The following is a 72,089-nucleotide window of genomic DNA, read 5'->3' as shown; positions in this document are numbered from 1 at the left end:
TATCAATGTAAAGATGAAATATTTCTATATTTTTTTTTATTTTAAACTTGTAAATAGTGATAGATGCAAAATGGAAAAAATGCACCTTTATTTCCAAATAAAATATTGTCGCCATACATTGTGATAGGGACATAATTTTAACGGTGTAATAACCGGGACATATGGGCATATACAATACGTGAGTTTTAATTATGGAGGCATGTATTATTTTAAAACTATAATAGCTGAAAACTGAGAAATAATGAATTTTTCCATTTTTTTTCTTATTCTTCCTGTTAAAATGCATTTACAGTAAAGTGGCTTTTAGCAAAATGTACCCCCCAAAGAAAGCCTAATTGGTGGCGGAAAAAACAAGATATAGATCAGTGCATTGTGATAAGTAGTGATAAAGTTATAGGCTAATGAATGGGAAGTGAACATTTCTCACGTGAAAACGACGGAACCTGAATGGGTTAAGAACAAACCTTCTATCATGTATGTGCTGAGGTCAGAGATAGCGTGTTACATTGCTGCGGCTGCTACTGTTGACTTTGGCAGGTGTACAGGGCAAGTAGCAGCTCCACAATCATTGATGCTTTGGCCGATAATCAAGAATAGCTGAAAGCTATTGTCATAAGTAGATTGAGATCAGCTGGGAATGCTTTAATAAAATGACATGCAATGCGCTGTTTTCTGAGCACACAGCCAATGCAGTCAATCAGGCCTTGCAGAAACAGATGATAGTCTACAGGCTCTTTCCGTTGCTAATTCAGCTTAGAAAACTGCAGACTTTCATAAAAGTTAAATATCAAGCTGGTTTTGGCTGTATCCGGTGTTCATCGGATGTGTAGTGAGGCAGCTGAAAATGCTACAGTCACTTCCTTACACATAATTCCTGGTTTACAGTTAGCTCTTCCCAAGATAAAGAAGCTCTGGCATGAACTGCTGCTGGATTATTGCATCTCAAAGGCCACAAGGTGGCAACATAAAGCCCTCTGAAATAAGGAATAAAGGCTTAGCTCACACTGCAAAATGCAATTGCTAAGTGCTTAACGATTGCAAATCAGCAATGCGATTTTCAGAGCATTTTTTAAAGGCGTGTATTTTTGCACATTCTTTTAAGCTGAATCACTGAAAAATGGTACGTGCAGCAAGATTTAGATTTTTTCTAAATATCAAAGCACTGTTGTGTCATAGGGTGACACTGCATTAGCGATGTACCGATTTCTGGTGGTCGGCAAATGCAGCACAGTGTGAACCAACTAAAGGCACAGCTGTGTGCATTTCAGCAGCGCATATAGTGTGCGACACAAAAGAATGACAGAAGTGCATAGACAGCACTTCTGACGTTCAGACTGTATGCGTTGCGCAGCAGTGGGATGGCACTGCAGCATGCATTTTCTGCAAAGTGTAGCGCTGACTCCATTCACTGTAATAGGATCAGCAGCGCATAGCAATGCAGATGGTGTGTGATCGTGTGCGTGCGTTCGCACAACCATCTGTGTTGCCTATTGTGAGGCCTCAGGGTGCCTTCATACTTATAACTGTGATTTCCGGATGCATTTTTCTGCAGGGGATTTTTCTAGGTACTTATCCGTTAGCCGGGCGCATCCTCTAGGTGGCGACAAAAGTCCACCAGAGTTACATCTTTCCCTACTATCCATGTCGGCCTGGAGGGGGAATAGTAATTAGCGCCACCTGCCAGATGCGCCCGGCTAACGGATAAGTACCTTTTTCTACATTTTGTGATTTATTTTTTTGCATGATACTTTTCTTTTTTTGTTTGTGTTTTCTGCAAATTTCCACATTCCAGGCCTTTCCCAGCATACCAATGAAGTTAGTTTACATGGAATTCTATGTAATTAACTTCACATTTGCATGCAAATCTTTGCTTCTGGTATGCAAAAATCCGCATTTCCATTGAATTTCATTGTATGCGATCCACATATCTGTTCAGAAAAAAAAGAATACATGTAGGCCTTTTTTTTTGCACAAAATTCAGATGCAAGAATCCACACAACGCAGATCAAGTGCAATGCCATTGCCTTGCATTAGCTGTGCGCCGAATGTGAATTCACAAAAACACATTTTGCACACAAATTCTGGCATTTATAAAAGGGACCTCAAGATTAAAACAAGACCATTATTTTTGAATAAAGGAGATAGAAAGCATAATAGATGAACTAAAGTGCATGTGTATATGTATGTCAGCTTGCAGGAGACCCACAAAAATTATCACACACCGAGGCAAGCCTGTATGAAGAGAAAATAGACATGTTTCAAACATATCAGTTCCCTATCTGCATCAAGGTGTACCGTAAATACTCACATATAAGCCGACCCATGTATAAGCGCTGGTACCCACTTTTTCCTCAGAAACCAGGAAAAAGAGATTCACTCACGTATAAGCCCCCTCCCCAGTATAGCCCCCTCCGCAGTAGCCGGATTTGCCCCAGTACAAGTCAGCCCCTCTCCCCATAGCCAGATGTGCCCCAGGATCATCCAGCTGTGTCTCAAGAAGCCACTAGATGGCGCCATGGATATGAGACACGATTGCCACATAGAAAGAATCCCTGATTATTGCACCGCTGACACATAATGCTTGCACTCTCCGCTCCACAAGCTAGGGGACAGAGGTAGTCTTGAGCAGCACATTCTGCACACCATGTTACAGAGGATGGAGGGGACGGACACAACAGGGCGCAAGCTGGTAAGAGCAGGATCACTAGTGCACAATCCTTACGCTCCTCTGCCATTTACAAAAAAAATGTAATGCTGAAAAATTAGGCTTATACATGAGCATATACAATAAATGAAATAAAAATATGTAAAATGTACATGATCTGACAGAACACAAATTTTCTGGATGTTACATAAACTACAGTATGTAATGTATATTATTAGATATTTAGTGAATAACCCCCAATGAGAGCACCTATATAAAATGACAGTATAGGACATCAGGGGTAAAATGCAAATGCGGACCAAGATCACTGCAGAGAGATCACTGCAGTGTGAACTGCAGTGGAGACTGGACATAGACTTTAATTCAAAGCCTGAATACAGTGAGTAAGGCCTCTTTTCCATGGGCAGTTGATATGTAATGAAAAGCCTCTCAAACTCTCACAACTGCTTGATGCTGCCTGGCAACTGTTTGCTGATGTCTGGTAACTCCTCAATGTTGCCCGGCAACTGCTTGCTGAGCACATAGTTCAACTGCCCATGAAAATGAGCCCTTAGGCCTTTTTTCCATGGACTATTGAATTGTGTGCTCAGCAAGCAGTTGTCAGGCTGCAGTGAGCAGTTATCAGGCAGCAGTGAGCAGTTATCAGGCAGCAGCAAGCAGTTGTGAGCATTTGTGAGGCATTTCACTGCCTAACAACAGTCCATGGAAAAGAGGCCTTAGTCAGTTCCAATGCAGTACTGTGAACAGCCCCATAGTATTGTATGGGCAGTGAGTTGACATGCAGAATTATTCTGCAATTCAGCTGCCATATCCCCCCCCCCCCCTCCCCTGCTAGCTGCCTATTATTTAACCAGGAGAAGTTGTGAAGATGGCACATGTGGCTTCACTAAAATCGTTGAAGCATAGAGTCCTATCTCTTCACCCCCCCCCCTGCTGATGAAAGCTTTTGTTTGCTCTCTGCTAACGTGTGCAATAAATAATTACATCAGTCCTTAGGTGCCTGAAATTTCTGTGGTCGGGCAGGCCTCAGAAGCAGGGTAATAAAGGCCTCAGCTAAACTTTTAAATGTAAAAAGAAGTAATTTTTATTTATAATGAGCCACATTGTTGGCATGTATTTTAATGTGCTACTGACATGCACTGGGTGCTAGAAATGGTGCTAGGTGCACTTTAACCCTCATCCAGAGCCGAATTAAGGCTAAATGGGGCCCTAAGCAAAGTAATTGATTTGGGCCCCCCACCATGTTGTAATAGAATCAGAAGATGCAGCTGCACAGCAACATGCCGCACACACCGGGGCAGCCGAGCTACTGGTTGCTATGGGCAACAGCCCGCTTTTCTCTGTGGGTGCACAATGCAGGGAATAGCAGCGGCAAAATGCAGAGTGAGAGATGAATGGCTGGGACATTTGCACTCAGGGGCTGGGGCACCCCTGTGAAGAGGGCGCCAGATATCACAGCAGCAGCACTTTCCCCCTGCATCTCCAGCCTGGCAATAGCAGAAAGCTCTGGACACCGCCAAACCGGAAGCCGTTCCCCAGACAGAATTACATAACCACCCCCACCACCGAACAGCCGATTTCCTCCCAAACTAGACAGCCACCATGCAGCCTCCATCCCAGTGAATACGATAGTCCAGCAGAGAAGGCAGCCGCAGTGGGGGAGAATGACAGCACCAGATGACTCATATTCACCTATTGCGATCCAAGCAATAGAGGTCCCGTCATCCGGAGCCCATCTGTCTCCTCTAGAGTGCTGTTGCTCTGTTGCTACTACTATTACTACTTCCTACTTCCTGTCTGATCTGAGAATCAGGAAGTTCAGAGCGAGTGGCTGCACTGTAGAAGAGACAGATGGGTTTCAGATGACCGGATCTCTATCGCTTGGATCATGGATAGGTGAGTGAGCGTTTGCCATCTGCTGCTATCATTCTTGCTGCAGCTGTGGTTCTCTGTGGGAAGGGAGGGAGGAGTGGGCAGCGGCAAAGCGCACAGTAACAGGAGGGGGATTTTGTACATCAAAAAAGGGCGTCGGGAAAAAAGGGCGCGTGGTGTAAACAATAAGCAGTATTATCGTTTATAAAAATATTGTGTAGAATTTCGTTTACAAATAGTGTTTTAAGAATTTATAAATCATTAAATAATGAAATCGGCAATTCTTAAAACGTTAATCTTCCCTGTTTCTAAACTGAAACTTATAATTACATTTGTTAAAAAAACAGTAATATTTGTTTAAACATTATAATTATATATTGTTATGGATAATCTTGATTTATCGTTAATTATTATAATAAAATGTGAAAATATTGTTTATAACAATGATATTAATATAAGTACATTCATAAAAAACTGTTGATTAGTATAATTAAAATTGTACTAAAACTATACCTAACCCTACTCTCACACAGAACCCTCCCTGTACCTATCCCTAACCCCTAGACCCCCTGGTGGTGCCTAAACCTAAGACCCCCTGGTGGTGCCTAAAACTAACCACCCCAAAGCCCTCCCTGTACCTATCCCTAACCCCTAGACCCCCTGGTGGTGCCTAAACCTAAGACCCCCCTGGTGGTGCCTAAAACTAACCACCCCAAAGCCCTCCCTGTACCTATCCCTAACCCCTAGACCCCCTGGGGGTGCCTAAACCTAAGACCCCCCTGGTGGTGCCTAAACCTAAGACCCCCCTGGTGGTGCCTAAACCTAAGACCCCCCTAGTGGTGCCTAAACTTAAGACCCCCCTGGTGGTGCCTAAAACTAACCACCCCAAAGCCCTCCCTGTACCTATCCCTAACCCCTAGACCCCCTGGTGGTGCCTAAATTTAAGACCCCCCCCCCCTGGTGGTGCCTAAACCTAAGACCCCCCCCCCTGGTGGTGCCTAAACCTAAGACCCCCCCTGTGGGTGCCTAAACTTAAGACCCCCCTGGTGGTGCCTAAACCTAAGACCCCCCTGGTGGTGCCTAAACCTAAGACCCCCTATGGATAATAATGTTTTACAAACATTAATAAATAAAAAAAAAATTAAATAATTTTTTGGGGTGGATAATAATGTTTTAGAAATGTTTTACAAATAGTGATTGTAAAAAATATATTACAATTTACGTTACGTACTGATCGCTTTATTTTGTGAATAATAATGTTTTACAAACAGTAAGGGTTAAAATGTTAAATAATGTTTTAATTAAACAGGATAAATATGTTTAGTATCTTTATAAACGTTATTCGTCACGGGCTCATTTTGTAAAGTTAAATCATCACAAGCACAGTTATAAAACATTAAAAATCTCCGGGCGCTGTTTGTAAAACGTTAATAATCTCCGGCGCCTTTTTTTCCCTGTTCGGCGCCCATTAAACGATATTTATAATGGGAGTGAATGGGGCGCCCTTTTTGTCCACTTGTCTCATGCGCCCAAATCTCCTGCTTCCGGAGGGGGACCTAGGAGGAGAGCCTGGCTCTGAAGACAATCAGCAGTGCACAGCATCATTTGACAAGACAAGACAAATAACATTTATATTGCGCTTTTCTCCTGGCGGACTCAAAGCGCAAGAGCTGCAGCCACTAGGACGCGCCCTATAGGCAGTAGCAGTGTTAGAGAGACTTGCCTAAGGTCTCCTACTGAATAGGCTTACTGAACAGGCAGAGCCGAAATTCGAACTCTGGTCTCCTGTGTCAGAGGCAGAGCCCTTAAGGGGACTCCGAGCAATGCCTGTGGGTATGCCTTTAAGCATACCCACAACTAATTAATTACATCCTCACACCTACCAGCATGATGTTTGTAATTATATCCCCCTGGGTTCCTTATATTTCATTGCATTGTGCTGAATCGAGCTGCCGACTTTGGAGAAAAGTCGTCCTGTGTAATACAGCATTGTGCTGAATCGAGCTGCCGATTTTGGAGAAAAGTCATCCTGTGTAATACAATGTAACTATGGAAACATGCATATCATTTTGAAGCTCTCTTTCTCCTCTTTCCAATGATAGATAAACTGCCACCCTTCGCCTTTTAGTTTTTGCTATTTTCGCGATCGAAATTGCAGTGGGCGCTATTTCGATCACGAAAATGTCGAAAACTAAAAGGCATAGGGCGGCCATTTATATATAATTGGAAAAAGGAGAAAGAGCGCTTTAAAATGATATGCATCTTTCCATAGTTACTGCACTGCTCAGAGTCCCTTTAACCATTATACCATCCAGCCACCGCTGACAGGATGGCGAGGGCTGGTTTATGTGCTGATGGGGCCCCTTTGACTCTGAATGGGGCCCCAAGCGACTGCTTTTGTTGCCTGGTTGGTAATCCGGCCCTGCTCTCATCTAGTCTCACACTATCTGGAAGTTTTGAGTCAGGATGATACCATTTATTTACACCATTTTTACAACATCAGATTACTAAAAGAAATATGCAGCACTGGTTTGTTTCAAGCAATTTTATCAAAGAACTAGAGTTGCCAACTTTTCATTTAACAATTAGTATTTTCTTTCTTTGCACAGTCCCATTCATGGCTTTTAACACCAAAAACACGTTAAAGAGGTGATGTATGATGTATTTAACTGCATGACACTGAAAGCATAAATGATCTGCATCTGCTGGTATGTCTAATATGAACAGATTTGCTAGTGCATGGTTTGGCTATTTGCTCCATCACATCACATAATCATTTCAATGTGCAACTATTGAAATGTAAGTGAAAGTTTCATCGAAGCTCATGAACTTCAGCATGAAGATGAATTGTGGTGTTTTAAGCAGGTCATGTATCAACTCCTAATGTGATGTATTTCTGCCTAACAGAACGCGCGCTTGGCCATTACTTTAGACATAGTTTGTGAAACTGCTGAAGATAAATTGTCACTTCGGTTGACTCGATAAAACCTACATCATAAAGAGAAATGTGTTATTTGACATGAGTAAAATGCTGCTATAAAGTAGATATTTAGAGCTGGAAGTAGATTTTGTACTTCTCACTGGCTGAAAATATGACGCTGCACAGGCATATGCTGTATAAAACGAATACCACAAATATATGCAGGATATACTGTAAGTCTGGAGCAAATTAATACATTTCTGCTCTATATCATTGGGAGTCTCCAGACAGTCTGTCTATTAAAGAATGGATGCAACAGATTTCTGATATTTGTTTTGGATCTCAAAAGCATTTTGTAATAGATAGCGGAGATGCCGCCGCAGCGGTGAGCGGCATGGCGGCTGTCTCCGCGTCTCAGCCGGCGGCCTTCGCCGCGCAGTTACATGGTGGAGTTCTGCCTGGTCCGTCAGTTGCACATAGACTGAGGGCTACGCGAGCGCCAGGCAACAGGACCTTTATGCGAATAGAAGGGGAGTCAGCTGATTGGCCGCTCAGCTGACTCCAGCAGTGCTCCTGATTGGTTGAGTGACTGGGGCGGCGCTGTGGGGCGCTCTCAGTATATACAGGACCTGCCTGTCAGTAGCTCCTCGTCTGCTGTTGCAAATGCTACGTGTTAGCACTCAGACCTTAGTCAGATCCCAAAGTGTGCTAGAACCAGCAGGAGCTGTGGATCCACACTTAGCCAGATTCTGTTGATAGCTAAAGTACTACTCTTCTGCTTACTGATTCTGTGCCTCTGCCTATCTGATCCTGTTGCCGACTCAGCCTGAACACTACTCTGATTTAAGCCTTCTGTCTTTGTACCGTATCTGTCCGTTTGTTGCCGAATCTGCTTGTCTGACTCTCCTGCCCTCACCAGTGAGCCTAGTCCCTGGTGAGGGATTCTCTGTACAGCTTAATCCACTGCTCCTCAGGTGACCAGTAGCTGCAGTACAGTCTTAATCACCTGCTCCTTAGGTGACTAGTAACTACGGTACTGTCCTCATCACCTGTTCCTCAGGTGATTAGGAGTTGCAGTACAGTCTTGATCTCCTGCCCCTCAGATGATCACCTGCTGCAGTACAGCCTGAATCACCCGCTCCACGGGTGATCAATATACGTTGTCTTACTGTGCACCACCCGCTCCTCGGGTGAACTGATTACTAGTTCATCTGCATCTCCAGCTTGCTGAAGTGCTGATCCCTGTGTTCTATAGAGATATCTCCCTCTACCAGCTTCTCTGGGGGAGTTGGTATCTCTATCTGTATTACTGTTGCACCAAACACCTTTCTTTACATCTGGTTGTCCTGTGTCTCGCTATACTCACATTATTGGTGATTCTGCAGATCACCACATAATCAGGTATAATATCTGTATTATTGGTGATACTGCAGATCACCAATAATCAGAAAATCTGTTCTTGCTGACACCAATCGTTACACATTTGCAGCCTTTAAAGAGGAGCTGTTAGGTATAAGGTCTCAGAGAAAATAAACACATATATCAGTAGCTAAAGATTGGCTGTACTTACATTACATATGCATTTCACTGTCCACGTTTGGATTTCACAGAATTTGTATATAGTATATGCAGAGATAGATGCTCCTGACAGCTCATGGCAGGCTCCATGTTTTTCTGTCAAATGTGTCGTCATGTCCTGCCTGCTTCCTGATCACAGATAAGCTCCTACTTGAACAACACAGTGTGCAGTGAATATTAATGAGCCATGTGGCTAGGAACAATAGCTGACTCCTGCAGTGTACTCTGCCCGGAGATTTATCAGTGCTACGCGATTACAAGCTGCTGTAACGTCTCATTAGCAGCCGAGGGGAGAGCCCCAGAATGCTTTGCAGTATGGTATGCGGCTTGCGTCTTCTTAAGAATAACAGCCTTGCTGATAAGCACACATCAAAGGTAACTGAGATTTTTATCTTCACTAATTGCTTTTGGGCTTCCTTCTAAACTGTTTAACACAGGAGAATAGAGGTTTAAATTAGCTTCTGAAGCCTGACAGTTACTCTTTAAAGTGGGATAAAACTCTGACATAACATTTAAATAAAAATGTTTTCCTACTGTTTAGTATCTATACAGTTATCACGTTTGCTGTTTTGTACAAGTAATATTGTCTGTTTACAAATTACAAGTTCCCAAAGTAAAGAACAATCTGCTCTGAAAGCTGCCAGTACATTTTCTTGCATAGCTGCTGTATTTATATATTAAAATGTATCTAGTGATTACTTCTCAGCTCTCTGCCTCTACAGCAGAGAGAGCTCATTTTCAGCACAGCTAGGAATGTAGCAGACAAACAAATGTAATCAAAAGGTAATGTTATCAGCTCTTCGGATGCGGCCAGAAGCCGCCCACTGAAGCTAGGAGCTTTCCACTGAAGAACAAAGTGCTGTGTTTAAGGCTTAGTGCACACCAGAGCTGTTCTGCTGCGGTTTGCGATCCGCTTGCGGGTGCGGATCCGCTAGGGTAATGTATTTCAATGGGCTGGTGCACACCTGAGCGGGAGGCGTTTTGCAGAAACGCATACTCCCGGGCTGCTGCAGATTTTGGATTGTGGATGCGTTTCTGCCTCAACGTTAAGTATAGGAAAAACGCAAACCGCTCTGAAAAACGGCACTTCAGAGCGGTTTGCCAGACGTTTTTGTTACAGAAGCTGGTCAGTAACAGCTTTACTGTAACAATACATGAAATCTACTACGCCAAAAACGCTTCACAAAACAGCAAAATGCTAGCTGAAACGCTACAGAAAAAGAAGAAAAAGCGTTTCAAAATCTGCTAGCATTTTGCGGATCTGCTAGCGGTTTTTGGTGTGCACCAGGCCTAACAGTTTGAACTCTGTTCTGCAACAATTTTATTTTGTTTTTATTTAATTTATTTTTTATTTTTTTTATTTTTTTTGAGGGGGGGGGGGGGGGGTAGATTTTATGCTGTAAATCTTTTATAGCAAAGAAGAAAAGCTGAGTTTCATACCACTTTGACAAAAAATGGAATCATGTTATCCAACACTTTTTCTTAGATAGTTTTATTTTAATATTTTTGGGGGACTTGTTTTGATTATACTTTTGATTATTTGTTGTATTATCACCTATCTTTTATAAATAAGACATATCTGACCAATCACCTTTATCTGGTCACATTCACTTACGACTCAACACATTTATTTAGTGACCATTTATGTTAGGTTAGATACTTATGCTTCCACATAATATCCCAGAGTTCATTTGTACCTTCTGTCCCTCCTTTTCTATCTTTTGCTGGATATAATTGTAAATTCCCGCTATGCTATATTGTTGCTGGGTAATGTACCGCTGACCCTACTCTGTGAACCATATGGAGCAGTGAATAAGACTGAATACTGCAGGTCTGCAGTATAATAAATGTGGCACCGCAGTGCACTAGTGGAAAAGATATAACTTTTATGCAATGTCTGATGCCCCTGCAAGTTGGATTCCATAGTCCTGATTCATTAAACTTTTTAACCCCTTCCCGACTGCCTAATGCTGATAGGCGTTGGGAAAGTGGCCGCCCCAGGACCGCCTAACGCGGATCGGCGTCAAGAGCGCTGGTCGGAGATTAGCGGGGATCTCATGCATCCCCGCTGAGTGACAGAGCAGAGCTCCGACCTCAGCCTGCTAGCCCCCGATCACAGCTAGCACAGCACTGTACAGGGGACAGCTTAGTGACAAAGCTGTTCCCTCGAGTGGCTCTCAATGTGATTCCCTCTCATAGGCTGATGCCTATGAGAAGTGATCACTTATTGATCTCGGGGGGATGGGAGGGATGAAAATAATTAGAAAAAATTGCATTTAAAAAAAAGAAGAAGAAGAAGAATACAATTAATAATAATAAAAAATACATCACAGCAGCAATCAGATGCCACCAACAGAAAGTTCTGTTGGTGGTAAGAAATGGAGGCAAGATTCATTTGGGTGGTAACTTGTATGGCCATGCAGCACACTGTTAAAGCTGCAGTGTGCTGAATTGTAAAAAATCGCCCGGTCACTAGGGGGTTGTAAGCCTGTGTGTGAGAATCCGCTCAGCTGCCTGCGCAAGCAGGCAGCCTTTTGACCATTGTTTAGGTTTGCATGCTGCAGGACTCTGGAACAGAGACCTGTCTTTCCATTGCAAGTTCTGGTCTGTTCTCTTGCTGGGGAATTTGCATACATTCGTTATGCAAATCCCCTACCTGCCTTCTTTGATGACTGGCACTATAAGAGCGTTATGTTTCCCAGAAGGCTTTGCTGGTTATTTCCCTTCCATGGTCTGTTCCTGATGGACACTGCTGGAGTGTCAGCCGTTGCTATCTAGTATAGTTAATTCCTGGGGGTTGCTTTAGGCTCCCCTTCTAGCCCAGTCAGGTTGTATTATCTGTTAGTTTGTTCTGTTGCCATTGTCCTGTCCCAACGGTGGTCGACAGGAAATGGTTCTGATCTCTGTTCTTGGAGTATAGCTGGTGCAGCGGTTGCTACCAGCTATCTCTTGTGTTCTGTCTCCTGGGATCGCGCTAGCTACTTTTCGCTAGCGCTGGGGATCCTTCTGTTCTGTCTTCTGGGATCGCGCTAGCCACTTTTCGCTAGTGCTGTGGATCCTTCTGTTCTGCTACTCTGTACCTGGATCACACTCGCTTCTCGCTAGTGCTGTGGATCCTATCTCTCGCTTGTCCCTGTTTTCGTGTGTCTGTCTTGTCTGCTACGCTTGCTGGAGGCTCGGTGAGGTAACCGTTAAGCAAGCGCTCGCGTCCTCTGTTTCATGTTTGTCTGTTAATGGTTAGTTAGGCGTGCTTGTCTCTATTGTGCTTATCACGTGGAGACCGCGCATAACCGCGTGCACTGTTGGGAATGAGTGCGGTGTTCGCGGTTAGCTAGCGTTTGTTATTTTCCGTATCTCCTCATTGTATTATTTGCTGTGCCTTTGCTACTCTTGTGCCCTGTTTTGCTCAGTCTTGTGTCTCTGTCAGCAATCGCCATTCTTGCGTTTGCATTCCCACTTTGTTTCCGCCGTTGTGTGTTCACCGTCGCTGGGTGGCGACTAGTTTGGTGGACACACATTGGTTCTGTACCTTCGCTCTGTTTCTTGTCGGCTATCCAGCCCTGCCTGATCGTACCTTGTCCTGGATCTGTACAATTCCCGTCTGGCATCTGTGGCTGTGCAGCGACTGTGTTCGCCTGCACTCCACAGCGCCATCTGCCGGAGGGAATTGCCCTCTGCGGGTGCATAGCACCTAGCCTGGGTGTCCTCAAATATACGCTTGTGGAGGAAATCCGCCGCGTCAGCGCACGTCTGGTGCGCTGACCGCGAATACGATTCCACAATCGTTACACTGTGGTCCTGAACTGGTTAATGATGGTTTTATCTCATAGTTTTAGATGTTTTCTGACTTCACTTTATCTCTTGATTCACTTATATTGAACACACATGAGGACTTTTATATTCATTCTGTGCCTAAATATACAGAAAAATTAAGGTAGCCATACACCTGGTCTCCTCCTGCTTGTGTCTTCTTCACTTCCTGTCATGTGACACAAGCGAACGTTCAACACTAGGAGCCCGGCTTGTAGGCTGTCAGACTCAGAGCTCTTGTGTAGAGAGAAGACACAGGGAGGAGGATACCCACGGCATGAAGTTAACCACCAGACATGGGCCAGCAGGACAGGCGAGACTACTGCCAACACTGCATCGGTTGCTGCCAGCGACACACTCACGACTCACCTTCGAACAAGCAAAATTTTACATCCTGTGCATTCAGCCAAATCAATCGTTATCGGTTAGAAATCAATTGATCAGGCAACGTTTGCGTTAGTGATTTCTAGCAGATTCGATCACAGTGAGACATGCCCCACTGTTGTTGCTGTGCAACGTGAAGCAACAGAAGTGTTCCAGGCAGCGATTAACCTCCTGAGCGTTACGCCGCTCAGGAGGTTTTACTGTCCTCAGGAGTCCACCGCTATAAAACTGTTTCTACTGATAAATAAGCTGTTAGCTAGCACTAGGCTTGTATATGTGCGGAGATGAGCGTAATGACCTAATTACGATTTTGCGAAATTTCGCGTAATTAGTGTAATTACGATTATGGCCGTAAGTACATAATCGTAATGAAGAAGGATTTCGCGAAATTTCGCGTAAGCGTAATTTTCGCATAATTTTCGCATTACAGTCGTATCATGCCGTAATTTTGCATTAAACGCTACCGTAATTTCGCGTTAAACCGTAACGCTCCGTATAATATAAAAAAGCCGCCGACTTTAAGGGTTAATAGCAAAGCCCCCTTAAATGCTAAGAGCCTCAAATTTGGAGAATATATTAAGGAGATCAGGAGGAATAAGAGGAAATTTTTTTTTTTCAAAAAGACCTTATAGTTTTTGAGAAAATCGATGTTAAAGTTTCAAAGGAAAAATGTAAACATTTAAAAACCCGCCGACTTTAACGGTTAATAGCAAAGCCTGCTTAAAGTTTAGGAACACCAAATTCCCAGGGTATATTAAGGGGATCAGTGGGAATAAGAGGAAAAATTTTTTTTTCAAAAAGACCTTATAGTTTTTGAGAAAATCGATTTTTAAGTTTCAAGGGCGAAAATGTCTTTTAAATGCGGAAAATGTCAGTTTTTTTTGCACAGGTAACAATAGTGTATTATTTTCATAGATTCCCCCAAGTGGGAAGAGTTTTACTTACTTCGTTCTGAGTGTGGGAAATATAAAAAAAAACGACGTGGGGTCCCCCCTCCCAGACCTCTTTAACCCCTTGTCCCCCATGCAGGATGGGATAGCCAGAATGCGGAGCACCGGCCGCGTGGGGCTCCGCACCCTGACTATACCAGCCCGCATGGTCCATGGATTGGGGGGTCTCGGAAGGGGAGGGGCAGCCAAGCTTTCCCCTCCCCCTCCGAGCCCTTGTCCAATCCAAGGACAAGGGGCTCTTCTCCACCTCCGATGGGCGGTGGAGGTGGAGGCCGCGATTTCCTGGGGGGGAGGTTCATGGTGGAATCTGGGAGTCCCCTTTAAAAAGGGGTCCCCCAGATGCCCACCCCCCCTCCCAGGAGAAATGAGTATAGAGGTACTTGTACCCCATACCCATTTCCTTTAAGAGTTAAAGTAAATAAACACACAGACACTTAGAAAAAGTATTTTAATTGAACAAAAAACATAACCACGAAAAAAGTCCTTTAATATTCTTAATTAACCATTAATACTTACCTGTCCCTTTAAATAAATGATCCCTCGCAATATCCTCGGAAATGTTCTATCAGTTACAATGTAACAAAGTTATTACAATGTAACAACTTTGTTACATTGTAACTACGCCGCACCCGACGCCACTCGCCGCTCAGCCGCCGCATACGCGTCCGTGCAGGACGCTAAGTCCCCGCAGCTCCCGCTGTCCACCCCGCCCACATCTGTCACCCACATGTCACCCACATGTGGGTGACATGTGGGTGACATGTGGGAGAGGCGGGGAGGGCAGCGGAGCCGGCGGGGACTTAGCGTCCTGCACGGACCCGACAAAGCTCTGAGCTATATAGCTCAGAGCTCTGAGAAGCATCTTTGTATTTGGGCTCCAAGGAGCCCCATTGGTCCTTAGCAGACCAATGGGGTTCCTTCAAATCAGAAGGAACCCCATTGGTCTGCTAAGGACCAATGGGGCTCCTTGGAGCCCAAATACAAAGATGCTTTCGAGAGCTCTGAGCTATAGCTCAGAGCTCTGTCGGGTCCTGCAGCGCAGACGCGGCGGCGGTGAGTGACGTCGGGTGCGGCGTAGTTACAATGTAACAAAGTTGTTACATTGTAATAACTTTGTTACATTGTAACTGATAGAACATTTCCGAGGATATTGCGTGGGATCATTTATTTAAAGGGACAGGTAAGTATTAATGGTTAATTAAGAATATTAAAGGACTTTTTTCGTGGTTATGTTTTTTGTTCAATTAAAATACTTTTTCTATGTGTTTGTGTGTTTATTTACTTTTAACTCTTAAAGGAAATGGGTAAGGGGTACAAGTACCTCTATACTCATTTCTCCTGGGAGGGGGGGTGGGCATCTGGGGGACCCCTTTTTAAAGGGGACTCCCAGATTCCACCATGAACCTCCCCCCCAGGAAATCGCGGCCTCCACCTCCACCGCCCATCGGAGGTGGAGAAGAGCCCCTTGTCCTTGGATTGGACAAGGGCTCGGAGGGGGAGGGGAAAGCTTGGCTGCCCCTCCCCTTCCGAGACACCCCAATCCATGGACCATGCGGGCTGGTATAGTCAGGGTGCGGAGCCCCACGCGGCCGGTGCTCCGCATTCTGGCTATCCCAGCCTGCATGGGGGACAAGGGGTTAAAGAGGTCTGGGAGGGGGGACCCCACGTCGTTTTTTTTTATATTTCCCACACTCAGAACGAAGTAAGTAAAACTCTTCCCACTTGGGGGAATCTATGAAAATAATACACTATTGTTACCTGTGCAAAAAAAACTGACATTTTCCGCATTTAAAAGACATTTTTGCCCTTGAAACTTAAAAATCGATTTTCTCAAAAACTATAAGGTCTTTTTGAAAAAAATTTTTTCCTCTTATTCCCACTGATCCCCTTAATATACCCTAGGAATTTGGTGTTCCTAAACTTTAAGCAGGCTTTGCTATTAACCGTTAAAGTCGGCGGGTTTTTAAATGTTTACATTTTTACTTTGAAACTTTAACATCGATTTTCTCAAAAACTATAAGGTCTTTTTGAAAAAAAATTTTTTCCTCTTATTCCTCCTGATCTCCTTAATATATTCTCCAAATTTGAGGCTCTTAGCATTTAAGGGGGCTTTGCTATTAACCCTTAAAGTCGGCGGCTTTTTTATATTATACGGAGCGTTACGGTTTAACGCGAAATTACGGTAGCGTTTAATGCGAAATTACGGCATGAACGAAACGCGAAATTTCGCGTTGAAAATTACGCTTACGGTATTTTCAATTACGATTTTAATGGCAATTTCGCTACGCTAATTTCGCATCGTAATCGCAAATTTCGCATGCGTAATTATAGTAATGCGAAATTACGAAAATTTCAGCTCAACTCTGTGCCCCCCCCCCCCCCAGAATACCCCGATCAGTCCACTTATACATTACCCAGCAAGGATCCATTGATTGCCGCAGCCTCCCTGGACAGCTCCGCTCTTCTCTATGAGGAGGATCGTACATGACGTCATCGACGTCATGTGCAGACCCGATCCTCCCCATAGAGAAGACCGGAGGCTGCGGCTATCGCTGGAGCCAGGCTGGGTAATGTATAAGTGGACTGATCGGGGGGATTCTGGGCAATGGGGGGGGGGGGGCGGTATGGCCACATATACTAGCTACCCTAGTGCTAGCTAACCACTTATTTATCAGTAGAAACAGATAGATTTATTGCAGCGGACTCCTGAGGCCAGCAAAACCCCTGAAGCGGCCGCTCAGGAGGTTAAGTAACGCACAAGCTGCAGTGTGTTATCCTCTGACTCCCGGAAGTACACCAGAAGTCGTGTTATTTTTTTCTCCAGCCACACAACGGCTATAACGTGTGGTGTGACTTTTCTGCTGCAGTGCAGTGCAATAGTCCCAAATTGCACCACTACCACTCTAATGTAAAAGGACCCTGAAACAATACCAGTTGCCTGGCATTCCTGCTCTCTCTCTCTGGTTAGTAGTGTCTGAATCACACACCTGACCAAGCCATACAGCTGATCCAGTCAAAGTTGCATCAGAGACATCTGATTTGCCTGCTTGTTCAGGGTCTATGGCCAAACTATTACAGACAGATCAGCAGAACAGCCATGCAATGTGCATTGTTCAAAAGGAAGTAAATATGTCAGCTACCATAAGTCTCTCATCTCAGGATCACTTTAACCAGCCTGGCGGCATGGATGAGCTCAGCTCGTCCATTACCGCCGGAGGCTGCCGCTCAGGCCCTGCTGGGCCGATTTTTATCAAATAAAAAGGTGCACACGCAGCCGGCACTTTGCCAGCCGCGTGTGCTACCTGATCACCGCCGCGTGCAGCAGCGAAAGAGGGTCCCCCCAGCCACCTGAGCCCAGCGCAGCCAGACCAAACAGTTCCGGCCAGCGATAAGGGCTGGATCGGAGGCGCCCATGACGTCACTCCACTCTTCGCCATGGCGACAAGGAAAGCAAAACAAGAGAGGCCGCTCATCGCGGCCTCTCTTGTTACTTCTGATCGATACTTTCTTTTTTATTAAAAAAACCCCGTCCGGTCGCCAGCCTGGCGATCTTAATAGAACTCCAGGCTGGTTAAGGAAGATGTTAAAGAGGAACTCCAATGAGAAATAATGTAATAAAAAAGGGCTTCATTTTTACAATAATTATGTATAAATGATTTAGTCAGTGTTTGCCTATTGTAAAATCTTTCCTCTTCCTGGTTTACATTCTGACATTTATCACAGGGTGACATTTTTACTGCTGCCAGGTGATGTCAGTGGAAGGAGATGCTGCTTGCATTTTTGGCATTTGGAAACAACTGTTATTTCCCACAATGCAACAAGGCTCCCACAGTGTGATGTCATCACCATGGTCCTGACATCACACTGTGGGAGGGGTTTCACCACAATATCAGCCATAAAGAGCCCGTGTTCATTTGTTTGTAAAAAGGAAAAGATTTCTCATGTGAAAGGGGGTATCAGCTACTGATTGGATTAATTCTTGGTTTCGATCTCTCTTTAACTGATAATGCACTTGTTACATAAAAATGTATTTGTTCAATTAAGATTTTTCCAGTGTGTGTTTGTGTTTGTTGTGAAATCTACAGGTCCTTCTAAAATAAATTAGCATACTGTGATAAAGTTCATTATTTTCTGTAATGTACTGATAAATACTAGACTTTCATATATTTTAGATTCATTACACACAACTGAAGTAATTCAAGCCTTTTATTGTTTTAATATTGATGATTTTGGCATACAGCTCATGAAAACCCAAAATTCTTATCTCAAAAAATTAGCATATCATGAAAAGGTTCTCTAAATGAGCTATTAACCTAATCATCTGAATCAACTAATTAACTCTAAACACCTGCAAAAGATTCCTGAGGCTTTACTCCCAGCCTGGTTCATTACTCAAAACCGCAATCATGGGTAAGACTGCCGACCTGACTGCTGTCCAGAAGGCCATCATTGACACCCTCAAGCAAGAGGGTAAGACACAGAAAGACATTTCTGAATGAAGAGGCTGTTCCCAGAGTGCTGTATCAAGGCACCTCAATGGGAAGTCTGTGAGAAGGAAGAAGTGTGGCAGAAAACGCTGTACAACGAGAAGAGGTGACCGGACCCTGAGGAAGATTGTGGAGAAGGACCCATTCCAGACCTTGGGGGACCTGCGGAAGCAGTGGACTGAGTCTGGAGTAGAAACATCCAGAGCCACCATGTACAGGCGTGTGCAGGAAATGGGCTACAGGTGCCGCATTCCCCAGGTCAAGCCACTTTTGAACCAGAAACAGCAGCAGAAGCGCCTGGCCTGGGCTACAGAGAAGCAGCACTGGACTGTTGCTCAGTGGTCCAAAGTACTTTTTTCGGATGAAAGCAACTTTTGTATGTCATTCGGAAATCAAGTTGCCAGAGTCTGGAGGAAGACTGGGGAGAGGGAAATGCCAAAATGCCTGAAGTCCAGTGTCAAGTACCCACAGTCAGTGATGGTCTGGGGTGCCATGTCAGCTGCTGGTGTTGGTCCACTGTGTCAAGGGCAGGGTCAATGCAGCTAGCTATCAGGAAATTTTGGAGCACTTCATGCTTCCATCTGCTGAAAAGCTTTATGGAGATGAAGATTTAATTTTTCAGCACGACCTGGCACCTGCTCACAGTGCCAAAACCACTGGTGAATGGTTTAATGACCATGGTATTACTGTGCTCAATTGGCCTGCCAACTCTCCTGACCTGAACTCCATAGAGAATCTGTAAGATATTGTGAAGAGAAAGTTGAGAGAGGCAAGATCCAACACTCTGGATGAGCTTAACCACTTTACCCCCGGCGGTATGAATTTCTCCGCCCCTTTTTTCCCTCCTAAAAAACCAGGGACGGAGAAATCCGTACCTTCCGCGCTCCCGCCGCTGTCCGCGCTACCGCCGCTCGTGCGCGCGCACCCGCCGCTCGTGCACGCCGCTGCCCGCTTGCCCGGAGATCAATGAACGGGAAAATCCATTCCCGTTCGTTGATCTAAGCCCCCCGCAATGATCTGCTGCTTCTTTCAGAAACAGCGCGATCATTGTGAGTCTCCTAGCCTCCTACTGCTTCCTGTAAGCGTCCTTCCGGTCGCTTACAGGTCGCATGTAAACATACTCACTGTGGCCATCTTGTGTCCAAATAGTAAACTACACCCTAATGCATTTTACACATACAAATAAATTGTTTTACATAATAAATTAACTCATTACCTCCCACACTCCCCAATTTTTTTTTTTTTGTAATTTTTTAAAAAAAATATATATACAATAAAAAAAAAAACATAAATAGTTACCTTAGGGACTGAACTTTTTAAATATTTATGTCAAGAGGGTATAACACTGTTACTTTATAAACTACGGGCTTGTAATTAGGGATGGACGCAAAACTGAAAAAAATGCACCTTTATTTCCAAATAAAATATTGGGGCCAAACATTGTGATAGGGACAGAATTTAAACGGTTTTATAATCGGAAATAATGGGCAAATACATTTCATGGGTTTTAATTACAGTAGCATGCATTATTTAAAAACTATAATGGCCGAAAACTGAAAATAATAATTTTTTCCCACATTTTTCCTATTTTCCCCATTAAAACACATTTAGAATAAAATAATTCTTGGCATAATGTCCCACCTAAAGAAAGCCTAATTGGTGGCGGAAAAAACAAGATATAGTTCATTTCATTGCGATAAGTAATAATAAAGTTATAGACGAATGAATGGACGGAGCGCTGAAAGGTGAAAATTGCTCTGGTGGTCAGGGGGTAAAACCCCTCAGTGGTGAAGTGGTTAAGGCCGCTATCGAAGCATCCTGGGCCTCCATAACACCTGAGCAGTGCCACAGGCTGATTGCCTCCATGCCACTCCGCATTGAAGCAGTCATTTCTGCAAAAGGATTCCCAACCAAGTATTGAGTGCATAACTGAACATAATTATTTGAAGGTTGACTTTTTTTGTTTTAAAAACACTTTTCTTTTATTGGGCGGATGAAATATGCAAATTTTTTGAGATAGGAATTGTGAGAATCTGCTCAGCTGCCTGTGCAGACAGGCAGCGTTTTGACCACTGTTCACGTCTGCATTCTGCAGGTCTCTTTAAGAGAGACCTTCTGTCAGTTCTGCAGCTTGTGTTGCTGAGGAATTTGCATACATTAGTCATGCAAATCCCTTACCTGCCTTCTTTTGATGACTGGCACTATAAAAGCATTCTGCTCCCAGAATGCTTTGCTGGACATTTCCCTTCCATGGTCTGTTCCTGATGGACACTGCTGGAGTGTCAGCCGTTGCTATGTAGTATACACTCCTAGTGAGTGTCAGCCATGCTACTTCTCGTTGAAGATTAGTTTAGAGTTATTCGTGGGACTGCGCTAGGCAGATTCCCTAGTCTAGTTAGGATTGTATTATTTGTATTGCCTGTTCTGTCTGTCTGTGGGGTGCTAACCAGAGCAGCGGTTGCTACTGGTAGGCCCTTCTGTTCTGTTATTATCTTCTCTGGATCGCACTAGTCTCTTTGCGCTAGTGCTGTGGATCCTTCTGTTCTGTCTCCTGGGATCGCGCTAGCTACTTTTCGCTAGCGCTGGGGATCCTTCTGTTCTGTCTTCTGGGATCGCACTAGCCACTTTTCGCTAGCGCTGGGGATCCTTCTGTTCTGTCTTCTGGGATCGCGCTAGCCACTTTTCGCTAGCGCTGGGGATCCTTCTGTCGCTTGTCCCTGTTTTCGTGTGTCTGTCTTGTCTGCTGCGCTTGCTGGAGGCTCGGTGAGGTAACCGTTAAGCAAGCGCTCGCGTCCTCTGTTTCATGTTTGTCTGTTAATGGTTAGTTAGGCGTGCTTGTCTCTATTGTGCTTATCACGTGGAGACCGCGCATAACCGCGTGCACTGTTGCGAATGAGTGCGGTGTTCGCGGTAAGCTAGCGTTTGTTATTTTCCGTATCTCCTTATTGTATTATTTGCTGTGCCTTTGCTACTCTCGTGCTCCGCCTTGCTGTAACCTTGTGTCACGTCTGGCGATCGCACCTCTCGCGATCGCGTTCCTGCTTCTTATCTGCTGTGGTGTGTGCACTTTCGCGGGTTGGTGACTAATTTTATGCACACACACACAATCTGTCTCTGTGCTCACTCTCAATCGCTTCTCTTGCGATTGCGTTTCTTCCCTTCGTACAATTCCTGTCTGGCGTGTGTGGTAGGGCAGAGGAGCTGTTCCTCTGCACTCCACAGCTCCACCTGCCGACAGGATTTTCCCTCTGCAGGTGCATCGCACCTAGCCTGGGTGTCCTCAATTATACGCTTGTGGAGGAAATCCGCCGCATCAGCGCACGTCTGGTGCGCTGACCACGGAGACGATTCCGCAATCGTTACAGGAATTTTGGGTTTTCATGAGCTGTATGCCAAAATCATCAATATTAAAACAATAAAAGGTTTGAACTACGTCAGTTGTGTGTATTTGAATCTAAAATATATGAAAGCCTAATGTTTATCAGTACATTACATTATGCTACTTTTTGACAAGGACCTGTATATATTTTTTTTTTATAGCGTGGAGGTTCCCTGGCAGAGGTGCACACATTTCCAATCGCCAGGCACAGAAATTAGTCAGGAACATATAAGAGCTCCGGAAAGTCACTAGCTCTTTCTTCCTCACCTCTTAATACAAACTCGGTATATATACCTGGTAGTAGTGTGTGTTTGTGTTGGGGGGGGGGGGGGGGGGATATTTGCAAGGGAAGCCTTCTAACAAAGGCTTGTTATCCATTTGCTGTAAGTGTAAATGTAGTAAAACATTACACAGATGTTATAATACATAACATATTTCATCTTCATGCTAATAGAAGTGTTTAACATAATTGTTCATCTTCATTCTTCTTCATCTTGATCTACCACTTCTTAACTTTTTAACAAAACCACTCCTTTCTTGAGTTGCAAAACCTCTTCTTTGAACTTTTTGAAGTACCTTTTCAGCTTGTTTGAAGCAGGCATTATCTTGCTTGTCGTCAACTTCTAAGTTGCTTTACAATTTAGAATTATAATAGAAGCAAGCTCATTAAAAAAAAAAAAGGCCAAAAAAAAAAATCTGTTTTCAGACTCATCTTCCATATAGACTGGACTCCTAGAAGGACAATTCTCACATGACTGAAGAGGAATCCAGAACCTGATCACAGCTGCAACCTTTGAAATTCTTGGTCCTCTGTCAGAGTATCAACATAACAGCCAAGGAAGTAGCATTTTTAAGAGAAAGTCAGAAAATGCAACCTTAAGGCTGCTTTCACAGTTAGACGTTACAGGCGCACGTTAGTGCAGCCTGTGACGCAGCCCACCGCACAGTAATGAAAAGTCAATGGGCTGTTCACAGTGCCCACGTTGCGTTACATTGTAACGCAGCACGTCAAGTTGAAGTGCTGCGTACTGTACATTATAAGTGGCTAAGCCGCGTTAGACTGTTTGCACATGCTCAGTAGTGTTGGAGGAGGAGGTCTCCCCTCCTTCTCCTCAGCCAGCCACATGGCTAATTAATATTCACTGCACGGTGTGACGTGCAGTGTTTACTTCCTGGAGCGGCCGCCCTGTGCGGCGATTGGCCGGCGGGACCACGTGATGCCGCATGCATCCAAGAGTACGCATCACGGCATCACGGACGCCAGAGTGAGCTGCACAACGTGGCTCAGTCTGACGTCCACATCCAACACCACCAGGCGTTGCGTTACGGGCACGTTATGCAACCATAATGTCCCCTAAAACGCAACGTCTTGGTGGGAAAGTAGCTTAAAGGAGCACTGAAGCGTGAAAAACAACAAGCTTTAGAATACAGGACTGACATCGACCCAAGTTAGGTCGAATAGCTCAGAGAAGCTCTTTTGCATAGAAATTTGCATAGAAACTGAAGTTTCTTAACTCTTCCTGTACTGGAAAACAATATAAGATTATTTTCTTTGCTACTAATGTTCTATTTCTTAGCTGTACTACACATACAATTCATTATCTCATAAGTTTATTTTCGCTTCAGGTTTGCTTTCATATTTTGCTCTCTAGGTTTCCCTTAAAAGAAATGTACAGTGGTTTTTAATATATACTGCTATGATTAAATAGGAAGCACTACCAATAAGTGTTTCATATTTCATTGGAACTCCACCAGGGTCTGGCTGAAAACAGAAATACTCCTTGTGTTACTGAGGTTGGAAACTGATATGGAAGATGCCATGATCCATTTATTTGGCTGATAGAGGAGGAGGAGTGATGATTGGGTCCAGCAGCGCACTGTGGCTTTATTCTGCCTTTAATGCACAGCGCTAAATCGAAAACCTTTAGGGCGATTAAATTAATAACAAGCATGGAAGACCTCAGTTACACGGGAAAGCTGGCTGAGCTACATTTTGTCATCTTTAAGAATAGGAGATCAGGGTGGAATGTAATCACTTTGTATAAATATATAACTGGTACATATATAATATTTAGTAAGGTTGCATTATGTAGTACACATCTAGAGGTAGAAAGAGAGAGTTTAATCTGCTACTACAGAAAGGGATGTTCACTTCTTCGCTGCATGTGTGTGTGTGTGTGTGTGTGTGTGCCACCATAGTTTGCATTTCAAGGGGAACTAATTTAGGTTAGGTTCCTAAACAGACCCGGCCCACCCATGAAGCCAAGTGAGACGTCTTCCTCAGGTGTCGGAAGTCTGGGGGCGGCGCCAAGCAGAATCAGGAGGAAATGTGCCTGGCCTGCCGCCACCTGGCTTACCGCCTCCTGCCTGGCCTTGGGGGGGGGCTCTATGAGATGAGCTGGAGGAGGTAGCAGCCAGGAAGGGGGGAGCAGAGGGCACAGTGGTGAGGAGGGGGGTCAGAATCCCCCTTTCCTTCACCTGGGTCTCCCCTTTCCGCACTCCCCCTCGAGCTATTAGCACAGCGTGTGTGTGTCAGACAGCGTGTGGGGAAGGAATGACTTTCCACTTCCTTCCACATTACAGGCGCTGCGTTCCACAACTCGTCTACTCCTCAATGCCGCCCACTGTACTTGCTTAAGTCTTGAGGAGGAGACGAGCTGTGGAACGCAGCGCTTGGAACACGGAAAGCAGAGGTGAGTCATACCTTCTCCGCCCACTGCCTGACACACACACGCTGCGCTGAACGCTGAAGAGGAAGCGCGGATGGGGGGGATCCAAGTGAGGGCGGGGGGGGGGGGGTCTGACCCCCCTCCTCAAAGCTGTGCCCCCTCCAGCAATAGCATCTTCCCCTACTGAATCAGAGGGGGCAGAGCATCAATGTCCTGGCTTTGGATGGTGGAGCCAACCGCAAACAAAAGTTGGGCCTGCCAGTGGAAGGAGCTTGACACGAAAAATAGTCCAGGCAAGTGAGTGCATCTGGCCCGCGGGCCACCAGTTGGACAGCCCTAGATTGGCCAATCAAAATTGGATGTGTACTAGGCTTTACTCCGGCCTACACTTTCCTCACACAGAGACAATCATTAGAAAACACATTTTAATGATCCATATCATGTGACTGTTTTATATATAAAGTGCTAGGGAATCCAGCGTAAATTCTGTAGAGGTTCTGTAGCTACACCTCTACAGTTAATGCATGTACAGACCACTAAAACCTATTACACTTAATGAGTAGTGTAATGGTATACCACAGTGGTGGCCCCCACCCCAAACAATCATGAAAAAGAATTGGTATGTAAATATTAAAAATCTTCCTCAGAAGCAAGTTCTCTTTATTAGATGAACCAATGTATGCACTTCATCCCGTGGAGTGGCAGATCTCTGATTTTACTAGTAACATGGGCTGATGTGCATATACTGGTTCATATAATAAAGATTTGCTTCTGAGGAAAATGTTTAATATTAACATACCAGTTCTTTTCACATAACAGACTTCTTTCATATTTCCTCCCTTCTATGGAACTCCCTTCCACAATCTGTTCATCACTCACCCACACTTACCATCTTTAAAGAGGAACTCCAGTGAAAATAATTTAATATAAAAAGGTGCTTAATTTTTACAATAATTATGTATACATGATTTAGTCAGAGTTTGCTCATTGTAAAATCTTTCCTCTCCCAGATTCACATTCTGACATGTATTACATGGTGACATTGTTACTGTGGGCAGATTATGTAGCTGTTCTGGCTTTAACAGACAGCTATAAACAGCCATTTCCTGTGTGTGTCATTGTTACATTGTGGCAGTTTGCCCAGAGTACCGTACGGTACCAGAGCCTCTTGTGGGAGGGGTTTCAGCACAAAATCAGTCATACAGCGCCCCCTGATGGTCTGTTTGTGAAAATCATTATATTTTTCATGTAAAAGTGGGTATCAGCTACTGATTGGGATAAAGTTCAATTCTTGGTCGGAGTTTCTCTTTAAGGCACAACCTGCAAACTCACCTCTTCGGGGAATCATGCAACATTACCTAGACCGGTGTTTTGAATAGTACTGTAATGCAGGCGAATTGGAATTGTTCCAGCCATCCCATTTTTGCTGCAGTCTGAAGCATTACTCATTTTAAGTGGTCTGAAACTGAGTATTTCTTCTTCGCTCCAAAGGCCTGTACCCACCTCGTGATGTGTACATGCCATCTCGGCGCAGGGCGAGCCGAATGATGGCTCTCCCTGCTGCTGCTAAACTCCCCTGTGGGAGTACCCAGCTTTGCACCGCTGAGCGCCGAAATGAACTACTTCGTCTCATGATTTTTGTGACGATTGCCCCGATGGCCAGCGATTTTTTTTTGAGCAACAAGCAGTCGTTTCTGCAATCTCGCAATGTGGGTACAGGCGCACGTGAACGTCGATCGGCGACAACGGCTGTCACGGCGGATCGGATCTTTAAGATCCTGGACAACTCCCGTGCAAAGTACCACAATTGCTTGAAGTCTTGTTCGCACCCATTGAGTGCCGCCGTGTGAAGTCGGAAGATGGATCAGGAAGCGCTTGTTGACTTGGGATTCGCTGGGATCCATCTTCCTCGGTCGAGAGGTGAGCACTTTGTTGTGCAGTAAAAAGCTCCTTCAGCTTATGATCCGCATCCGAAGAGGTGATAACATCTTTTGATTACATTCCTTCAATTAGTTACAGTGAGCCACGGAACTGAAACTGAACTGTACTGAGCTCACAAGCAGAGACAGATGAGAAATTTTCACTAGATAGCTGCTGTATTTATATATTAACATCTATGAATAAAATGCAATGGCAGCTTTCAAAGCAGATAAACTGTACTTTGGGACCTTGTCATTTGTAAACAGGCAATATTACTTGTGCACAAAAGCAAATATGGTAAATGAATGTGTAATAAAAAGTAGGGAAGTACATTTTTATTGAATGTTATGTCGGAGTTTCATTCCACTTTAAAATGTACCTGAGCCAAAGCTGGGGTACACAACACCAGGTACTTACCTAAAGAGAGGGAATCCTACTGAGGCTTCCCCCGTCGGTCTACTGTCCCCCATCGCTGAGCACGGCCTCCCGAAGATTAGCGATAATGCATTGTCGCTAATCCTATCGGCACCATGTGGCTCCTCTTCCGCAATCATGGCCACGCATTGTAAGATCAAGCCCACCTACGCAGAAGCACGAAGCCCGCGGCTCCGTGCTACTGCGCATGCGTGGGCGGGTTCCATATTACAATACGCGACCATGATTGCAGAAGAGGAGCCGTGCGGCCAGGACGAGGAGGGGGTCCGCACAAGGAAAAGGGGCACTGTGAACCACCGAGGGAAGCCTCAAAAAGGATCCTGAGGCTTCCCTCTCTGAGGGGTAAATACTAATTTTGAACCCGATCTTCGGCTCAGGTTCTCTTTAAGCAAGTAGGTATATTTGTCCTTATCAGTAATAAACAAATCATCCATCATCTTTCCTACTCTAGCTGTTATACAATGATGAGAAGTGGTAGAAGTGGTGGAAGTGGAAATGGGGCAACATGATGCCAGATTTCTAGTCCACAAAACACTGCTCCACTGCAGTCTGCTTGTCATGTGCTGGTCTTGTATTAATTCTCCTCTTGGCGTTCTACAGTGATCAGTGCATCACATGCACAACGGTGTATATTAAAAATTACACTTCAAATGGAAATAAGTTATAACTCACCTTAACAGCCCCGTATTTCATTATTTTATAATTACGCCATAAATGAATCATTCCAGAAGATTATGCCAGCTTAGGAACCACGCACTCATTTTCTCAATTCTTGGTATATAATATTTGGCCTCGTTATAATTCATATGTAAAACATTTAAAATGTTTTGATGGCATCTGACTATTCATCCACCTACAATCCAAGAAAGGAACATACTGTCTGCTATGATGATGATGGGGGGGGCAGCTAGGGCTGGTACGGTAGCAGAGCATAGAGTTATTCATGAACAATCATAATAAAAATGCAAATATGGAAAGGTGTGTGTCGTGGCTTTAAAATAAATAATGATGATAATGTTATTTGGCAATAAAGAGAAGCAGAATCCCTTCTTATAAATTACACATTTTATAATAACTATAAATGAGTTACTGTTACATTTAAAATGCAGCAAGGTCTGAGGAAGGCGTGGACTTACGCCGAAACCGGTAATGACGTCAGACGGCAGAGTCTGTGCACTGCTCGCCCTGGACGGACGTCCTCCCACACTCCAGCTACACCATCAGCTCCGGCCAGGCTGTATATGGTACGAGGCGACCCACCGGACGGGCTAGAGGCACAGTTACAGACATCACTAAATGTGAGTTATAATCTTAAATTTGTTTAAATAGGAAACCCCATTTAATGCACTACGGAGCGCTCTCTTTTCCCCCTACCCGTTTGTCCCTTTAAAGAGTAACTGTTAGCCCCAAAACTGAAAATTAAATCTCTCTTGCAATCTTTTATTTACTATTTAAATGAGCCAAAAAGGCATTGTAGAAGTTAAAAATCAATATAATTTTTTTACTATGTATCCTTTTACCCCAGCTCCGGACGCAAAGCCGCATATCAGATACTGCTGAGCATGCATAGCATGCCTAGCTCTGCCCGACCCCCCTCTCCCCCCCAGGACCAGGTGCCGATATATGCTCACTCCAAACAGCTGACCGCTCTGACACGGAGAGAGAGCGGGAGCACTTCCAGCGCAGCCACCGCAGAGCAGCCGCCGCCGAGTCACATGTGAGAGATGCACGTGCATCTCTCACATGTGACTCGGCGGCGGCTGCTCTGCGGTGGCTGCGCTGGAAGTGCTCCCGCTCTCTCTCCGTGTCAGAGCGGTCAGCTGTTTGGAGTGAGCATATATCGGCACCTGGTCCTGGGGGGGAGAGGGGGGTCGGGCAGAGCTAGGCATGCTATGCATGCTCAGCAGTATCTGATATGCGGCTTTGCGTCCGGAGCTGGGGTAAAAGGATACATAGTAAAAAAATTATATTGATTTTTAACTTCTACAATGCCTTTTTGGCTCATTTAAATAGTAAATAAAAGATTGCAAGAGAGATTTAATTTTCAGTTTTGGGGCTAACAGTTACTCTTTAAAGAGAAAATGCGACCAAGAATTGAACTTTATCCCAATCAGTAGCTAATACCCCCTTTTACATGAGAAATCTATTCCTTTTCACAAACAGACCATCAGGGGGTGCTGTATGACTGATATTGTGGTGAAACCCCTCCCACAAGAAACTCTGAGGACTATGGTACTCCTGGCAGTTTCCTGTCTGTGAACCTTGTTGCATTGTGGGAAATAGCTGTTTACAGCTGTTTCCAACTGCCAAAAAAAGCATGCAACTGCTACATCACCTGCCAACAGTAAAAATCTCACCATGTAATATATGTCAGAATGTAAATCAGGGATTTAAAAGATTTTACAATGGGCAAACACTGACTAAATCATTTATACATAATTATTGTAAAAATGAAGCACTTTTTTATTACATTATTTTCACTGGAGTTCCTCTTTAAAGAGATCACATATATTCTCCGCTTTACACTAGTTCCAACCAAGCAGCGTTCAAATCCAATAGTCCTTATATCCGTGAGGTAAGGAGATAGAGCACCCTATAAGAGCAAACAGAACATAGTGAGATACTGTATAGATATATGACAACCTAGTGATCACTGGAGGACAAAAGCAGTAGTGCCTTTACCAGGAGAACACTCCAAGGGCTGAGACGCTAGCAATGCATATCAAGTGTACCCCACTAAGTGTTCTCCAGGTGAAGGCACTACTGCTTTTGTCCTGCAGTGATCACTAGGGTGTCATATATCTATACAGTATCGCACTATGTTCTGTTTGCTCTTATAGGGTGCTCTATCTCCTTACCTCACAGATATAAGGACTATTGGATTTGAGCGCTGCTTGGTTGGAACTAGTTCTTGTATCTTGATTATCACCGATTTAACTACAGTAAATGTCATTTATTGTTGTGACAGTGCTTGGCAGGTAGATTGAATGGCTCTTTTCATTATCACACAGAAAGCTAATGAATTCCATAGCTGAGTGGACCCAATGCTGTATTTTACAGTTTCTAGAAGCATTAAAGAATACCTGCATTTTCAGACAAAGTACAGGTATCCATCTGACTCCAGAACAAAGATAGGGACACCAAGAGCCAAATATAGTGTAGTATGTACTGGTGATATGGGTTGAAGTTGGTAGAGTAAATACAAATATACTCACAAAGCAGGGTTACCTCAAAGGCAACCACTGTGAGGCTTTGTTCACATTATAAATTGCAAGTGTTGAGTGCTTTTGTGCGTGATTTTTTTCAAGCCATTCTGGTATTTTCTGAGCGCTGAGCGATTTTGTGTAAGCATTTTTGTAAGCCGTTTTCTAAGTGCTTTTGATGAGCGATTGAGAAAAAATACATACAATGTATTTATTCTCAACCACTTTACCTCCACAGGTGCAGGTATCTCCGTCCCTTTGCACTACCTTTAACCACCAGGGAGATACCTGCACCTCCCGCTGCTACCGCCGCTGTCCGCGCTCCCGCTCGCTCGTGCGCATGCTCCCGCGCTCGTGCACGCCGCCCCCGCTCGCCCGAAGATCAATGAACGGGAAAAACATTCCCGTTCGTTGATCTCTGCCTCCCAGCAATGATCGGCTGCTTCTATGAGAAGCAGCGCGATCATTGTGAAAAGAAATAGTTTCCCAGCCTCCCTGAACTTCCTGCAAGCGTACTTCCTGTACGCTTGCAGGACGCATTTAAAAAAAGTTACTGTGGCCATTTTGCGGCCAAATAGTAAAACTACACCCAAAAGCTTTTTTCATATACAAATAGTGAAATACATATACAAAAAAGAGCGCTCCGTAGTGCATTAATGTTATTTATTCCTCAGATGCGCAAAAAATATAAAACACTTACAAGAAAACAATGAGATAAAAGCATATCATGGGCAACAGCCCAGTCAGACAATCATGGGTGGCAACCTGTTCCTCCTCTGTGGCCTGCAGTGGATGGATGTCCCAGCTGGTGATGGACAATGGTGCTTTCCCTCTGATGCCCGTGTGCAGTGACTACACGACGCGTTTCGGCGTATCCACGCTACGGAGCGCTCTTTTTTGTATATGTTTTTCAGTTTTTGCCATTCCTTCAGCCAGGATCAAGGAGCTGCTAGTTGTTGCAATAGACACCCAACCAAGCCTGGTGTGATTAGCGCAAGATTGCACATCAATTCTCTTTTGTTTCATATACAAATACATACTTTTACATTATAGATTAACTCATTACCTCCCACACTCCCCCAATTTTTTTTTTTTTTGTAATAAAAAAAAAAATTACAATAAAAAAATACATAAATAGTTACCTTAGGGACTGAACTCTTTAAATATTTATGTCAAGAGGGTATAACACTGTTACTTTATAAACTATGGGCTTCTAATTAGGGATGGACACAAAACTGAAAAAAAATGCACCTTTATTTCCAAATAAAATATTGGTGCCAAACATTGTGATAGGGACATCATTTAAACGGTGTAATAACCAGGACAAATGGGCAAATACATTTCATGGGTTTTAAATACAGTAGCATGTATTATTTAAAACCTATGATGGCCGAAAACTGAAAAATAATGATTTTTTCCCAAATGTTTTCCTATTTTCCCATTAAAACACATTTAGAATAAAATAATGCTTGGCATAATGTCCCAACTAAAGAAAGCCTAATTGGTGGCGAAAAAAATAAGATATAGTTCATTTCATTGCAATAAATAATAATAAAGTTATAGACGAATGAATGGAAGGAGCGCTGAAAGGTGAAAATCGCTCTGGTGCTCAGGGGGTAAAACCCCTCAGTGGTCAAGTCAAGTGGTTAAAAGCGCTCGGGAAATCGCTATACAAAGTGCTTTTTCAAGCGCTTAGCATTTCCCTATACCTTCCATTGAGCCAAAGCGCTCAGAAAATGGTACAGGCAGCGCTTTTTGAGAACGGCACGCAATCGATACCCTCATATGTGAACACTCTCATAGGAAATCATTGCACAAGCGCTTTTAGGGCAATTTTCAAAACCACCAGTACTTAGAAAAATCTGCAAACGCTCATAGGGCTTGATTCACAAAGCAGTGCTAACTCATAGCACGGTCTCGCTAGTGTTTTGCGCGTGTTATAAAGTGCGTAACGGTTTTTGCACGCATTCGCGAATTTTCATGCGCAATCGTGAATTCTTCCACGCATTAGCATGCGCAAATTCGCAATTGCATGCGAAAACCATTACGTGCATTATAACTCGCGCAAAACGCTAGCGAGACCATGCTGTGAATTAGCACGTCTTTGTAAATCAAGCCTATAGTGTGAACAAGCCCTAATAGCAGTTGCGAAGATTAGACCTGACCCCACTCAAGATTAAGAAGTCCCTCTGCATAGATCAGGAAAAAAGAGGATGATACAACTCCATCAAGGGTGGACTTAGAACAATGCATTTGCAGGCTTCCGGCCAGCCCCCAAACTGCAGGGAAGCGAGCCTCCCGTGCCTACGGCTGTAGCAGCACCTGCTGGGGACGTGGTTAAAGAATCATTTTTCAGCACTTATTGATTAAAAAAGTAGGTACAAAAGTAATGTCAAATTTATTTTGAGTAGTTTCTTACATGGTGGGATCTTTAAAGGTATTTTATTCGTAAGATTTAAAAATGTATCCTAAGAAGAAAAGTGAACAGGATATGGATCAGTGAGGCTATGGGGTTCCAGGTAAGTCCTATTTAGGATTAGGACTATAGATACAATTGTTTATTTTGGGGGTTTATTTGCTTCAAAGTAAAGAAGTAATTGTCTCCTGATCCCTGACTGGTATATTTTTTATTGACATTAATATGCTGTTGGATAACATGAGTATTACAGCTACTGAAGTCTAAAGCCTGTGCCTGCGCCGAATGATGTCACTATACAGGAGGGTGCTTGCTCCTGTGTCCTGGCATGCATGTGCGCTCCATAACATGCCAGGAGCAGAGCAAGTGCCCTTCTGTATAATGACATCATTCAGCGCGGGCACAGCGTAGAAGAAAGGACATACTGCACTTGCGTGGCTCAGTATGTCCGGAAGCTAATTTATGAAAGTTGCCAAAAGAACAGAGATTACTGCAGGAGAACGGCGAGTGACGAGTTCTAAAAAGTATCCTTTCTTCCCACAGATGAGTTTTTATATACTTACCAGAGTTCTGCTTTAACCACTTAAAGACCAGGCTCTTTTTTCCTGATCTGTGCTGCGTGGGCTCTCCAGCCCACAGCACAGATCAGGTTTGCAGCATGGCGATCAGACTTTCCCCCCTTTTTTTTCCACTAGGTGGATGCAGAGCCGGGACAAGGTCCTTCAGCACCCAAGGCTGAGACAGCAAAGTGCGCCCCTCCATCCCTCCCACCCCAGCCGTCACACACTGATTGCTATTAGACTATGAGGCGCCCCAGGGCCCCCAACCCCCCCAACACCTTCATCTCTAGTTATCTGGCTTGCAGTCACTGTCATGTATCCCATTTTCTTATTTCTTTCTGCTTCAAACACAATTGGGAATGACAGCTGAGTGAGTTTTGCACCCTCTCTTACACTGCGCCCTGAGGCTGGAGCCTCTCCAGCCTATGCCTCGGCCCGGCCCTGGGTGGATGTCCTGCTGGGGGGGTCTGATCACCGCCGGCTATCTGTGATTTGCGGGGAGGGGGCTCCTCAAAGCCCCCCTCCGCAGCGATTTCCGCCCTCTCTGCCCTTCCCTCCCTCTCCCTTACACTGTGGGCTGCGCAGGACGGATAGGCTTTAGCCATTCAGATGCCGGCGATTCCTGGCCAATTAGAGGCTGGGGATCGTCGATCTCCTTTACGGCATTGCTGTATGCCGTATGATGTAAACAGCGGGGATTTCTTCCCCGCGTGTTTACATTTAGCCTGCGAGCCGTGATCGGCGGCTCGCAGACTGTTCACGGAGACACCCTACGTGAACTGACATGGAACGGCCGCTCAAAAGAGCGGCCGCTTGCATGGTAACACCACTTCGACCTGCCGACGCCTATCGGCGTTAGGCGGGCATTAAGTAGTTAAACACTCTGCGACCGGCTTACACCAATCGGCAGCCACAGAGTGGCCCCCCCAGGACCGCCTAATGCTGATTGGTGTGAAGTCCTGGGGGAAGAGATTAGCGGGGATCACGCGCGGATGTGTTTGCATCCCTGCTGACTAATGGAGCGGAGCTCCGCGATCGCAGGCAGGCAGGCTGTTAGAGGGAAAAAACACTGTTTACATGTACAGCACTGCGATCTTACCTAGGGGTAAAAAAGTATAAATCCGGCCTTGCTACTGATTGGCATAAAGTTCAATCCTTGGTTATAGTTCCTCTTTAATATGGGTGTCGAATAAAGCCGATAATTAGATTATCGATAAAGTGAAGTTACTGTTATTCTACCACTGCAGTCCCTACTACCTAATCCTAACACCAGCCCCTGTAGTTATGCCAAACACCACTTACCTACACCTAACACTAACTCCCAGTCATAAGCCCCCTACCTAGGCCTAACATGAACCTACCCCTACAAATAAACAGACATCTGATGGTTCACATCCAAACAAAACCGATATCCAGAGCTCGGTTACTAATAGCCATACTCTGGAGCCACTTCCCGATTATCCTTGCCCCCCCAAAAAATCTGAAATCTGGAGCTAGGCTACTAATAGCTTAATTGCAGAGCTGTTCCCCAATCGCTGGTGCCCAATGAAGACCCGATATCCAGCGCTTCACTAACAATAGCAGAATGGAGCTGGTGTGTAATCTGTAGCAGGCACTCAAATCACTGACTCGACGCCGCATAGCCCCATACCTTGCGTTGTAGTCTATGGCAGCTATGAAGGCGGCTGATCTATGAAGGTTTCTATAATCAGGTGTTACCCCTGCTAGGGATGAGAAGTTCATTTGACATGAGGTCATTTTTTGCTCCATGGGAGGTGGGCAGAACCTGAACTTTTTTCTCGGCTAATCAGATTTGGAAATGAATGACACCTGATTAACTATGTATCAATCATGAATCTGCTGAATGTGATTTATCCTGTGCAAAAATCCAGTTCAAATTAAAGGAGTTCACATTTATAGTAGAGCAAGAAAACTACAGTGTTGAATTTCACTTCACATCTGTAGTGGTCAAATAACAGCTATGAAGGGAAAAAGGATTACAGGCTTTTTTCCATATATTGCATTGTTCCTATTCTAAGTGACGATCAGCAGAAATGGTTGCCACTTTTATCCATAACTCATCGCCTGTCCCCGATCGCCACTTTCGCACATAATTACTCAACAAGTAATAGTCACCTCATTTGGAAAGCAAAGATCAGCTGGTCTTGGAGAGAGCTCCGAGGTAATTGTAGCCATGAAGTTGAGTCCTCAATTAGTTTTACAGCCCACTAGTGATGCACCTTCAATTGAGTGAAGACCTGTTCCAAGGGTGCATCGTCTATGAGCAGCAGAACTTATAGAGGCCCTGACTTCATGGCTAGGAGGTGGCCACGGTTGGTTCCTTGTGGCCTTATGCAATTCCCAGGATCAGTTCCAGTAAATGGAACTGTGAATTTTTGCTGTAGGGTAGAAAAAAGATGGTTAGTGATCCAAACATTAAGAGTCTTTTGGTTAATCCAACTGAAGAAAAGTAAAACTTTTTGAACAGTAGGATTGTAAGCCCACCCACCACGTCACGGTAGACTCTTTTAGGGTGGGTCCCTACACTACACTATGCTACCCTACTCTGAATGGTGCTAGTCACCCTAATAGTGCTACACTAGTTAATATGCTTTTAAGCAATACCACCCCATCCTCTCCTAACCCTACCCCCCTTCTCCTAACAATAGCCTATCCCTCTACTAACACTAACCTCCCCCCCTCTCTAGACCTAACACTAGCCGTCTTCTCTCTTAACACCAACCTCCCTCACTCCTCTACTAACACTAGCCTTCTCCTCTCTTAACACTAGCCTTCCCCTCTCCTAACACTAACCTCTCCCCTCTCTACTCCTAACACTAGCCTTCTCCTCTCCTAACACTAACCTCCCCTTCTCTACTCCTAACACTAGCTTTCCACTCTCCTAACATTAACCTCCCCTTCTCTACTCCTAACACTAACCTTCTCTCCTAACACTAACCTCTCCCTCTCCTCTCCTAACACTAGCCTTCCCCTCTCCTAACACTAACCTCTCCCCTGTCTACTCCTAACACTAGCCTTCTCCTCTCCTAACACTAACCTCCCCTTCTCTACTCCTAACACTAGCCTTCTCCTATCCTAACACTAACCTCCCCCTCTCGACTCCTAACACTAACCTTCTCTCCTAACACTAACCTCCCCCCTATCCTCTCCTAACACCAGCCTTCCTCTCTCTTAACACTAACCTCCCCATCTCTACTCCTAACACTAACCTTTCCCTCTCCACTCCTAATACTAACCCCCCCTCCAATCCTAACACTAGCCTTCCACTCTCCTAACACTAACCTAACCCCTCTCCACCTCTCCACTCCTAACAATTACCTCCCCCTCTCCACTCCTAACACTAGTTTTCCCCTCTCCTAACACTAACCTACCCTCTCTACACCTAACAAAAGTCTTCTCCTCTCCTGACACTAATCTCCTTCCTCTCCACTCTTAACACTTGCCTTTCCTTCTCCTTACACTAACCTACCCCCTCCCTACTCCTAAAACTAACCTCCACCCTCTCCTCTCCTTACACTAACCACCCCCTCTCTACTTTTAATACTAGCCATCCCTTTTCCTAACACTTATCTCCCCATCCACTCTTAACACTAGCCTTCTCCTCTCCTAACACTAACCTCCCCTCTCTACACCTAACACTAGCCATCCCTTCTCCTAACACTAACCTACACCCATTTCTACTCCTAAAGCTAACCTCCACCCTCTCCTCTCCTAACACTAACCTGCCCCTCTCTACACTACAACCCTAGCCTTCCCTTCTCCTAACACTAACCTCCCCCCATCCACTCTTAACACTATCCTTCTTCTCTCCTAACACTAACCTTCCCATTCTCCAGTCCTAGCACTAGCCTTTCCCTCTCTTAACACTAACCCCCCCCTCCACTCCTAACACTAGCCTTCCCCTCTCCTAACGCTAACTTCCCCCTCTTCACTCCTAACACCAGCCTAACAATTCCTAACACTAACCTCCCCCTTCTCTACTGCTAACACTAGCATCCCCCCTTTCCACTCCTAACACTCACCTCCCCCCTCTCCACTCCTTACACTAGCTTTCTTCTCTCCTACCTTCCCCTTCTCCACTCCTAACACTAGCCTTCCCCTCTCCTTACACTAACCTTCCCCGTCTTCACTCCTAACACTAACCTCCCCCTTCTCTACTGCAAACACTAGCATCCCCCCTATCCACTCCTAACACTCACCTCCCACCTCTCCCCTCCTTACACTAGCCTTCCCCTCTCCTAATACTAACCTGCCCCCTCTGCACTCCTAACACTTACCTCTACCTTCTCCACTCCTAACACTAACCTTCCCCTCTCCACTCCTAACCTTAGCCTTCCCCTCTGTTAACACTACCCCCCACCCCCCACACCACCACTTCTAACACTAGCTTTCCCCTCTCCTGACTTTAACCTCCCATTTCTACACCTAACACTAGCCTTCTCCTCTCCTAACACTAACCTCCCCCTCTCTATTCTTAACACTAGCCTTTCCCTCTCTGCTCCTAACACTAACCTCCCCCCCCCCATTCTAATGTTAGCCTTTACCTCTCCTTTCCTAACACTAACACCCCCCGCCCCCTTCCCAGTTTCCCATTGCCGCTACAATGTTTGCAGAAGATGGTAGGAGCTGCAAGCAATGATGGTGGAGGATGGCTGGGACTGTAAGAAAAGATGTTTCAAGATGGCAGGAGCTGCATGCAAAGATGGTTTCAGATGGCAGGAGTTGCAAGCAAAGGTGGTTCAAGATGGCAGGAGTTGGAAGCAAAGGTGGTTCAAGATGGCAGGAGCTGCAAGCAATGATGGTGGAAAATGCCTGGGACTGCAAGAAAAGGTGGTTCAAGATGGTAGGAGCTGCAAGCAAAGATGGTTCAAGATGGCAGGAGTTGCAAGCAAAGGTGGTTCAAGATGGTAGGAGCTGCAAGCAAAGGTGGTTCAAGATGGTAGAAGATGTAAGCAATGATGTTTGAAGGTGGCTGGGGCTGTAATCGATGACGGTGGACAAAGGAGACACTCACTGCAGGAGATGACTGACACTGCAGAACATGAATTAAAGAAGAAGTTCACTGCAAGAGATGATAGACACAGCAGGAAATGAATTGAATGAGTCGCTCACTGCAGTAGAGGAGTCACTGCAGGAAATAAATTAAAGGGGAAGATCACTGCAAGAGATGACAGGCACTGCAGGAAATGATTTGTAAGAGTCGCTCGCTGCAGTAGAGGAGCCACTGCAGGTAAAGATAGGAGCTGCAGGTGATAGCTGCAGAAGTCGCTCACTGCAGATGATGACAGGCACTGCAGGAAAAGATAGGAGCTGCAGCTGATGGCTGCAGAAGTCGCTCACTGCAGGTGATGACAGGTACTGCAGGAAATGAGTAAGAATGTAGGAAAAGCCAGGAGCCGGAGGAGATGGAAACTCTGACAGACACTGTGGCAAAAAGATATTAAAAGCAGATGACAGCAAAAACGTAAGCAGATGGAAGAATTCTCAGGAGCTGCATGAGAAGGATGGAAATGTATGAGGTGGTTGATGTTGGACTCCATGTCAGAGCCTGCATGAATGACTTCACTGCAGGTGATGGAAGTCGCTGGACAGGATGGAAAGAGTTGCAGGACATGGATGGAGATGACAGGAGCTGCAACTGCCCTGGCAGGATGTAACAATCACTGCATGATGCAACACCAGGAGCGGGGCCTGGACCTAGAACACTGGTCACAGACATATCCGCTCCCTGGTTCCATAGCAGTGCATTCCTCTGTGGTCATCCTGAAATCCCGATGGGCCAGGCCATGATGGTCCATTCTCTTTCTTCTCCATCCCCGATGACTCAGTTTCTTCATGACCTAAGGGAATTAAACAAACATACACGTTAGACGTTTATAAAGTAAGAAGTCGGGTAATTCGGGGTCTTCAGGATGGCTTCGAGGGACAAGGCAGCGCAGGTAATTATAACTTTATTTTACAAGAAGGCTGCAGGATTTTAATTTTAGGCTGGAGAGTGACGCAAATGCCCCCCCCCCCCCCCCCGCACATGCCTAACCTTAGCCAAAGAGCGGGGGGAGAGGTCCCAGGAACATGTGACTCCCTGTTTACATGCTAATGAATGCTTTTTTTAAAATGTGAGTGCAATTTTGTTTATAGATTTTAAATAAAAGCAGTACTTCACATTTATAAAATATCCAAAAATATCCAGGTGATTAGGTGATAGTCGGGTGATTAGGGGTCTTCAGGATGGCTTTGAAGGACAAGGAAGCACAGGTAACTATAACTCGTTTAAAGTAAGGCTTTAACCCCCCACACCTAACCTTAAAACCCTCCCCATGGACGCCTATGGGGTACCCAAATTCTGTTCCCAGAGATACAGGCTAAAGGAAACCTGAATAGAGCTTCCCTGGTGTGTAGTGGTTTCACCCTCTCTCTCCATCCTGTGTCCTGTCCTCCCCAGCTGACATTATGCAGAGTACGGTGGACGCCATGATGATGTCACCTGCTCCAACATAGTCCAGCAATGTGTGTCCTCCTGTCACTGCTTAGTTTTCCCCCTAGTGCCCGGCATCTCCTGCATTGGGTGATTAGATGAGTGCAGGAAGAGATGCCGGGCTCTAGAGGTAGAGCTGAGTGGTATCAGATTAGTGTTTAGGATTTAGATTTTTTTTTTTACTTACATGGCGGCACTCCTCACGACTGACCCAGGCCCGGAATCTCATCCGTCTAAAGAGGGTCTTCGTGGCCTCCTTGAAGTCTTCTTCGCTGCTGAAGTACCAATCGGCGAACAGGAAGATGGAGTAATAGAATGGGATGTCTTCTTCCATCTGGTTGGCCAGGAACCTGAAAAAATGATGGAATAATAAGAATGTGCTATAAAAACATACCTATTTGTATTGCTAGCTGTATACTGTATATCTATATGCTACCAGACCCATGGCAGAAGAGGGAAGGAAGGGTGTCATGGAGCCCCCCAATATAAGTTACCCCTCTACTGTCAGCTATATGAAAATATGCATGAGAAGAAGACATCATATACTTACAGAGCAGCGTAGAAGTTCCGGATGTTGTATTCGGCAATGGAGAGGCCAGCTCTGCTGAAGTAGACGAGCACCATGGCAAGCAGGTACTGTAATGGGAAACACAAATACAGAGACAATTAGCTTTTACTGATAGACAAACCAAGACTTCTATGGTACATTTGCTAATATTTACCTTGTCTGAAACTCTTTTGCATCCATCATGTTGCAGGAAGATTTCAATGGCGCGGTCATCTGTGTGAGACAAAACGGTAAAATATGAGAATCGTGGTATGTTATAGAAATGGCTTTGCTGTAATGAAGATAATGGTTTTTCTAATGGTTAAACAGGTTAAATATCTCACCAAGGAGCTTGTGGAAGGCTCTCCTCATCTCTCTTGTGATGGTGACTGGCTTCTGAGAATCTGATGGACGGGCTCTGGCTGGTTGGTCGGTGTCTGTCACACTCTCCCACTTCACACTCCTGTACGGCACATCCTCGTTTGCAGGAGTGATGAGTGGAGAGGGAATGCGAGGTCCTCTCTGTCTGATTCGGATGGGATTGTCAGGTGTTCTGAATGGGTCTGGAGACTCCTGTGTTCTGAGTGAGCTGGCAGACTCAGATGACACAATGGGACTCGGAGACTCGTGTACTGAGTGAGCTGGGAGACTCAGATGACACAATGGGACTCGGAGTCTCAGGTGTTCTGAGTGTGCTGGCAGACTCAGATTCAGAAACGACTTTGCCTGGTGGTGTAGGTGTCTCTGCAGGCCTATCTAAAAGCTGTGCAGGGTTGGATGGGACTGCTGCAGCTGGTGCAGTCAGATCACTGGTGGGTGATGGAGATGTTTCATCAACCCCATCCAAGGCCTCTGCAACCTGTGCCATGGAGAGAGTGTGGATGGTGAAACTCTCATTTGCAGTTGGCACAGGTGCATAATAGATAGGCACTGCAGGCACTGCAAAGTCAGAGTCTGGGGAGGATCCAGACCCACCAGTCATGACGCTCCCATCCTGGGAATCAGATGGAGAGAAGCTGATGGTGTTTGCTCTGTAGGAGAAGATGTAAAATACACAGTGTAAGTTAAAGCATTCCTGTGATAATGTCCATTAACATACATAGCACAGCTCTGGGCAATGCGTGTGTATATCGCATATGAACACACACGTTATCTGGAAAACCGCATTGCACCCGGAGCTAGTGGAGCTGAAGCTAAATCTTATAATCTAATAAAGTGTACTTACAGTGCTGCCCATAATTATTCATACCCCTGGCAAATTTTGACTTAAAGTTACTTTTATTCAACCAGCAAGTAATTTTTTGACAGGAAATGACATAGGTGTCTCCCAAAAGACGATGTACAAGAGGCATTACTGTCCAAAATTATTCATACCCTTCTCAATGATCAATAGAAAAGCCTTTATTGGGGCATGAATAATTATGGGCAGCACTGTACACATAGATGTTCACCTGCCATATACTCTAATTAAATATACTACAATATTTTAGTATTATTGGCTTTATACTATTACCCAGTGGCCACAGTTTACTACACCTATGATTACATTGGCCTCAATTCACTAAGCTTATCTCCTATCTTTAATAACGTTTCTAAAGTTATCACCATGGTGATGAGGCATGTAGTATTCAGGAAACATTTTATCTCAGGCAAACCTAAAGTTAACTCTTCTGTCTTTAAGTTAACTCTTCAATCCTTAAAATAACTCCAGAATTCTAAAGTTAAAGTTGAACATAACCACAGAGGAGGTAACTTAACTACAGAGTAGGTAACTTAAGGAATGAAGAGATAAGATAACTCTCACTGTGTGGTGGCAAGTTTTCTCTTGCCTTATTATCTCCAGCATGATCGTAGTGAATTGAGGCCATTGATTGCATTAAACTTTGGCTGGGTTCACACTGCGCCGGATGCACAATTTTACATTTACAGTGCATATTGATGTAATGCATTGTGCCCCGTTCCAGTGTCACATTACGCACCATTGTGCCTGTATAGCAGTAGGAGAACAGAGGCGCCAGCAAAATAAATAAAAGATAAAAGCGGATAAAAACTTTAAAATTTGCTGGGAGGAAGTGGTGGACTTACCTCCATAAAGCAGACACGAAAGACTGTCTGAATAGTAGCAATCACATTTATTAAATAGTACCCCAAAAAAGTGCAACGCGTTTCGCAGGCCCAGCCCGCTTCATCAGGCAATAAACGTGGGGACAAAACAGAATTTCGGCATTAGCAGGTGTAGCGCCTCAGTGAACTTTCAAGTTCAATTTCAAGGATGGGAATAAAGTTTAGAGTCAAACACATTTTTTAGTAGAGAAATATATATATTTACATAGAAAGAGGGACAATGTCCTGAAAGATGGACAAATGAGGAGGAAACAGGGACAAAGGGACAGGGCTTCCGAAAGAGGGACAATTGGGAGCTATGCGCAATGGGGCTGTGTGGTGTGTGGGAGACCGGTCTCCATTGTAGGGCTATGCCATTCAGGGCCGGCTCTACCATAGAGGCAAAGGGGGCAATTGCCCTAGGGCCCCAGAACCTGTAGGGGCCCCAAGGTGTCTCTCCCCAACTTAACTGGAGTTCCTCGATGCCCCTACAGAGTTTTCAGGTGAGCCAGTTGGTGTCAGCCCCCTCCTCAGGGTCCTTTTGGCTGCAATAAAGGGTCTCTACTGCCAATTTTTGTATTGGGGGTGTTTATTGGCGGGCCCAGGGGTTAATTTTGCCCGGGGGCCCCATTGTTACTAGAACCGGCCCTGATGCCATTAGGACAAGGGGTCCCCCCGATTTATGCTATTAGAGCGGGGTACTCCCTGCCCTGTGGGAAGATACTGTTGCTGTAATTGGGTGATCAATTTTCCTATTACTTCACATGAAGTTGAGCACTGTATTTCTTGTATTTTGATGATCGCTGTACAGAGATGCTGGTCGGCTATAACCCATTCTGCTCTATAGAGAGGGGAAGGGTGATGACAAGTGAGCAGGAGGCGCAGAACAATAGTGATTGTTTATTGATGCTTTTTTATTTATCCAATATAGCAGATTGCTGAACCATGTCTTCCACACACACTTGATTTTTGCATGCAGCTTTCCATCTGCTTTTCTCTCTGTCCTCCTTCTCTCCCCACTTTCCCTCCGTTACCCCAGTCTCTGCTTCTTCAGCCTTCTATTCCTCTGTTGCACCCACTCCAGTCCCCTCCGATTTTGTCTCTCATGATGATGACATTTGCGCACAGATGAGAATATATGTGAAAATACATGGACATGCAAATTGTTGCTAAATTAATTGAAGTCAATAGATATGAGAAAACACCTTCATATAACATACATTCGTTGGCCATCATTTCTTTGAAAATTTTGCACCAGGTGAAAATATAAATTTTGATGCAAAAAATACTTTGGATACAACAATTACTTTGAGCTCATCCCTAAACATAAAGCCGTGTGAAGAGATCAGAGTTCTGCCTACACCGACGTCTCCTCACCTACAGCCGACCCTACTTGAGTAGAAAGCAGTTTAGGTGCCCAATGACGATATCATTTTAGCGAATGGTCGACCTTACAATTCCATAATTGTGACCAGAACAAATCGCTTAGAAGGAATTGATCGGCCCCATACATGGGATACAAAATATAACCAATCTGATCATTTCAAATAGAATCGATCCACAAAATAGATCAATTAAATAATTTATTAATTCAACATTTTTTTGTCGATTGGCACCATCAACACTATCCAAACCCTGTCTATTGGAAGATCGATTGCTAAAATTGTATCGTTTATGGTCATCTGAAGCAGTGTTGCTTGCGAATTTTCGCCCAAGTCATTTTCGTATCGAAAATCCCATTTTTGAATTCGGGGAATTTTCGCGAAAATCTTCAGAAATATTTGTGTTTTCGACCAGCATCGAAAATTGAAGTATGCGGACGCTTATGCTCTTATGCGGAAAAATGTCCACAATAATCCGCAAGAAACTTCGCTGCATGCGGACGCTTATGCCCTTATGCCGAAAAATGTCACAATAATCCGCTAATACATGCGTGGCGAAGCTTCGCATAGCGGTACTATGACTATGCTGAAATACATACGCGATGAACTACGAATTTAATGCAAAAATAACGGGCATTAGGCGAAAATATTAGATAAAAAATTTGCCTGTCTAAACGAAATTAGGCGAAAATTCGACGCTTTCAGGGCGATTTTGAAAATCGCCAGCGCTTAAAAAATGGCAGAAACGCCTCTAATGTGAACGAGCTCTCACAGAGACTATAAAGTCTAAAATTAACATTGCATGTATCACATTGTCATAAAAACATATAATGATTTTTCCTGTGTTTTTGATGTAACCAGAAATACAATTAGATGAAATGGGGCCCTAGCAGTGGCGTAGCAATAGGGGGTGAAAAGGGCTGCGACTGCACTGGGGCCCCAGGACCATTGGGGCCCACTAGGGGCCCTCCCTCATCCACAGTATTTGCCCTTCTAAGGTGCTATGCTGTTACTGATCACTTCTATAGATGCCTTGACTAGTGGTGATCATTAATGAACTGTCCCCCTCCTCTGCTTACACCTCTTACACTGTGGATGCCCTTGCCAGGTATTGTTGCAGATAAGAATTGTTATGTTGGCAGGCCCCATGTAAAACTTGCACTGAGGCCCAAAGATCCTTAGCTACGCCACTGGGCCCTTGGCAAGATAGCTGTTTTTACACACCGCAGATGGTCACCTGTTTTTTTTAGTAACATTTGAGGCGCTAGTCTACTTTAGGGGACCCAGCGCAAATCCCCATAGACAATTGGAACTGTGCTGAAAACGGAACGAATTTCCGCTTTCAGCTAGTTTAAAACCCCACAAGTTATATATGTATGGAAAGCTAAGATTCTCCTCTAACGAATTCTGGCACTTTCGGTGAGAAAAACCTTAAACTCACCGTGCAGGAAGCGCCGAAAGTCCGCAATCGTGGCTCCGTCGGCCATCTTAGCTCTGCTGCTGCTGCTGTTTGTCTCCCTCCTCATTGGAGGGATTGTTAGCTGGGGGCGTGCCAGGAAGAAAAAGTGAACTCCACACGCCACCTAGTGGCTGTGGAATACAAGTAATTCTTGTATTGAAAACTGTCATTGTAATTTAAAACTTGCAAAAATACAAGAAATGCATTTAATGAAATAATAAAAAAAATAATGAAAATAATTAAGGTGTGCGTGCAATCTCCACTATCCATGTGGACATAGAGTAGGAATAAAAAGTTGTCCGAGCGAAGCGAGGACCGAGCCCGTAGCCCAGCGAGCGAAGCGAGCGGGCAAGGGGACAGTGACTCCACTAAAGCAGGTGTGCGTGCAATCTCCACTATCCATGTGGACATAGAGTAGGAATAAAAAGTTGTCCGAGCGAAGCGAGGACCGAGCCCGCAGCCCAGCGAGCGAAGCGAGCGGGCAAGGGGACAGTGACTCCACTAAAGCAGGTGTGTGTGCAATCTCCACTATCCATGTGGACATAGAGTAGGAATAAAAAGTTGTCCGAGCGAAGCGAGGACCGAGCCCGCAGCCCAGCGAGCGAAGCGAGCGGGCAAGGGGACAGTGACTCCACTAAAGCAGATGTGCGTGCAATCTCCACTATCCATGTGGACATAGAGTAGGAATAAAAAATTGTCCGAGCAAAGCGAGGACCGAGCCCGCAGCCCAGCGAGCGAAGCGAGCGGGCAAGGGGACAGTGACTCCACTAAAGCAGGTGTGCGTATAAATAACATTATTTTAATAATAATGTATTAATGTATTATAATACATTATTATTCCCATGCCCAAGTTCAGAGCAACTTATGTTTTATCACTCAGCCACTGGGTGGCGTGTGGAGTTCACTTTTTCTTCCTGGCACGCCCCCAGCTAACAATCCCTCCAATGAGGAGGGAGATAAACAGCAGCAGCAGACAGCTAAAATGGCCGACGGAGCCACGATTGCGGACTTTCGGCGCTTCCTGCACGGTGAGTTTAAGGTTTTTCTCACCGAAAGTGCCAGAATTCGTTAGAGGAGAATCTTAGCTTTCCATACATATATAACTTGTGGGGTTTAAAACAAGCTGAAAGCGGAAATTCTTTCAGTTTTCAGCTCAGTTCCAATTGTCTATGGGGATTTGCGCTGGGTCCCCTAAAGTAGACTAGCTCCACATTTGATGGGGGCTAGCATCCACCAGGCCCCTATACTTTCCCCCTATGCCCTAGGCAACTGCCTAGGTTTACATTTTGGATGATCTGGCACTGATGCTAGGCCTAATGGTGGCCACTAATGATCCAATCTTTTTCATCCAATCTTACCAAATCTACGTAGTATAAGGGTAAACTGATTGAATATGTACGGAATGGATACTTCAGGCAGTTACCTTATATTACATAGAAATGGTAAGATTGGATGAAAAAGATTGGATCATTAGTGGCCACCTTAAGCCCTACCTAGGCTACTCCAACTGTCACCAAGGAGAAAGCTAGTCCTAAGGCCTACCTACTCCACATGTCACCAGAAAGATAAATATCCCACAATCTGGCAATAAAAGGCCCCCATGCAGCCCAGAATTAGTAGCAGGGCTCTCCTCACTGGTTTTCCATCCCCTAAAGCTCTCTGATGGCCTCTGGTGGCTCCACTTACCTCTCGGTGTCTTGTCTGGCACTCATCTTGGGCAAAAATGAGCAAAACTGGTTAAAAATGTCACTGGTTGATAGTGAGTCACTAGAAATGTCGCTTTGGAGTAAAAAAAATCGACTGGAAGTCACAAATATTCACTGAAAACCAAAGAAGCAGGAGAAAATCCGTTGAGATGTTTCCTGATCGATGGCTTGCATGTGAATGAGGACCAACTGCCATTCTTAACTGCTTTATCAACTGCCAGTCTCACGGCTAGTCTCACGGCAGGTCTCATGGTCAGTCTGGCGGCCAGTCTCAGGGCCAGTCTCACGGCCAATCTCACAGCTGCATGTGCCAGGCAACTGTCCCTCCCCAGCAGGTCAGCTGACCAACTAGCTGCAGTAATGTAGCAATTTCCTATTCCCATTCATTTAGCCATAACTTTATCACTGCTTATCACACTTAGATGATCTATATCTTATTTTTTTCACTGCAAATTAGGCTTTTTGGGGGTGATACTTGTTTGCAGTTATTACTTTATTTTCTATTCATTTTTAAAGAAAAAACAAGGAAAAAATGAAAAAAATCGCTATTTTTCACATTCTATTCCCTATAGTTTTAAAATAAACAATGATACTGTAGACAAAAAACACATATTTTATTTGCCCATTTGTCCTGGCTATCACAACATTTAAATGATCTTCCTAGTATTTTGAATGGCAACAATATATTATTTGGAAATATTATGCAAAGTAGAAAATAAATGGTAGCGCATCTTACCAAGCTGCACCGACTGACACCGACGGTAGGAACACGCAGCAGAAACACTGGCATTACGTAAAACACTAGCATTAACGCGCATAATGTAAGTCAATTGCCGCATGAAAAAATGCTTTTGTTTGCGTTTTGCAATGTGCTTTTTTTTAAAAAACTTGCTGCATATTTTTCCAAAACGCATTTAAAACGCACACAATGGCCTCGATTCATAAAACTGCCTGCGAGCGGGGAAAGTCGAGCGGGGAAACACCGCTGTCGGTATTTCCGCCTTCAGGGTGGTAATTCATAAAAATTTAGCTACTTGTGATATACGTGCGGAGATACTCCGCTGTAGGCAGGCGTTAGGCTGTCGGGAGACGTGCGGAAACAGGGGAAGCAGGCGGAATCCCTCCGTGCGGTGTTCTCTCTGCAGCTGCTTGGGAGGTCTGTCCCATTCACTGCAACGGATTCCGCACGCTTCTCGCCACATCAGAGGTAGCGGTAATACCCGTCCGCATACCGCTACCTCTAATCTTTATGAATTGACATTTGTTACTGTTGCTGTGATAATCACCGCGCAAGGCGGTGATTGATCACTCTGCTCGCAAATGTCGGCTTTTCATGCGGAAAAAGCCTTTATGAATGCATATTTTGGTGTGTGGTCGGTAAAGTGAGCGTTTTTTTGCATTTCCGAATGCGGGAATGCTTTATGAATCGAGGCCAATGTATGTCAATGGTGACACACGGGTATAGCTTCTTATTTCGTTCGTTTTTTATGCGTTTTTGTATAAAAAAACAAGTTTGATAATGTATTTTCGTTTCCTGTTAATTTGCTAGTGGTGAGAGAAGACGAAAATGTGTTTTTATACTAGCCACATTCCAAAACATTTGCATAAAACGCATACCAGAAACGCAAACAATCAAAACACAGAACATTTATATCACGCTTTTCTCCTGGCGGACTCAAAGCACCAGAGCTGCAGCCACTAGGACACGCTCTATAGGCAATAGCAATGTTAGGGAGACTTGCCCAAGGTTTTGCTGCATATGTGTTTGTGCGATTTTTTGTCATAGAGTCAATCAAACACATTTTAGTAGAGAAATATATATAGTTACATAGAAAGAGGGACAATGTCCTGAAAGATGGACAAATCAGGAGGAAACAGGGACAGGGCTCCCAAAGAGGGACTGTCCCTCCGAAAGAGGGACAGTTGGGAGCTATGCATGATGGGGCTGTATGGTGTGTGGGAGACCGGTCTCCATTGTAGGGCTTAGCCATTAGGTCAAGGGGTCCCCCAGATTCATGCTATTAGAGTGGGGTACTCCCTGCTCTTTGGGAAGATACTGCTGCTGTGATTGGGTGATCCATTTTCCTTTTACTTCACATGAAGTTGAGCACTGTATTTCTTGTATTTTGATGATTGCTGTAAAGAGATGCTGGTCAGCTATAACCGCACAGATGAGAATATATATGAAAATACATGGACATGCAAATTTTTGCTAAATTAATTGAAGTCAATAGATATGAGAAAACACCTTCATATAACATACATTTGTTGGCCATCATTTTTTTGAAAATTTTGCACCAGCTGAAAATATAAATTTTGATGCAAAAAATACTTTGAATACAACAATGACTTTGAGCTCATCCCTAAACATAAAGCCTTGTGAAGAGATCAGAGTTCTGCCTACACCGGCGTCTCCTCACCTACAGCCGACCCTACTTAAGTAGAAAGCAGTTTAGGTGCCCAATGACGATATCATTTTAGCGAATGGTCGACCTTACAATTCCATAATTGTGACCAGAACAAATCGTTTAGAAGGAATTGATCGGCCCCATACATGGGATACAAAATATAACCAATCTGATCATTTTAAATAGAATCGATCCACAAAATAGATCAATTAAATGATTTATTAATTGAACATTTTTTTTCGATTGGCACCATCAACACTATCCAAACCCTGTCTAATGGAAGATCGATTGCTAAAATTGTATTGTTTATGGGCATCTGAAGCAGTGTTGCTTGCAAATTTTCGCCCAAGTCATTTTCGCATCGAAAATCCCGTTTTTGAATTCGGCGAATTTTTGCGAAAATCTTCAGAAATATTCGCGTTTTCGACCAGCATCAAAAATTGAAGTATGCGGATGCTTATGCCCTTATGCGGAAAAATGTCCGCAATAACCCGCAAGAAACTTCGCTGTATGCGGACGCTTATGCCCTTATGCGGAAAAATGTCTGCAATAACCCGCAAGAAACTTCGCTGTATGCGGACGCTTATGCCCTTATGCCAAACATTTCCGCAATAATCCGCAAGAAACGTCGCTAAATGCGGACGCTTATGCCCTTATGCAGAAAAATGTCACAATTATCCGCTAATACATGCGTGGCGAAGCTTTGCATAGCGGTACTACGACTACGTGAAAATACATACGCGATGAACTACAAATTTAACGCAAAAATAACGGGCATTAGGCGAAAATTAACGCAAAAATATTCATTTTAAAATTCGCCTGTCTCATCGCACAGATGAGAATATATGTGAAAATACATGGACGTGCAAATTGTTGCTAAATTAATTCAATAGATATGAGAAAACACCTTCATATAACATACATTTGTTGGCCATAATTGTTTTGAAAATTTTGCACCAGGTGAAAATATAAATTTTGATGCAAAAAATACTTTGGATACAACAATTATTTTGAGCTCATCCCTAAACATAAAGCCTTGTGAAGAGATCACAGTTCTGCCTACACCGGCGTCTCCTCACCTACAGCCGACCCTACTTGAGTAGAAAGCAGTTTAGGTGCCCAATGACGATATCATTTTAGCGAATGGACGACCTTACAATTCCATAATTGTGACCAGAACAAATCGTTTAGAAGGAATTGATCGGCCCCATACATAGGATACAAAATATAACCAATCTGATCATTTTAAATAGAATCGATCCACAAAATAGATCAATTAAATGATTTATTAATTGAACATTTTTTTTCGATTGGCACCATCAACACTATCCAAACCCTGTCTAATGGAAGATCGATTGCTAAAATTGTATTGTTTATGGGCATCTGAAGAAGTGTTGCTTGCGAATTTTCGCCCAAGTCATTTTCGCATCGAAAATCCCGTTTTTGAATTCGGCGAATTTTTGCGAAAATCTTCAGAAATATTTGCGTTTTCGACCAGCATCAAAAATTGAAGTATACGGATGCTTATGCCCTTATGCGGAAAAATGTCCGCAATAACCCGCAAGAAACTTCGCTGTATGCGGACGCTTATGCCCTTATGCGGAAAAATGTCTGCAATAACCCGCAAGAAACTTCGCTGTATGCGGACGCTTATGCCCTTATGCCAAAAATTTCCGCAATAATCCGCAAGAAACATCGCTAAATGCGGACGCTTATGCCCTTATGCAGAAAAATGTCGCAATTATCAGCTAATACATGCGTGGCGAAGCTTTGCATAGCGGTACTACGACTACGTGGAAATACATACGCGATGAACTACGAATTTAACGCAAAAATAACGAGCATTAGGCGAAAATTAACGCAAAAATATTCATTTTAAAATTCGCCTGTCTCATCACACAGATGAGAATATATTTGAAAATACATGGACATGCAAATTGTTGCTAAATTAATTCAATAGATATGAGAAAACACCTTCATATAACATACATTTGTTGGCCACAATTGTTTTGAATATTTTGCACCAGGTGAAAATATAAATTTTGATGCAAAAAATACTTTGGATACAACAATTACTTTGAGCTCATCCCTAAGGCTGCTTACACACCAAGACGTTACAGGCGCACGTTAGTGCACCTGTAACGCTCCCCCAACGCACAGCAATGTAACACAAGTGGGCTGTTCACACAACCCACGTTGCGTTACATGTAACGCTGCATGTTCTGTGCAAAGTGCAGCATGCTACGGCGTTGGAGCGGCTATAGCCGCGTTAGACTGTTTGCACATGCGCAGTGGGGGGCGGAGAGGAGGCGGGGAGAGCCAGCTACAGTAGCCGCGCACATGGCTACTTAATATTCACTGCACTGGCGGGCACTGATTGGCCGGCGGGACCACGTGATGCGGAGTGTCTCTCTCCGCATCACGTGGTCCCGCTGGCCAATCAGCGCCACTCTGGGAGACATTATAGGACTCGAGCCGCCTAACGCGGCTCACTCTACCGTCGGCTCTTGCAGCACCATACGTTGTGTTAGGTGCACGTTATGCGACCTTAACGTGCCACCTAATGCAACGTCTTGGTGTGCAAGAAGCCTAAACATAAAGCCTTGTGAAGAGATCAGAGTTCTGCCTACACCGGCATCTCCTCACCTACAGCCGACCCTACTTAAGTAGAAAGCAGTTTAGGTGCCCATTGACGATATCATTTTAGCGAATGGTCGACCTTACAATTCCATAATTGTGACCAGAACAAATCGTTTAGAAGGAATTGATCGGCCCCATACATGGGATACAAAATATAACCAATCTGATCATTTCAAATAGAATCGATCCACAAAATAGATCAATGAAATGATTTATTAATTGAATATTTTTTTTCGATCGGCACCATCAACAATATCCAAACCCTGTCTAATGGAAGATCGATTGCTAAAATTGTATTGTTTATGGGCATCTGAAGCAGTGTTGCTTGCGAATTTTTGCCCAAGTCATTTTCGCATAGAAAATCCCGTTTTTGAATTCGGCGAATTTTCGCGTACATCTTCAGAAATATTTGCATTTTCGACCAGCATCGAAAATTGAAGTATGCAGACGCTTATGCCTTTATGCGGAAAAATGTCCGCAATAACCCGCAAGAAACTTCGCTGTATGCGGACGCTTATGCCCTTATGCGGAAAAATGTCCGCAATAACCCGCAAGAAACTTCGCTGTATGCGGACGCTTATGCCCTTATGCCAAAAATTTCCGCAATAATCTGCAAGAAACGTTGCTAAATGCGGACGCTTATGCCCTTATGCGGAAAAATGTCGCAATTATCCACTAATACATGCGTGGCGAAGCTTCGCATAGCGGTACTACGACTACGTGGAAATACATACGCGATGAACTACGAATTTAACACAAAAATAACGGGCATTAGGCGAAAATTAACGCAAAAATATTCATTTAAAAATTCGCCTGTCGAAGCGAAGTTAGGAGAAAATAATTTTTGCATTTTCGCTCATCACTGATCTGAAGTCATATTAGATTTGTTTGGTTGATTGCTATTTTATTCTACAGCAAGATCCCCCTCCTCTTATCTTTATACTACATGATACTTGTAAAATATGGAGGGGGAGATTGCAGGTTACAGCAGAGGGGCAATTAGAAATGGGGGGGGGGGGGGTGCAGGCCACAGCAGAGGGGGCGTGGTGTAAAACCTTCATACATGACTGATGCTTTGGTGTAGTGAACAGATATGCATGTTATGTGCACTGTTATGTGTGTGAATACTGGTTACAGCTGTTATATTTGTTGTGTCACCGCTGGGCATTACATGACTGTTGCCAAAGTTTAGTACATACATTTCTACATTTCCTTTAGGCCTAGTTCACATTGTGTTCCGTCCACGTGGCCATTCGCGTTGGCCGTTTTTTGACACAATTTTTTTTCCCGATATCTGTACGTTGGACGTTTTTGTTAGGTGCTTTTGCTTTTGCACAGCGACTGCATTATTTCACTTCCTGACGTCAGTCAGGCAGTGAACTCTTTGATCCAGAAAACAATAAGTACAATGTATTTATTCTCAAAAACGCTCACGCAATGGCTGCACAAAGCGATATTGTGAGTGTTTGCATTTTTCCTATACCTTCTATTGAGGCAACATCGCAAAATGGTACAGGCACCGCTTTTCTGAGCGGATCGGAAATTAACCGCTCAGATGTGAACTGTCTCATAGGGAATCATTGCAAAAGTGCTTTCAGGGCGATTTTGAAAATCGCCATTGCTTAAAAAAAATGGCAAAAACGCCTCTAGTGTGAACGAGCTCTCACAGAGAATATAAAGTCTAACATCAACATTGCATGTATCACATTGTCATACAAACATATAATGATTTTTCCTGTGTTTTTGATGTAACCAGAAATACATTTAGATGAAATGGGGCTCTAGCAGTGGCGTAGCAATAGGGGGTGAAGAGGGCTGCGACTGCACTGGGGCCCCAGGACCAGAGGGGCCCACTAGGGGCCCTCCCTCAATCACAGTATTTGCCCTTCTAAGGTGCTCTGCTGTTAATGATCACTATAGATGCCTTGACTAGTGGTAATCATTAATGAACTGGCCCCCTCCTCTGCTTACACCTCTTACACTGTGGATGCCCTTGCCAGGTATTGTTGCAGATAAGAATTGTTATGTTGTCGCATGCTTGGCAGGCCCCATGTAAAACTTGCACTGAGGCCCAAAGATCCATAGTTACGCCACTGGGCCCTTGGCAAGATAGCTGTTTTTACACACCACAGAGCTTCCGACGGGAAAAGTTTAGCTGATTAGGTTGAGGTATGCAAGCAGACAAGCCATGCAGGCTAAGAAAAGCAGCATTAATTCAGTGTCAGCAGCATCCAAAAGCACTATATATATTAGCCATTCCAAAAAAGGAGAAGCGGCATTGGTTCAGTGTAAGTAGCATTCAAAGGCACTATGTATATTAGCCAGTCCAAAGCAAGAGAAGTTGCTGATTTCAATAGCAAGCACAGATGCAATATGAACTGTTCATAATCAGCTTAGGAGAAGGGCAACAGAAGCCATGATGTTTGCATCAATGTGCTACACAGCAGCATAAATCTTACCCTCCAGGGACTTACGTATAAAGATGTAACTTGTATGTGACATCAAAAAAGAAGTACTGCCAAGCTGTTAGTGCGTATATTAACCATCCTCCGTTATTCAAGTGCATGAAATCCAGCCATACGTGGCTACTGTCCAGGTGGTCAGGCAAAGAAGTTGTTCAAATGTCAGGCAAAGTTCTTATCCTAGGACGGTGGATCATGCGAAGATAACTGAGGAGGTAGAGTGCACCTGGCAGCGTTCTGCAAGCAGCGGTGGAGAGGAGGGAGGATCAGATGGCAACCCTCGGATAATCACGCCGAGAGACCCGACATGTTTCACTGGCAAGCGGCCAGCCTTCTCAAGGGAGGCGTGGTTAGCTTGCGTAATCCAATCCGGGATACTTTATAGGACACAGCCTCAGGTCCACCGGAAGCGTGTCACGCTCTAGCGTACCCGCGCACCAGCCCGATCGCGGGAACCAAAAACACCCACGATCAGAGTGGGAGGAAGACCAGCAGAGGGCACTCTCGGTCCTGGTGCATGCTCGGTGAAGCAGTGGTCATTCATTCACATGTTCCCATTCACCAACCATTGCTCTGCCGGGCAGCGACGGAAGCACGCATTTGTTCACAACAGCACTTGTAAACGCGACAATCCTTATACCGTATGCATGATATATATATATATATACATATATAATGCAGTGCCAGATTGGTGAAAATATGTTCTTTTTGAAAAAGAGCCTTTTCAGGGCACAGTTTTCACACGGATTTGCCTAAAGAGTACCTTATCATCAGGCTGCTCATTTTTGTACTTTACCTTTGCAGGAACATCCATTCATTTATATACAATATTTAATTTTTTTTCCATGCAACAGAACAAGCAGGAGACAGAAGGGACAACAGAGTCTACTAATATTTGTTTGGAGATAAATTAAATTCACCTGACTTAAATTATACAAATGCTAGTCATCCTAAACTATGCCAATCGGCTAAGTTGCCTAGTATGTGAGATGGGGGACAACAGGAAGAGAACCAGTAAACATGTGCTCCCCTAAAACCAACCAGCCCACATAACTTACAGCTTTGGGAGGGTACCATGCAATGGGGTGCAGAAAATTATCCAGGTGAATTTGTGAAAAGGTCTTACCTATTTCTCTTGAAGATTTGAATCAAGATGATACTATTTATTGGTTAACTTAAAAAAAAATTAAGAGTAAGCTATGGCTAACACGGTACAATACTCTACTGCTATTATTTTTCTTGCAATCACTTGTAAAATGTGTCAAAACACTGATGCTGAATGTTTAAAGCATTTTATATGGCAAAAAAACACACACATGCAAATGTTCTGTAATTAAAATAACCCCACAACTGCTTTTAAAATGTTTCTTGATTTTGTCTTCTTTCTTGGAGTATGGGAAGGGAGAGTAGGTAAGGGTCTTGAGAAGATTGATTACAAGTGCACCCGATTGGTGGATCCCATCCTAGCACCTGGGGTTCCCTCAGAGGGGTGGAATAATATGTAATTTTAACCTGGCAGTGAGTAATGGGAAGTACAATGTGAGAAGAGGAGAGCATTAGTACAGAGTGTTGGGAAATATTTTAAGTCCCGGGCAAAATGAACAGAGTTTATTGCATTGGTTTTAGGAGAACACGGAGGGAGGGAGTCAAACATTAGCTTTGTGGCCCAGGGATCTTTTTAGTTATGCCTGTGCTTGTTTTGACCTCCTTTGGGCCATTGGAGCTTGTGATTCACTACTGAGAATACACAATCAGGTCAACCAACTGCGTACAGTAATTTCTTTGAAGAAGACAAGACACAAAACATTTATATCGTGCTTTTCTCCTGGCGGACTCAAAGTGCCAGAACTGCAGCCACTGGGGTGTGCTCAGTAGGCAGTAGCAGTGTTAGGGAGTCTTGCCCAAGGTCTCCTACTGAATAGGTGTGATGCACATGTGACATGCCTGTTGTGTGTATGTTTAGTGTATAGATTACTGTTTACTCTCATATGTATTTGCTTCTGGTTACTTAATTGGTTGCTTAATTCACAAAGCAGTGCTAACTGTTAGCACGCTTGTGAAAAGCCCCTCTTCAAGTCTACACCCAGTTTAGGCGTGATAAAATCAACTCGCACGCAAAGTCCCGAGCGCAAAACTTTGCGCGCGCATAGCGTGGTGCGAGCGAAACATCGCACCGCGAGGGGACGATAACGGCGCATCCAATGCTCCTATAAGGTCCCATGGGGTGCGACCTTAACGTCGCACAATGCAACTTTAAAGCCGCACTCCATGCGACCTTATAGGCGCATCGGATGTGCCGTTATCGTCACATCGCGGTGCAAAGTTTCGCGCGCACTGCGCTATACGTGCGCAATGTTTTGCACACAGGACTTTGCGCGCGATCTTATTGTCAAAACGGTGCTAACCTACTTAGCACCCTACTTATCATGCCCAAAGTCTTTAGGCGTGCTAACTAGGTTAGCACCGCTTAGTGAATCAAGCCCATTGTTTTCCCATTCAGTGAGCATGAGGTCACATGGTGTTGCTTCACAAGCACAGTGGTCTGAACATGCATCGGATATGAGGGGCTTACATAAGTATTGTCATGCGGTCTCTTCCGTGCGCTTGCGCATTGGTAAGGATTCTTTTTTATAGTCGGAGGAAGATACCAGAGACTTACTGACCGCTGTTCCAGGTATTTTCCCCATTGAAGTCGTTGAAGTTCCCCGACTGCCTGGGTGATGGTATTGCTGCAATACCTGGTAAACATATTGATGCTTTATGAATAACAAATCTCAACTATGATTCCACATGTCTAGATCAGGAGCAATGCCCAGTACCATTTGCTTTAGATAACAATAGCAATCAGTGAAGAAAATCAACCTTGGCAATTATTTTTTTCTCCTGAACATATGTGGGCCTAGATATAGATGGATACTTGTAATAAAGTTACCTGCCCAAATTCACCAGAAACACAGAGAAAAGGAAACTTTAAACTGCTGTCTGTATCCTTGTTAATAGACAAGGAGTAGCTAAGGGAACTGATTTGTGGAAGCCACAATCAGTCTTCGGGGAGGCTTTGAAATACTTTTGTGTATATTCGCTAAACCATAGATTACAGCCGTTTGTGTTTTTGATTTAAGTAAAAACGTGGCAGCAGTCCAAGCTTGCGGTTCATCTGAGAAAAACAGACTCTGAATTTCTGTTTTGTATCAAGTAGTTGGCTCTAAAAATAGAGGATGATAAGTAACAACACCAGCTAATATATCAAACATGCTCTTCCTGGTGTCACCTTCAGTTCATACACTGCTGTCCACATGGTCAGCTGGAAATCATATCACCTCTACGTATTATAGCTAGATACGATGCAGACAAGAGAAATGTGCAATCATAATATCTTGATTGCTAAAGAGTGTAAAACCAGACTTACTTTATGACTTTGTACACGCTAAAGGACAAGCCCTAGTTCAACCCATTAATTTTGAATGAGGAAGATAGTATATTTGTATTCATTAGCAATGAATAAACTTTAGTGCATTGCACTTTTGTATGTTTACCAATATATATATATATATATATATATATATATATATATATATATATATATATATATATATATATATATATATATATATATATATATATATATATATATATATATACACACACACACACACCACATTCCAAATTATTATGCAAATCATATTTTCTCTGATTTTCCTGAATAGTTGATGCAAGTGGCAGTCAGCATTATTTAATCATTTGTATAATTTGAATGTTACTGAATAAACCTCTTAATGATAATGGTATGTTTTGCAAAAATAAAAAAAATTAAAATGCACTGTTCCAAATTATTACACACAACAGAGTTTCAAAACATTTTATAGGTCGTAAAGAAATGAAAATGGTCATTTGTTGAATTTGCAACATTAGGAAGTCATATTTACTGGAATAAAAAGCTATTGCAATCAAAAACACCTTAACAGGTCAAGTTACATAATAACATAGGACCCCTTATTTGATAGCAGCTGCACAATTTTGCTTGAGGTTGCTACAAAGGTTCTCAATAGGATTGAGGTCAGGGGAGGATGGGGGCAACTCCATGAGTTTTTCTCCTTTTTTGCCAATAGCAGCCAATGACGCAAAGCTAATCCTTGCAGTATGAGATCATACATTGTCATGCATGAAGATGATTTTATCATGGAAGATACGATTCTTCTTTTTGTACCACGGAAGGAAGTGGTCAGTCAGAAACTCCACATAGTTTTCAGAGGTCATTTTCACACCTTCAGGAACCCTAAAGAAGCTGAACAGCTCTCTTCCCATGATTCTGCTCCAAAACATTACTCTGGCCTTCTCCTTGCTGGCATTGCAGCTTTGTTGAGTTGTGGTGGCTGTTAACCAACCATCCACCACTCCATCCATCCAGTTGCACGGCACTTATCAGTAAACAAGACTCTTTGAATATTAGTCTTCTTGTAGTTCTGGGCCCACTGCAGCTGTTTCTGCTTATGAGCGTAGGTTAGAAGTGGTTGAATAGAAGTTTATGCACATCCTCTGGAGAATCCAGCACATGGATGTTCGTGGGACTCCGGAGGCACCAGCAGCTTCAAATAAGTGTTTGCTGCTTTGTAATGGCATTTTAGCAGCTGTTCTCTTAATCTGATGTATTTGTTTGGCAGAACCCTTCATCATTTTGCTTTTATCTGCACAAACCTATGTGTGCTCTGGGTCAGCCCCAAATCGTTGAGCAGTACAATGATCATGCTTAAGTTTTTGAGACATATAAATGGTTTCATAACTTGTTCAAGGCATTCAACTAATCAACTTTCGGCAGCAGAGAGATCATGTGTGCATGTGTGTGTTTATACATTAGCTGTCCTGTGGCGCGGTGCCTGTCCGTCGTCTGAATTCACCGCGCTTCCATGTCCACATACACGGCACCGAATCGGATGACCAAGTCACTTGATGTATGGCCACCTTTATCTGTTTCCAAATGTGCTAGATATTAACAGAATATTTTATTCTGTGAATTAGTATTTGTCATAGATTTCCGACCCCCCGCGATCGGGGCATGCTCCCCCCTTATGCCTGCGACCCCATAGGGCCCCCAAAAGCGGCATGTTCGGGGGAGTTCGGGGTTCGGCCCGAACATGCCGAACATCTGGCCCATGTTCGGCGAACGGACCCGAACCCGAACATCCAGGTGTTCGCCCAAGCTTTCAGCTTGTAAGCTCTCTTCAACCTCTATTCCTGTTGACTGACAATGTTAGAACATATAATCAGAAGGTGGTAGAGATTTTTTTTTGCAATTTTAATGCATCATCCAGATACATGAATTACAAGGGATCTTGCAAGGATTGTGAGTTATTTATGGCAAATAGATAACACCATTGGGTTTATTATTATTATTATTTATTGTATTTATAAAGGGCCAACATATTACGCAGCATATTACGCAGCGCTGCACAATAGATAAATGGGTTAACATATAAGGTAGGACATACAGGAAACTCACAACAAAACTGAACACTTACATAGACTCAGGCTGACAAGGAGAGATTTTTACTGATCCTTTCCTGTTTAGTGTATGCTACTGGAGCCTGAAAACAGATAACTGTATGTAACTGAGTGGGGGGGGGGGGGGGCACTCTGAGGAGCACAGTGATTGGGGGGGGGGGGGCAGTGGCCTAGCCTGCCCCAGTGTGACGCCGCCCATGCGCATAGACTTAGCTCCTGCACAGTGTGGCCACACTCATACATGGAGGGGAGCATGGCCGCGAGCAATATTCAACATTAATGTTGGGTGTTACTGCGCAGGACATGGAGAGCTGTTAAGTATGTTTAAGCTTGTAACGGGGAAAAAAATATCGTTTCAGCTTACAGGGCCTTTCATAACAAGCAGCAAACTAAAATAAAAACAACAACTTTCCAGCAATACACTACAAAATGGCTGGTGGAGCGCTGGTAGAATATCACTTTAAAAAAATCTCATTATGCAGCAAATAAAATTATTCTTTCAAGTTATATCTCTCATTTCATTTCCTTTTGAAACACTTTGTTTATAATCCACTTTGAAAACCCACTTGTCTGTGAAAAGTTAGTGTGTCTTGGCCTCAGATTAAATTTGCTTGCAGAAGAAAATTCTAGAGCGCCTACTGTGTTAACTAACATAAACAATTTCTCCCAGGCAGAATCTATAGCTGGCACCTGAGGAAAAGTTTATCCCAAAACATATTGTGTGTAATCATTCTCCAAAAAGTTGCCTGTTCTGCAAAATTGCCAGTTATCCTTTGGGAAATATATTGTTTTCTGGAGTGGTGTAACCCCAGGAGGAGCGTACAAGTGTACAAAATCACAATAAAACTGGTAAAGTGGACCTGCACCCTTGTCAGAAGTATAAAAAAAGAGAAATACACCCTGTATGTATTTAGAGAGTTTAGCCTGTCTAATTCCCCCTCCTCTGTGACTGATCAGAATTGTAATTTAATCTCTCAACTGTGTCAGCTCAGAAATCTCCTCTGCAATGGCAGAACAGCTAATTTGTAAACACAGGATGTTCGCTTCCTTGAAAGCAGTAAGTAGACACACTGCAGATGTATTGCAGGATCTGTATCAGCTGTAACAAAAATGTTTTTCTTTAAAGGTTATTATGCTGATGTGTATCATTTAGAGCAGAGAGAAAGTTCTGAGTTCAGGTCCGCTTTAACAGAATGATAGCAACAAACCAATAGATTGCACATTGCAAACTCAGTGTAGTGCTGCTGTGATCTCCTTATCCCCATGATAGTGGTAGATTTATACGGAAAGAGCAAGCTATAGTGCTTTTCTGTATCCATTGAGTTATTATTAGTTAGTTAGTTATTAGTTGTTCGTGCAGCTCCATTGAAATTAATAGGGAAACAAAGCATGTGCATGCACCTTTGCTTAAACATTACCAGCAAGTGCATGCTCAGATGTTGGTCCACCTGCATTTATATCAGTCACATATTTAAAAACCTGCACATTGAGTCCAGGATGTTTAGCACAACTCACCTTCCAGAACTTGAATCTGCACCTATTGGGTGTGCATATTAACCACTTAAGGACTACGGGCTTAGACCCCCCCCCCCCCCCCCTAAAGACCAGACCATTTTTCACAAATTGGGCCACTTCAGCTTTAAGGCCTTGCTGCAAGGCCGCACAACTCAGCACACAAGTGATTCCCCTGCCCCCCACCCCCCCTTTTTTCTGCCTACCAACAGAGTTTTCTGTTGGTAGGCTAAATAAGCGGCTGGCAAACTCATCCAAGCGGAGATGCGATCTCCTGCAAATCCCCGCTTCAGGACTTTGCGCCGATCGGCGTTAGGTGGTCCTGGGGCTGCTGCCGCGGTCACGCCCATCGGTGTGGCACGGTCGGCAACAAGTTAAAGGACCACATCTGCACACAAGAGTCAGTAAGTCTCTGATACTGCAGATCTTTTTATGTGGACTATCATTTCAAGGAGGCAGTCTTTAAATAATAGTCCACATAAAAAGATCTGCAGTACCAGAGACTTAGGCCTCGTTCACATCTATGTAGCGCCGATAGCCGTGCGATCGGAACGCAACACGTACGATCACACGCCATCTGTGCCGCTACCCGTTGGGCTGCTGATCCCATTCATTACAGTAAATGGGACCGCCCTGCGCTTGCGGGCAGAACGCATGCAGCAGTACGCAAGCGCATTATACTGCTGTAAATGGCAGAAGGGCTGTCTATGCCTTTCTTCCGCTCTTGTGTGTCGCACATCATACGCGCTTCCAAATGTGCACGGAAGCGTGTATGATGTGAACGAGCCCTTACTGACTCTTGTGTGCAAATGTGGTGCATCATATGTAAGATATAAAAAATTGTATACAGACATTAGTGGGAAAAAATGTGTGTGTATATATATATATATATATATATATATATATATATATATATATATATATATATATATATATATATATATATATATATATATATATATATATATATATATTAATCTAAAATGTACACATTTATTAATTTCTCACAAATATAAAATTGAAACCAGCTCATTTGTATATAGAAAAAAGGGGACCACAAAGCCAACTGGAGATAAATGCACAACATAGGAGCAAAGGACACCTGGAATTAGCATAAAGTATGGACTGGCTGTGGAGGAGAAATGAACTCGCTGCAGCCAATGGAATGGCTGGCCAGTCATAAATAGGGATCCCATTTGAAAAACCTATTACTATTTTTACCACAAATGGTCAAACAATATTCTCTTGCTGTAAATGCATGAAAATAAGAGACTCAGTTTCATAAACATACAGGAATGACTGCATCACTTTCCTATAACTGTATTCAGATCATAGAAAAGATGACAAAAAAATAAAGTTCTAGGAAGAAAAAGAAAATGAAAAACTAAATAAAACAGCACTTCCCTCTCATCACATGGTGGAGAGGCACCCAAGAGTAATAAAAGTTAAGTTTAAAACCAACTTGAGGTGGTTTACCTCATACAAGAAATCACTTACGGTACAGTAAGAAATTAATTTATTAAAGGAATACTATCGATGTATGCATTTATTTTTAAATGCTGTATGTTGTAGCACACATTAGGGCAAGTACTAGGAGTAATTTGATTCCTCACACAGCTGTTCCTCTCAGCTGTAAAATCCTCCGTCAGTTTTGGCGTCAGTGTTGGATACAAAATGTATCTAATACTGAGGGCTCCCAGAGGGCTAGACCATGTCTCTGCACAGGGGAGATGCTATCAACTCCTCAGTTTATAGTTTAATTATCACCTTGCTGAAAGAATCTTATTGATATGGTGGTAAGGGGTTAAAGATTCTAGCAATGTGTGTTTATTATCTTTGCTTCTCTTGACTGATAAAGATACTAATAATGCTAATTGTAGACAGTGGTCTGCCCCTCTCAGCAGCTTGTAAAGTGGATGCAGCCTGGAGTGAATCACCTCAAGCAGACAGCCAGTCTGAGTGTAAACACAGACTATTGTTATAGCTAGTTATATTCCAGCAATATTACAGCTCATTTAGTTACCTGTTACCACCTCAGATCAGCCTATTTCTCCTCATGTCTGCTGCATGCTGTGAGTGACACAGTGAAATATATTTGAGCTGTGTGACAGAGTAACCAAGCAGCTCAGGGTGACCCAAACTACTATGAGCTGTGTGAGAAATGAATTTTTAAGCAGGGATATCAAGAGAGAGACCTGGGTGAATAAATAAAGTGCCCCTAGCACTAGTGGTAATGTGTACACTAATATAGAGTATTAAAAAAAAAGTCGTTTCAATCGATAGTATTCCTTTAAGCACAAGACAACGCGTTTTGTGAGATTCAACTAACTTCATCAGGCCAATCACTGTGCCAACAATTAAATAACAAATACAGAGGACACTCAATAATACACCCATATATTTTCTAACATGCAAAAAATATACAACAGAATGAGTAAAATATACATATATAAATCCTAAAACCTACTTGTATTTAAGACATTCTAATAACAATCCTTCATTAACATACTGAAAATTGGGCAGCCACTATATAGTTGTTTGCCATATTTTTACCATTAGGGTATATATTGGGGTGAATAAAGCCCTTGGTGCGCAGATGCGGATATGCGTCATGCGTATTTTTACGCGACATGCGTAATTTTGTACGTGTCGGCATTACGTAATTATAAGGTCACAATTTTGACCCGGAAATGGAAGGTACGCTTCCTTTATAATGCGACCATTCGGCAGATACAAACTAGAGGCACCCGATGCTAGATGTTTATCTCCACCGGGTACGTTTTTACAATCTATTGGAGGCAAAGGCTTATACTATTTTACCAATATGGTTTCTCGATGTAGCTAACACTCTAGTAGGCCAGTTGGCCCTTATATATATTGCATCTGAAGGTTGATTTGTATAGCTTATTGAGAGTTTTGTTCTAATTAATGTTTATAGTACTAAGTGTTTATAATGGGGTCATCCATAGCTCGCATGGAAATCGTATGCATCATAGTGTGACTATATAGCGTATAATGACATGGTTCTTGTGGATATAGTTACACTGATTGTTTACTTATAATTTTTTAATGATATAATTTTAGTAAGAATATGCACATATTGTGATGCCCCTTTTGGGTTTCCCCCGTGGTTATTTGACCTCATATAGGGCTTAATTCACTAAAGCGTCATAACTGCTATCACAACAGTTATCACGCGATCTGCCGTGCGCGAAGGTTAGCGCGCGTAAAGGGCTACTCTGCGTGATAAACCATCGCGTGCTTGAAACACACGTGTGATCGTGCGCAAACGTTCGTTTATCACGCGGAGTAACCCTTTACACACGCAAACCTTAGTGCATAGCAGCAGTTATCACACTTTAGTGAATCAAGCCCATAGGGTGTTACTTCACCCTAATATTGGCCCCAATGGTAAAAATATGGCAAATAACTATATAGTGGCTGCCCAATTTTCAGTATGTTGATTAAGGATTGTTATTAGAATGTCTTAAAGGGACACTGTAGGGGGTCGGGGGAAAATGAGTTGAACTTACCCGGAGCTTCTAATGGTCCCCCGCAGACATCCTGTGCCCGCGCAGCCACTCACCGATGCTCCGGCCCACGCCTCCGGTTCACTTGGAGAATTTCAGACTTTAAAGTCTGAAAACCACTGCGCCTGCGTTGCCGTGTCCTCGATCCCGCTGATGTCACCAAGAGCGTACTGTGCAGGCCCAGTATGGTCTGTGTCTGCGCAGTACGCTCCTGGTGACATCAGCGGGATCGAGGACACGGCATCGCAGGCGCAGTGGTTTTCAGACTTTAAAGTCTGAAATTCTAGAAGTGAACGGAGGCGGGGCCGGAGCATCGGTGAGTGGCTGCGCGGACACAGGATGTCTGCGGGGGACCGTTAGAAGCCCCGGGTAAGTTCAACTCAATTTTCCCCGACCCCCTACAGTATCCCTTTATTAAATACAAGTAGATTTTAGGATTTATATATGTATATTTTACTCATTCTTTTGTATATTTTTTGCATGTAAGAAAATATATGGGTGTATTATTGAGTGTCCTCTGTATTTGTTAATTGCAGGTACAGTGATTGACCTGATGAAGTCAGTTGGATCTCACAAAACGCGTTGCCTTGTGCTTAATAAATTAATTTGTTACTGTACCGTAAGTGATTCCTTGTCTGAGGTAAACCACCTCAAGTTGGTTTTAGGACTAGCGTGGAAACCGGGCCAAATCCACAGAGATTCCCAGCAGGCAAATCGCGCAGGTTAACTCTGCTATAGGACACAATGGCGCCGCCGGCCAAATCGCTTACCTTAGCGATGCGGCCGACATTGCCATCAGTTTCCGTGCGGGAGGCGGCGAATCCCATAGCTGTTCACGGCACAGCTTATGGGATTCGTCAGCATTCCTGCAGACCAGGAAGTGCCGCCACGCGTCTCGCAGCCGTGCGTGCCACTATTGGAAACAGGCCCTTAAACTTAACTTTTATTACTCTTGGGTGCCTCTCCACCTTGTGTTGTTCTTACCACACCCCTCTTTGAGGGGAGTGCTTCCCGAACCCCTGGGCTCCAGGTCCTTTTATGCAGAGTGTGACCAGTACAGATGGGAACCTGTACCCGTTTGGAGGTGGTATTCTCCTAACGCAGTTGACGGTTGCTTTTCTTGCAACCCACCTTTGTGAGTACTTACTTGTTATAATTGACATCCTCTCTCCATACTTTGAACATACTACAGCATTTGGGCTCCCGGTGTCTCTGTGTGTTTTTTTCCCCAGGAATTCCTGACCACTTGTTTACTTCCATCTAATGTCTAATTAACCCCTTGACCCCCATGCAGGCTGGTATTCCCCAAAACTTTTGAGACCCATGAGCATGAGTCTCTGTCCCTTAGCAATTCCAGCTTGCATACTCAATAACATTTAGGAGTAGTGAGAAAAAGAGGACCTTCCCTGCCCATACTTTGCAAAGCACCCTTGTTCAATGTAATGTGCAATGGGCTCTTCCTTCCTACCGATTCCCAGGGGAGATTATAGTATGGAGGGGATTTATAGTAACATTTGAAAATGCGCTTTAATAAGAGAGCTACAAGATATCCACCCCTTGAGTAATACCAGCCCACATGATATAACCTAAGAACTGGGACACACCACAGAATCGCTTTCATTTTTAAAAACATGCTCCCATTAACTTGCATTAAAATTGCAGTAGATTCGATGGAGGCAGAGTTTAAGGACTTTAGAAGGTTATAGGCCATGCCAAACTTTTTTTAGTTGGTGAAGCAAGAATAGTCTTTGCTGGGCCTTCTTCTGTATTGAAATGGTGTTGGCCTTCCAACTCAGGTCATCGAAAATGGTTGTACCCAAGAGGTGAGCACTGGATACCCCTTTGATTTCAGTGCTATCGATTTATATCGGAGGTGGATTAGTGGCACGCTTTCTGAAATCAATGACCATCTTCATGGTTTTGGTTGAGTTTAGGACGAGCTTGTTCTCTCTCCTGCAATAGTTGGATAGTAATTCTAAATGGGCACTGCTGTGCCAATTGTTGCAACTCTGACTGAATTTTTAGGACAATATTCTAACCTGTAAAGACACGTCCCTCAAAAAAGGGAGGAAAAATGTGCATTGCCTTTTGTGCCAAAATGGCCAGAAACAGCCAAGGAGATTATTGACAATATTTTTACATTGCATAGAACTGCTTTTGGAACTCTTTTTCTATATTTTACTGATAAATCCAGGCAAGGTTTCCTGGATCACTTAGGTCTTCCAGTATTCTCCGCCGTCAGTAAATCAGAGCATGTGTCGGTTGTGTGCCAGGAGATTTGCTTTAACACTTTGCAAGTTTTTACTGAATGTACCATATAATGACAGGAAATCAAGCTGTAAGCACTACTTGCCATTATAAAATATCTGCTTTGTGATTTGCTTTAGTGTTCTCTTATTTAGAATAAATCCTTTGTGAAGCTCTGATTCACGGAGCCCGGGGTGATGCCAGAAGCATGTTTATTTGGTATAATATTTACAGCACAGTTATGAAAACTGTCATATAAAATGCAGTGCTGTAAGGAACAGGTTTCTTTGAGAGGTACTTATTGTGACACAACAAATCGACATTTCCCAGCTCCAATCCCCAAACAATAGAAATAATGCCTTATGGCTTTGCAGCCTTTTACATGCATAATAAACATTGATGCACTACAATGGCAGAAAATAAATACTATTATTTAAGGGAATTAATTTGGGCTGCGTGATTTCCCTTCATGCTTAAATTCCACACTCTGGCATGTCTGATTTTCTGCATGAGTCCGGATTGATTCAATAGGGAATTTCTACAGATGATAATAGTAGTAGTTGTAAAAATAATATTAATAAAAATAATAATAGTAATTTTAAAATAATAATCATAAAATAGAAGCAGTAATAACATAAAAACATTTCAATGACAACAACAACAATAATAATAATTGTACTTAGCATTGCTTTAGATTCATTTATTGGAAAATAATTTCATAGTTAAAATGGTCAAAAAATGTTAAGTTTTTTTTTTTTTTTTTGCACTAAAAACATGGACATAGTAGTAATACAGTCCACATAACAGTGGGAGAGAAAAAATGTTAACCCATGTGTAGCCACGCCTCCTTACTGACTGCCAATCCTTGCCTAGGCTGTAAGTCAGTGTGGAGATATAGTTAGATGGAACTTTAAGCAGGAGATATAAAAAATGACTATACAAAAAAATAGTTTTTGGAAAAAAATATTACCCAGAGAAAAGTAAAAACAAAACAAACAAAAAATATATTAATAAGATGGTGTAAATAATTAACCTCCCTGGCGTTCTATTAAGATCGCCAGGGAGGCTGCGGGAGGGGTTTTTTTTTAATAAAAAAAAAATATTTCATGCAGCCAACTGAAAGTTGGCTGCATGAAAGCCCACTAGAGGGCGCTCCGGAGGCGTTCTTCCAATCGCCTCCGGCGGGCAGAAGTAACACGGAAGGCCGCAATGAGCGGCCTTCCGTGTTTCGCTTACATCATCGCCATGGCGACGAGCGGAGTGACGTCATGAACGTCAGCCGACGTCCTGACGTCAGCCGCCTCCGATCCAGCCCTTAGCGCTGGCCGGAACTTTTTGTTCCGGCTACACTGGGCTCAGGCGGCTGGGGGGACCCTCTTTCGCCGCTGCATGCGGCGGATCGCCGCGCTGCAGCGGCGATCAGGTAGCACACGCGGCTGGCAAAGTGCCGGCTGCGTGTGCTGCTTTTTATTTGAGCCAAATCGGCCCAGCAGGGCCTGAGCGCTCCGGCGGTACTCAGACCGCTCAGCAGGTTAAAGGACACTTGAAGTGAGAGTGGTATGGAGGCTACCATATTTGTGTCCTTTTAACCTCTTGAGGACACCACTCTTACCCCCCCAGTGACCAGGCTATTTTTTTACAGTTCAGCACCCTGCAGCTTTAACAGATTGCTGCAGGGCCATACAACTTAACACACAGATGAATCTTGCCTCCTTTTCTTGCCACTAACAGAGCTTTCTGTTGGTGTCATCTGATTGTTGCTGCATTGTCATTTTTTATTATTAATTTAAAAAGTACTTATTTTTTTACTACATTTCTATTACATTTGTATTTTTTTTAGCCCCTGTAGGCACTTCTTTCCAACATTGTCTTCCAACACTCACATTGGGACATGTCCTACTGCCCACTATATTCTAGTTCCCCTCTTAGGGATCATCACTGCAGCCAATGATCAGTGGTTCCAGTGGACGTTTAAGATTGAAGTGTGACCTAAATCCGGAAGAGGACTTTCCATCAGAGTGGGGATGGATTTCTCCTGATGCTCCGCAACCCAAATTTATAAGTAGTATTTGTTGTGGAATAATTTACACTGTTGGTGCTCTTAGTCTGTTTCTCTGTCTTTTTTTCTCTCTGGTCACTGAAGTTCAACCTTGATCTCATCAGACACCCCCCAACTGCTGATCTTGCTGGCTGCATTAGTGTTTCAAACACAGACCTTAAACAAGCACGCAACTAATCTTGTCAGGTTCCCTATAAGGTGGGAGGGAGGGCAGGGGAAATCGCATCCTCCCCCTTCTAAATAAACTTGGTAGCTGCTGTGCCCACGTAACTAAAGCAGACATGGGCACCAAATGCATGAGGGGGTGTAACGATCTGGGAGCCAGCAGCATGGAGATCTGCACAAGTGATCCACAGCACTTTTGTATTGCAAAAGTTAACCACTTGAGGACAATAGTGATTAACCCCCCTAAAAACCAGGCCTTTTATAATGAAAATGGCCACTGCAGCTTTAAGGCCAAGCTTCAGGGCCGCACAACACAGCACACAAGTGATCCCCCCCCCTTTTCCCCCCACCAACAGAGCTCTCTGTTGGTGGGGTCTGATCACCCCCAGGTATGTTTGTTGGTTTACAATCAAACATTTTCTGTGTCATTAAAAAAAAAAAATGTCCCCTCTGCGCATTACTCTCCCTCCCTCCCTCCCCCGTCTGCCTATCACAGCGATCCGCTGTGATAGGCTTCAGCCTATCACAGCGATCCGCTGTGATAGGCTTCAGCCTATCACAGCGGATCGCTTCCGAGTCCCCCAGAGGGACAGCCGTGTCACACGGCTGTCCCCAGTGCAGCGCTGCACTATGTAAATAGACAGCGATTTCGCCGTCTAACAGTCTCCCGAGCGGCAATAGCAGGAGATGCGCGCCTCAAGCAGGAGATGCGCGCGCGATCTCCTGCAAATCTCAGCCCCAAGTCTTTACGCCAATCGGCGTTAGGCGGTCCTGGGGGTGCCGCCGCGGCCACGCCCATCGGCGTGACGCGGTCGGGAGATGGTTAAACCTTATTTTAATTATACATTATTTAAATTGAAAACTTTCATGTAAATGCGTTAATAAAACCTGAGCCTGAACTGTGAATTTAGGATTATTGTAGCAAAACAAATACTAAAATCTATACAGTGCATACACACACCACACTGCGAGTATTTTGTAAATGAAGGTCAATAAATAGCATTTTTGAAACTTCTATCTGTAGATAGTATAAATATGTGATGTAGAAAAGAATGAAGGAATCCGGCACTCCGGGTCAATAGTTACTTTAAAGTGTACCCAAGATGGCATGTATGGGCCTGTTTGTACTTACCTGGGGCTTCCTTCAGCCAGTGCTTGGGTCACCGTCCAAGGTTTCTCTCTGTAATCCTCCCGGTAATCGGATCAGTCGCAGCCAGTTGTGGTCTTCAGCCAAGCTTCTGTGGCCAGGAGCATTCTTCGCCTGCGCAGTACTACTGCACAGGTGCAGAACGCTCCAGGCTGCAGAAGCGTGATGGGGATGCATGTATGGCCAAGCCACGCATGCGCAGGAGAGGGCGGCCAGTCTGATTAAGGAGAGGTTTTCTGAAAGAGCGGAAGGGGAAAGGACTTTGAAGGACCGCAAGCACCTTATGGCGCTGGAGGAAGCCCTAGGTAAGTACAAATTGGCCCACACACCATCTCAGGTTTCCTTTTAATTAAGCACAGGAATATAACAGATTACAAAAGAGCACAGAAGCTGCCTGCGGTATTTTTTTTTTTTTTTTAGGAAAATTGCTAGAAATCGGGGCATCAGTATGGATTAGTACTAATGATACCAAGAATACTCCTGCTTTTAACCCAGTGCTAGACATGGTCCAGGAGATGCAAGTCATTTAATGCAAATTGTTCGGAGTTTGAAACTGGACCAATCAGCTGAACACGCTTGCACAAAATTTGCATGCAAGTTGGAATCATTTTCAACTCATAGACCATCTCTACTCAGTGCATCATATATCTGCACAAAGCAGGAAGTAAAATGTATTGATCCCTTCCCTTTGTACCACTATAGCTTCACTGAGTTTACTGCACTTACACAGGTTTCCATAGAGTAAAGGAAACCTCACATCTGTTACATACGTAACAACTGGGAGTGATCTCAGTAACAGCAACTTTGTCAGTAAGAGAGTAATCACAGGTATGTTGGTAGAATGCAGGTTGTGAAAATGCTACAAATGATCTGATAAGGATTTTTTTCTTATATCTTCAAAAAGTGAAGATAAGCTTAAAGAACTTCAAGTGCAAAATATCTTTACATTTAACCTACATAAGGTTAAGTTTAGGTAGACAACAGCTCCATAACCAATGGAAAAAGAAAAAAAAGTAATTACTATAGCTCAATAATGTCAATCTGTAAAAAATAAAGAGTTACAGATTGCCCAGCTAGCTCATGGTGAACCAGAACTCCTAGAAGTGTGTAAGGGGCTAAAAGAGACCAAAAAGCCGTCTAACTAAGGTAATATGAAAATCAAAATGTTTTCCTTCTTAAAGCAGAAGGTATTTGTGTTTTTTCCACTTGGAGTGAGCATTTGAGTTGTCCCACAGTGCATCACTGCTGAATATGCAAATGATCTCTTTGTTGTCCCTGATAACTAAATACACCTCCAGAACCAGTGGAATGTAATTATGTGCCAGCTTGTTAATACTACAGATACAAAGTTATACAACATGCATACGGACTGTTTTGGGTCAGGTGATCCTCATTAGTGCATGGCATGGATTCATGTGGCTCTATGGGTTGTAAGTTCTGTTCTTTGTCTCTTTCCGCACCTTACAAGCTCCTAGGAGT

At 43.8% G+C, this 72,089-nt stretch overlaps 1 protein-coding gene across 2 annotated transcripts; it reads right to left on the bottom strand.

Annotated features, from left to right (window-relative positions):
• Positions 1-37,890: 37,890 nt before the first annotated feature.
• On the bottom strand, positions 37,891-47,104 carry LOC137525802 (speedy protein 1-A-like). 2 transcript variants are annotated; one of them, XM_068247004.1, is made up of 6 exons: positions 46,922-47,104; positions 40,636-41,322; positions 40,467-40,525; positions 40,295-40,380; positions 39,932-40,094; positions 37,891-39,109 (listed from the first exon to the last, which is right to left on the bottom strand). In XM_068247004.1, exons 2-6 carry the CDS (start codon positions 40,661-40,663, stop codon positions 38,930-38,932), a joined length of 516 nt encoding a protein of 171 aa, XP_068103105.1. In that variant the 5' UTR covers positions 40,664-41,322; positions 46,922-47,104; the 3' UTR covers positions 37,891-38,929. The 2 variants fall into 2 exon arrangements, with proteins under 2 accessions (XP_068103105.1, XP_068103106.1); XM_068247005.1 differs by lacking the exon at positions 46,922-47,104 and having other exon boundaries at positions 40,636-41,323.
• Positions 47,105-72,089: the final 24,985 nt, after the last annotated feature.

This window comes from Hyperolius riggenbachi, chromosome 7, assembly GCF_040937935.1.
Source record: "Hyperolius riggenbachi isolate aHypRig1 chromosome 7, aHypRig1.pri, whole genome shotgun sequence".
Taxonomy (NCBI): domain Eukaryota; kingdom Metazoa; phylum Chordata; class Amphibia; order Anura; family Hyperoliidae; genus Hyperolius; species Hyperolius riggenbachi.
Note: the sequence above shows the minus strand (reverse complement) of the source record. Positions and strands in the feature narration are given on the sequence as shown.

What these genes read in the sequence shown, in the direction of transcription:
- LOC137525802 (XM_068247004.1), bottom strand. Translation starts at nt 40,663, where the DNA reads ATGAGGAGAGCCTTCCACAAGCTCCTTG. An exon ending in AGCCTTCCACAAGCTCCTTG is followed by an intron (nt 40,526 to 40,635) that starts GTGAGATATTTA and finishes TGTCTCACACAG; the next exon opens with ATGACCGCGCCATTGAAATC. An exon ending in CGGAACTTCTACGCTGCTCT is followed by an intron (nt 40,095 to 40,294) that starts GTAAGTATATGA and finishes TCATTTTTTCAG; the next exon opens with GTTCCTGGCCAACCAGATGG.